At 40.0% G+C, this 64,964-nt stretch overlaps 2 protein-coding genes across 3 annotated transcripts; both read right to left on the bottom strand.

Moving 5' to 3' along the window:
• Nucleotides 1-3,352: 3,352 nt before the first annotated feature.
• Nucleotides 3,353-12,190, bottom strand: LOC100566938 (gastricsin). Its single transcript, XM_003220329.4, has 9 exons — nt 10,952-12,190; nt 9,204-9,354; nt 8,496-8,613; nt 8,176-8,294; nt 7,600-7,799; nt 6,797-6,916; nt 5,395-5,542; nt 4,756-4,854; nt 3,353-3,734 (listed from the first exon to the last, which is right to left on the bottom strand). Exons 1-9 carry the CDS (start codon nt 11,008-11,010, stop codon nt 3,579-3,581), a joined length of 1,170 nt encoding a protein of 389 aa, XP_003220377.1. The 5' UTR covers nt 11,011-12,190; the 3' UTR covers nt 3,353-3,578.
• A 6,071-nt stretch (nt 12,191-18,261) lies between these two features.
• frs3 (fibroblast growth factor receptor substrate 3) lies at nt 18,262-60,357 on the bottom strand. Of its 2 annotated transcripts, none has more exons than XM_062978488.1 (8): nt 60,216-60,357; nt 40,199-40,292; nt 38,416-38,569; nt 34,781-34,869; nt 33,114-33,300; nt 29,252-29,413; nt 27,783-27,940; nt 18,262-25,183 (listed from the first exon to the last, which is right to left on the bottom strand). In XM_062978488.1, exons 4-8 carry the CDS (start codon nt 34,844-34,846, stop codon nt 24,245-24,247), a joined length of 1,512 nt encoding a protein of 503 aa, XP_062834558.1. In that variant the 5' UTR covers nt 34,847-34,869; nt 38,416-38,569; nt 40,199-40,292; nt 60,216-60,357; the 3' UTR covers nt 18,262-24,244. The 2 variants fall into 2 exon arrangements, with proteins under 2 accessions (XP_062834558.1, XP_062834557.1); XM_062978487.1 differs by lacking the exon at nt 60,216-60,357 and adding an exon at nt 48,785-49,080.
• Nucleotides 60,358-64,964: the final 4,607 nt, after the last annotated feature.

Genomic DNA, 64,964 nt, shown 5'->3' on the forward strand with positions numbered 1-64,964 from the left:
AAGTCAGACTAAGGAGAAAATTCTTACCAGAAGTCACCATGCATTGTGAAGACAGCCAGCACTAGTTTGAGGTGAATCCATGGTTTGTTTGGTTTTTGCCCTTACACATAAGCACTTAGTGCAGGTAGTATTTAAGGAATGTCTATCTCTGTATAAGGGTGCATCTATACATGCCATTTATTCTGAAGCTGGTCCAAAGTAGCAATACTGCCTCTTGCCATTGCCGGACACCCAATGGAGCTCCAGAAGAACCCCTGGCCATAGCAAGGCACCTTTACCTCACTCACATGACTGGGGGAAAGGAAGGAAGATCTCCATTTCCTTTCCCTGGTTATATTTGTGCCTTTGCTAATATGAGCAAAGGTATCCAGCTACAGCCAGCAGCTCTCCGAAGCTCTGTGGCCATCTACCACAGCATTGAGAAGACAACAGAGGGCTGATCCAGTTCCTTTCCCCTGTACTTTAGACCTGTTTGTATTAGCACTGGTCCAGCTGTCCACACTAACCTCAAAGTGCAAGCCAGCCCCCAAGTTTTGGCATTATGACTTCTAATACAACGGGATAAAATTATGCATTATGAACTGGAAGTCCTTGGATATAATCTGGACATCCAGATTCACTTTCTGGTCAAAATAGGGAAATAATGTCAACAGGCCCTCAGTCCATGTTGATGTTAAGAATTTATTTGTCTGTTTTGTGACTTCAAGTAATTTCTGATTTATGGCGATGCCAATGCAATACTTTCATGGGGTTTTCTTGGCAATATTTGTTCAGAGAGCGTTTGCCTTTGCTCTACTGAGGGGATTCAATGACATAGGAGTCTTGGCTGTCTAGTTTTGCCAGAACATTTTGAGGGGACACAGCTCCCATTCTAGCAACCCATTCCAATGTCCATGTCTCTAGCCATTTCCAACTTCATTTTTGTTGTCACAATCCTATATAGCCATTGTGTACTATATAGCATAGTAACAACATCCCAGTGCAATGAATTCTGCTATGGCATCCTGCGCCAAGCCACACTTACCAGCAAGTAGCTTCTGGGATCCAGAGAGGTCAATTTCCCTGTTGATCACTGTCCAACATTCTCACCCCCTTTCCATTAGTGATCTTTGGCACAACAGTCAGAAAACGACCTCTATCTCAAATCCCCTTGTTCCAAAAGTTTTGAAGTGGGGAGGGGCAGGCACCAAACTGCAGGGGAATGGAGTCTGATGAATGCTAGTGAATGCTTTCTAGTAAATGGCATAGAGATGAGAAATACATGGCAGTTGCAAATGAGTGACTGTGGGTTATATATTCACCATTTCCCAACAGGATTCGGACCTCTATTTCTGGCATTTTGGGTTCCTCCACAAGGGATCTCTGGAGTAGAAAATTGATCCATAGACCTGCAACAGTTGCCCACCACTGCCATATTGGCACTGTATCAATGGATACTAACATATTGTATATACGTGTGCAGTAAAATTGTTCATGTGCAGTTTAGCCTTTGCATTAGGATAAGTATTTGTTTATGATTAGGGGGAAAGATTGTACAATTGCATATTCTGGTTGGACATAAAGAAGTCAGAAAGACCACATCCAAAGGTGCTGTAGAAAATGCTTCATGGAATGGCATTTGGGAGACACCTTACACATTGCCAGTAATTAAGGATTGGATAAGACAAACATGAAACCAATACCTTCATCAGCACACTATACACTTAGAATAACTTCAAACATAACACAAAGCAAATCCTTCTGCCTTTTAATAAACTTTAGAAGACACCAGACCAACAGGCTCATATTATTTTAGAATTATCTTCCAAATGTAATATAATTGGAAGTTGAGTAAACATCATATAGTATCAACTAGATGATGCTCAGACATACAGAAGCATTGCATTAAATATCTCCCTGTCAGAAATATAAATAACTCCAATAGTGCACAGTAAGTGAGCAAAATTTGTTTCAGGGCTAACTATATTATTTTGTTATTTGAGGCAAAAGAGAAGATGGGGCTCCTTTCTGTGAACAGAAGCTGATTTGATTGGAACTGAATCTTACATCAACAATACTGAGAGAATAGTATTCTTGTCTACAGCTGAGGAGAGCAGATTTGTTGACAGAATGCATGTTGGAGATCTGAGAGGGACAGCTATTATTGTCCGCCAGCATCTCTCACCTGAAGCCATGTCTGATGTTAAGGGAGGGTTCCGATTTGTCTTTGCATGATGACAAGGGTGACATGAGGAAGAAACTGTGTTGATGCTGGGCCACAACATTGTATTAACTTCCCCATAATTCACATGTATCTCAGCAGCATCCCTGCTAAATGAATGTAATTGTCCTGCCTTTACCTTGCAGAGAACTGAGGGGAGGAAAGGGAAAATCTGTCCGCTCAGGCTTTTTCATGCATTGAATTTTTGTTTCCTTTTAGATCTCCATGCCAAATATGAAGTTTGGGTAAATTCTTAAACATGAAGTGCACTGAATTTTTTAGTCATTTGTACTCTTAAAACTCAATTGGCATTGTGTTGTCAAAGGCTTTCATGGCCGGAATCACTAGGTTGTAGTGAGTCTTCCAGGCTGTATGACCATGTTCTAGAAGCATTCTCTCCTGACGTTTCACCCACAACTATGGCAAGCATCCTCAGAGGTCGAGGGGTCTCAACCTCTGAGGATGCCTGCCATAGTTGTGAGCGAAATGTCAGGAGAAAATGCTTCTAGAACATAGCCATACAGCCTGAAAGACTCACAACAACTCAACAGACATTGCTATATTCAATGTGGAGAACATATTGTATCTCAAATAATCTCATATGGAAAATCCTTAAGCTGCCAGAGAACCCCATAAAAGTCTTCCTGTGTTGTGTTTCCATTTAATTCAGGAGAATGAGTGCTGCAGCTATCAAATGCACTTCACCTCTGCTCACCTTTTATGTGCAAGTAAGCATTGGGTTACTGTGAGTTTTCTAGGCTGTATGGCCCTGTTCCTTTACATGGCCATACAGACCAGAAAACCCACAGCAACTCAGTGATTCTAGCCATGAAAGCCTTCGACAACACATTAAGTAAGCATTCATTATCATTATTTTTTAAAGGAGCGATCTATTATTTACTGTGAAAATAAATCCCTGAATGAGTTGTTATCATATCATTATCTTAGTCATTTTACCCTAAGAGACCAAAATAGGGAGGTGATTAACTTGTATGACAACTGTACATTTTTAAACCACCTTAAGAACTAGGAATAGGAGAAGGCATACATAATTCCATTCTGCAGCTTAGCAAATACTTTGGGATATCACATTTATCCTAAAAAATTCTTTAAAAACACACAAAAAGTAAGGAAAAATCCACATGGATCAAGTTTGTTTAATTATTTTATTTGTTTGCAGTAACTTTGGAGAGAAAGCCAACAATCATGTTATGGATTTTTCACAGGAGGTATTTCAAATGCTGCAGAAGAAAAACATCCAAGTTCTTAGAAAGGGAAATGAATGAGTAAGTGGTGGACTTAATGTGTAGCAAACAGAAGCATCGGAAAGAGGAAGAATGAAGAGGCTTGAAGAGGCTCGTAAGGATGCTGGATGAGTTTATGCTGCTGCTGCAAAGCCAACCTGGTTGTTGCCAAAATCGTATACAGAGTAGTATGACCTGAGGAAGACATCACCAAGGATCCACAAGGGTTGCCCATTCTGGGATGGCAGGTATGTGGGCATAATGCCAACTGTGCAGTAGCCATTGTTGTTCTGTAAAGGGAAGGGCACAAGGTTGAGTTAAAGCTTTTAAACTGTGAGTTTAATTTTTTTATCGTGTCAGAACGGACCTGAGAAGATACTGCAAGTCACTTCTGGTGTGGGAGAATTGGCCGTCTACAGAGACGTTGCCCAGGGTACACCCAGATGTGTTACCATCCTGCTGGAAGGCTTCTCTCATGTCACTGCAAGCTAGAGCTGACAGATGGGAGATCACCCCGTCTTGCGGATTTCAATGGGCAACCTTCAGGTCAGCAACCCAACCTTCAGATCAGCAGACCAGCTGGCACAAGGGTTTAACTCATCACGCCACCAGAGCTCCATTTCAGTTTTAAAATGTGGCATAAATAGTGAACAACAATAAAAAATGTTGGCATCTTTCCCCATGTTAATGTTTATATGTTGCTATTTTTAACAGTAAGCTAATTGGAGCAGGGTATCTGAATTAGCAGATTTCCATGAAACTGTCCATTCACTGCCTACTGGAAAGGGGGATCACCAAGGAGCACTAACTGCTATGAGATCTTTATCAGAGGAAGGCAATGGAAAGCATCTCTGAGCATTTCTTGTCTAAGAAAACAGAAATTCATGGTAATAAAGTGATTTGAAGGCATGTACACACCTTCCGTGCGATCATGTTGCTTTGGGATTCTCTAAAAATGTCTACAAACTGTAGCTCATCCATTAATGATGATATTTCCTAACTAATGCCAGTTCCTGCCCAAAATCATCTTTAGCATGCAAACTGTTTTCTAAGCATCCATTGGAGAAGGCAACACTTCCCAGTGAAAAAGACTTCTTCATAGGGCTTCCTTTCCCACCTACAAGTAGGTAGCATTTATGTAGAAAGAATCATATATGTTTTTACTTATGAAGTAGAACTTGAAACCTTACTTTGTCAAAAGTATATATGTAGATTACACAATTGGTTCTGGTATGTCCAATATAGCTGTAAGGAAATGCCCAAGTGTGAAGCTAACATGAAAGAGAACAGCAGTTCAAGAAGATTACATACCTCCAAGACATAAGCAGAGGGACTCAGGGGGAAGCTGCTTCCACCAATGACAAATGTAATAGTAGGCATGCTCTGAATGTTGCTGCAGCTGACAACATACTATGGAAGTAGAAACAAGAAAAGATCAATGTTGCTACTGTAAATATTTCAATCATGATTGTGCTTCAAGAAGTCTAAAAATGATAGAGATTCTGAAATCTCCCTCCCTTCTCATTAAAACAAGCACCCAGATTTTCTATGGTTTGTCCGTAGAACAATAGCCACACTCCAGCCAATACTAAACAGATAATTTAGGAATTATCTGTGTCTGGGTCATACTCCTAATCTCATATACTCATGTTGCACAAATAAATGAAGCAAGTTCCACAAGAGACTAGACTCCTTGTCTGGTTGTTTAGTTACACCAGTACATATGGGGGACATGTGGGATCAAAGAATAAGTCTGCACTAAAGCCTACATTGCATCGATTAATCTTGGTTACAATAAATCCATTGATTCAATTATTTAATGTTGGTAAATTCTAGTGATTCTAGCTGGGACTAAGAATAGGGTTCAACCCTAACCTTTTTAATACTGATATTAAGTATTTTCTAGTAAGTGAATTTCCCTCCTCATTATAGGTATCTGGGTGCTCTTACCTGCCCATTGCCGTCCTGCTCTGCTCCAACATATTGCATCAGTTCGCCAAAGACCTGCTGTGGAGCAGTGAGGAGGGACGTTCCAGTATCGACAATTGCCTGGCATCCCTGACTGCACCAGTCAGTGATCTGGTTGCCAATATAGAAGCTAGAGAAAGAGCATGTAAAAGTTATTTTAATCATATTACATAATGAGACATGGAGGGTTAATATCAAAGATGTCAAATTTCCACGCCTGCTTTCAGTGTTCTTGTGGTCAGAAGCCATCACCGTAGTCTTTTCTTAGTGTTTCATAATGAAAGAAGAATTCTTGTCCTACTTAGTATTGGAATTGGTTATTATTCGGCCATCTGACTTACTGGATACAGCCACTGTGGGGTGGAAAGAGTGGAGTTTCCAGCCACCTCTGCCCATGGGTAAGGTTGGGGGGCAAACACTTGGATCAGCAGGAATCTCACTCTGTCAATAGTTCTATTTCTTGTTTCCAAATCTTAAAACAGGAGGTGCACCAGAGTCCAAAATAAATTGAATAAGGCATGTTTGCTTTTTGTTTAATTATGATTTTAAGAGGGGCTATAAGCAATAGGAGCCTCCAGTGGCTCAGTGTGTTAAAGCACTGAGCTGCTGAACTTGCTGACCAAAAGGTTCCAGGTTCAAACCTGGGGAGTGGAGTGAGTGCCCGCTGTTAGCTCCAGCTTCTGCCAACCTAGCAGTTCGAAAACATGCAAATGTGAGTAGATCAATAGGTACCGCTCCGGCAGGAAGGTAACAGTGTTCCATGCAGTCATGCCAGCCACATGACCTTGGAGATGTCTACAGATAATGCTGGCTCTTCGGTTTAGAAATGGAAATGAGCACCAACCCCCAGAGTCGGACACAACTGGACTTAATGTCAGGGGAAACCTTTACCTTTACATATTGACATATTTGACCTTGTTTCAAAGGCTGTGACATAATTGGAAAAGTTCAATTGAACCAAGAGACGTAAATTATTATAACTGAAATCATGGGGTGGAAAACTTACCGTTAAGACTGTAGGCTTTATGAAAAGCAAAGAAGTATCCACGCTTGGAGGTAGGCTGTTCTGCCCACTGGTTGGGAAGTTATGCTACTCCCTGTGGGCCAGTCAAGGACAATCTTTGCTCATGTTTGGGTGCCTGTCTAGCATGCAAGTTGCCCATTGTGTTATCCAGAAGAGAATGGAGAAACACTTGTCCAAGGAGGCATTTCATAAAGTACAATTGTTCATGTAACCAGGAGTATACAATCTGTTCACAGTGTTCAACTGTGAATTTCTGGAAAGTTTTAATCTCCCTCTCTCCCTCTACATACACACACACACACACACACACACACACACACAGATGCATATACTAACCAATGTGAGTGAAAATTACTTTACCTTTGAATCCCAATTTGCCAGTAAGCTTCTTGAGTGACTGGAGTCCAGACAATCTGACCAGAGTACAAGTTGGTATCAACTCCTCCCAAGGCAAGTTCACCACCCTGGGAACCCTCATTGCTATCAGGAGAAATAGGCAAGAGATGATACATTAGTTCCTCAGAGATACTGCACCATCACTGAGACATATGTCAGTCTCCAGACCTAAAGAACAAAAACCGAAAAGAGACAAAGATGTCTCAATGACTGACTAATATAGAAGATGATGGAAACAGAGTTGGCAAAGATATATACAGCTATACTGCAGGCTGTATACATTAGATGTTAGAATATTGGCCTTCCGGCTAAAAAGTCAGGGTTCAAATGCCCACTTAGCCATGAAGTTTGCCAGATGAATTTCAGCTAATCTTTCTCTCTTAACCTCTCATAGTTAAATTATCAGGACCAGCAACTGTACGGATTAACTGTGTATTATTAACATCTTTGAAAATTAAATTTCTTTTGTACTGCTAAATTATCCATTTTCAGCTTGAAAGTCACCCACCATTGCCATTATGGATAGGAAATAAGTAATATTTGCCCAGTGTATATAATTTCAATTATTTTCTCTTCATTGGCCAGTTTCCTATCACTGCTGAAATGACTACTTAGTATTGGAGTTATACATTTAAAGCCAACAGAATGGAAGACTTGCTTCTTTTTGCAATTGTTCTTTACAATAGATGGCAGGACCTCCATGAAATGTGCACATAGAACAAGACATGTCAAATGCCAAAGGGAAAAGATGCTGTCTTCACCCTTACCCGCTCAAATAGAAGCCAAAAACAGGAGCATCAAGAAGGTTTTCCTGTTGCAGTCCCTGCAGCACAGTGGTGGCACCACCAGAAGAGATGGCAGGATAAGCCATACCCAAGATGCCATCAAATTGGGCATAGACAAAGTTAGTGCCAGGTTCAGTTTCACTCAAGCCGAATTCCTGACTGGTAATGGAAATGCCTTGGATCTACAGAGGAGTGGGAGAAAAAAAGTCAACACAAAAACCCTTGGTAAGGCTTGTTACTGCAAAAAATGCAGCCCGTCAGTAGAGTATAGACATCTGAGAAACTGGATGATTCCACACATATTCAGGATTACAAAGAAATGTTTTGTATGGAGCAATTCAAAGTATATATGGAACCATGTACAGTTAGTCACCATCAAGTAGTAGATGAAGGGATGGAAGCTTAAGAATTCATCTCTTGGTTATCTGCTAATTTGGCATAAGGAGTGTACAGAACAGAGCTTAGAAAATGTACTCTTTTGAACTACTCTTTTGAATATATCAGCATCAAGTTGTCACCAGAGAAACAAATACATTCCTTTGGAGCTCTGATACTTACAGTTACAGTGTCATAACCAAAGATCCCAGTGAGACTTCCAGTTCCATATTGCAGAGAGAAGCTTTGATCGTTGGTGGAGTAAGTAGAAGACTGGTTCGGGTTGTACAGTGGATGGTTTGCTAGTAGTGGAAATTGCAAAGTGACGTTAGAAAGGTATCACTTTTCAGCTCAAAAGTTACATCGTAAGCAAGCCATCCTCTCTCCCACCAGCTACAGACAATGAGCTTATGGTTGGGTAGACTTTGCATCTGCTAGATCTTAGTATCTTCACTCATGCAATATTGTTCATTCCCATTACCAGCAGGGTGAGGGATACTCACTGCAGGCTTCACTCTGGCAGTATACTGAAGCCACCCAGAGGTTGGATGACCCAGTGTCAAAGAGAACCAAGAAGTTCTGTGGTGGGGTTCCAATGCTGATCTCGCCATAGTAGGACATCTAGAGGGGGAAGGACGCTATTGTCATCTGTGGGTTCCACCATACAGTTATCCAAAAAACTTTTGCATGTTCAGCACAACTATTTGAAGCAAGAAAAAAAATCCTCTTCCCCAAAGTATTTCATAAGTGATCTTAAAATAACAATATTTTAAAAAATAATATGTTGTTTCAGAATTAGTAGTTTTAGAAAATATCCCAAATGATTCAGGTGGGTATATCACCATGTTTTCAAAACTGGTTCACTACTGAGCATGACATACGTATTAATCATATGCATGGCTTCCAAATTATAATAGATTTTGAGGTGTTGTGTGATTTCTGGGCTATATGGCAGTGCTCTAGTGGCATTTTCCCCTGATGTTTCACTGGCATCTGTGACTGGCATCTTCAGAGGATTTTCCCCATGTTAATTCACATTCCCTTCCTTCTGTTTTAATTGAGTCATATTCAACAAGAGCTAAAGCTTAAGATAAACATTTCCATGGGCAGGATTTAAGGACTGACATTCAGTCAGGGCCAGGCTTCTGATTTGGTGAAATATTTCTCTTCCCAGTTCCCATCTTTCCATAATCAAGCGGCCAGATACTCACATCCATGTAGTTAGACAGGGGTTCGTAGCCAGAGGCGAATTCATTAAAGTACTTGCTTGCTGGGTCAAATTTATTGTTCTTTAAGAATTCATCCAGGACACCCTTCTCCTTCATAACCTCTCGCATGGACTTGAATTTTTTCAGGGGAACTCTGTATTAGAATAAGGGGCAAAAAAAAATCAATCATATGAAAGTTACGACTGTAGGCCAGAATCCTGTATGGCAGTCTTCATAAGTGGATTTATGTATGCAGGGATGATAACTAGTCAGTTTTGAGGTCTGTATCCTGTAGGAAGCTGTTATGTAATTTCATAGCACAGCTGGCAAAATAGCTGATACACGTTGCCATATCTTCACAATTCACTAACTTCTGCTACTTAGGTAAGAATACATAAAGTGATATAGGATTCCAGCATAAAGTGTGCTCAAGAGCCAATGCTGCATAGGGGTTAAAGTGATGGATTTGAACTTGCAAGTAAATTCAGATTTAAGTCCACACTGAGCTGCGAAACTCACTAGATGATCTTGGACCAATTCCTTGCTATCAATCTGACCTACTCCATAGGGTTGTTATTGGGAAAGTGAAGAAACAGATACACCAACTTAGGCTTATTGGAGGAGGCAGATAAAAATCAAAGAAGGAAGAGGAATAGGAGTTTTTCTTCTTTTCTGTCTACATGAAGAAGTCTATCTTTAGATTTTGCCCATCTTTAAAATGTACTTCTTCCAATGATACAACTGAGCTAATACAAGATGTTAAGTAAAACCATTTGGGAACATGGTTTTCTTTTGCTTTGGTTTTTCTCTCTCTCCTTTTCTTTGACTTTCTCGATTATGAGCTCCAAAGAAAACAAGTGTTTTGTATTTTTATTGTAAATGGTAAGGTGGCTTCAGCAGATCCCTGCTGAAACTCCAAGAGTTTCATTTGCTTACTGAGAGTGTTGTGGGCTTTTTTTTAAAAGATAAAGCTATTACTATTACCTATATTTTATAATCTAGGCTTCCATTTCAGCTAAAGTCTGAATTAATCGTATCGCCCTGTTTGATCCTAACAGGTTTCATTGGTTTTGAATGCTGGTTGGATGACTCTGGCTATTTTGGCTCAAATAACTAATAACAACCCCTGTTCAATTGTCAGGAGTAAATCTTTGCATCCATGCTTTCAAGACCATGAATTTTGAATATTGTATATATTGGTTTGTTGGAGCCCCTGATGGCACAGCAGATTAAACTGTTGAGCTGCTGAACTTGCTGACCAAAAGGTTGCCAGTTCAAATCTGGGGAGTGGGGTGAACTCCCACTGTTAGCCCCAGCTTCTGCCAAACTAGCAGTTCGAAAATATGCAAATGTGAGTAGATCAATAGGTACTGCTCTGGCAGGAAGGTAACAGCGCTCCATGCGGTCATGGTAGCCACATTACCTTGGAAGTGTCTAGAGACAACACCGGCTCTTCGGCTTAGAAATGGAGATGAGCACCAACCCCCAGAGTTAGACCCGACTAGACTTAATGTCAGGGGAAAACTTTTACCTTCACTGTATATTGGTTTGATTCTAGTCAAAATTGAAATGACATGTTAATTGACATGAGATGTAGCTGTAAAGTTGAGGTGCGTTCGCTCAGAATACATAAAGGTGATTACATCTCTTCAGAAACATTGCTATTACATACCACTGTTTTCCTGGTTTCCAGGCTCAACTGCAGCTGCAAAGCAACTGAGAAATCCCCAATGTCATTATTTCATACTCACTTGATAACTGCACCTTCACAAAGGTGAAGGCACACCATAGCAAGGATTAGCCACTTCATGGTGCTCTTTTCTTAGGTGCAGCTTCTGAATTCTTTAGGTTCTGCAGCTTGGTTTTAGAATACCATGTGGGTTTTCATGTACCAGGGCTGCTACTTTTATACCCTACATGATGCTGTTTCCTCCACCCACTTTCAGAAATGCCACATTCACAGATCAGGACCTTATCTCTGGGTAAATAAAACTTCACTCTGAGGTTCTTCTTAGAGCTCCTTTATCTCTGGAATGTGGGTTAGCGTTAACCCCATATGTTAGAGGCAGAGGTCCATACTGTTTCTTATCATCATGCATTCAGTTATCTTAAAAAAATAACCTATCTAACTTGCTTTATCTTTCACTTGTTTGAGTTATAATAGTTAGTCTGATGTGTGTTTTCTCAAGGGGGAGTGAAAGAAAAGGTCTATAGGTGGAACCTGGATCTGAATGGAAAAAATCATGTCTAACATAAGTAGTTATGCCACCTTTAATGTTTCTATTCAAAGTCTTATCAGTATTATGTCACCATTGCACCACATCATGGAAAGTCCCATTATTTATTCTTGGATTAGATTATGTAAAAATACCAACATCAACTAGTCTTATGCAGTACAATGTCATGTGGAGGACCACGTTTTGCCATTCCCTATGTCATAAATTGGGCTACATTTTGGTGAATCCTTGGTTCAGAGTTTTGGATACAAGTCTTCTCCACCACCTGCTGCTCATGTTTCCTTCAATTCAAGAATAGGCAAAGGGTGGTTTTCCAAATGTTGTTGGATGTGATCACCCCTCATCATAGGCCATACTAACCAGGGCTATGGAAACTACAGCCCACCATCAGCTGCAGCGTGTTAGGTGGACTAGGGTGCCTTGACTTAACCATATGCATAGGAAAACATCAGTTTTAATGCTACACTGTGAAGATGAACTCCAGTTCACGCTAATACTTACTTGACTCTTGGAATATTTGCAGGAATGTACTGAATTGAGCATTGTTCTTAGTGGAGCATTCATACACCCACTTGGCATCAGTAAAGTAACATTCCAGAAAGAAAAGAAAGGCCGTCACACAACTACGGTAATAGTCACGCAAGCTAGCCCTCACACAAACGTGGAAGAATGGCTACATATAGACAGAGTAATGCTTTTTTTCTGTTCTGTTAGTACTAGTGACGTATAGCACAACTCTCAAATGCTGTCCACTCTTCCTGTTTTAGGACTCTCCCCACTATGGAGGATTTCCCCAATCACGATTCTTTATAATCAAGGTGAGCTATGTGTGGCCCTCAGGATCCCACGTGACCTATGAGGAAGTTTCTGTCAGTCCCTGGTCCTTCCAAGTCCTCTTCAACACTTCTATGAGTTGAAAAAAAGATCTATTTGCTTTTCATTCAAGCCTGTAAGAGCCATACATTGCTACTAGTGTAACTAGTAATGTTTTATGTCCATTTTAGTATTCCTGGTTCTTAGATTTTGAGCATTGTTTGGATTGAGATTTAATGCTAATGGTTTATACTTTCTTGCTTATTTAACTTTGTTTTGACTGGACAAATATTCTATCTGACCATGTTTTTATTTCAATTGTGTTTTTGTTTTGATAGACTGTTTGTTTATTGTCTTATGGAGAGATGGTGGTGGGGTATAAGAATAAAGTTGTTGTTGTTGTTGTTACTATTACAACAAGTTTCTTTGTAATGGTAATTTTAGATCCTTTTTGTCAGAAAATCTAATTTCAGATCACGTTCTTATTAATCCTAAATTTCCTCCCTTAACAAAATAATGGAAAGGAATAAAAAGTGCAACAAATAATGCAATAAGTTACGTTTTAAACATGTAATGAAAATAGGTTACTTTTCAAACACCCAAATAACTTAAATGTTTTGCTTTTAAAAGTAACTTTCTAATGTCTTATCAGACTATTTATTGAGACCAATGACATCTATACTAAGCTAACTTTAGTAGTGTCAATCTGGCTGCCAAGCATTTCTGATAGGAGGCTTTCTCAAACTTACTTAGAGGAGCCAGGAGAAGCCAGGAGATGAACCCAACACCATCTGTGTATAAAACAGTGGTTCCCAACCTGTTTTTGACAAGGGCTCACTTTGATCAGGGCCCACTTGACCAGGGACCACTCTCTAACATTAGTACCAAAAGGGTTACGAATCAGTTTCTGGTCAACTTTAGATTTGGTTTGGTTATTTGGGGTGCTGACTCAGGAAATTGCATTGATAGAACACATCAGCTCTAGCTTCTTATACAAAAATATGCCATCCAGTAGTTGCCATCTGCAGGGCCGTAGCCAGAAAAAAAAATTTGGGAGGGGTTTTGAAAATTTCAGGGGGCGGGGGGTTGAACCCCTAGCACCCCCTCCCCCAGCTACAGACCTGTCAATATCTGCTTGAGATAGTGGCTGGAGGGACTCTTAATGTTTTGCGTCTCATAGACTTAGCATGTAGATTTGGTTAACCAGTTAAAATTCATGAGTAAACCAGGTTTTTTTTTTAACCTGAAAATTTTCGGGGGAGGGGGGTGTTTAACCACTAACCCCCCCCCCCCCTTGCTACAGGCCTGGCCATCTGGTCGCCTACAGAAAACCATACTTAATAGTCTAGAACTGATGTGGTCTATCCAATGCAATAGTCAGCTCTGCAGAAGGGAGCAGAAATAAAATAAATAAATAAATAGGAACGAGGTTTGAGGACTGGATTTTTTTCTCACGGCCCACTGCTTGGCCGTGGCCCACAGATTGAGAACCACTGGTATTAAAGTATGTGCTCTACCATCATACAGCCCTTTTTCATAGACTTCATTTTGGATGAACAACAAATGACTTCCCATCCCTTTGCCATGAGCAGTTTTAAGAATAATTTTAAGATTTAATTGAAGCAGATCTGTAATGACGTGCCACCATGCCACCTGAAGCTAAGCAAAATCATGCAGGCAGGCCTGATCAGTACCTGGATGAAAACCATCACATATTACCTGGGATCTCTAGGCAGGGTTAGATTAGAATTCTGCCCAAAGTCCTGGAAAACGAATGGCAGCCAGAACAACAATAGTAAATAAGATGCATTAATGACCTGATTCAATTTAAGGAATCTTCCTGTGTAACATTAAAAACACAAAAGAAAAAGAGAAAGCAGTTGCCCTATAATTTCAATATCATTTATTATTTTGTTGATTAATTCTCCATGGCAGACTGTGTTCCCGTCTCCTTCATGCCCTCTTTCTCTGATCAAGGCAGTCTCAGTGGAGCATTTGCAACCCAACAATATCTTTTTTTTTCTGGAGCTTTATCTGTCCATTTTAATCTGATTCAGGCAAAGTCCAGTGCCATGCTTATAGAAATGTAAGAGCTTTCTTTCCCTTCCCATCTATTCATCTGTCATGCTAAAACTACATTTCTAAGGAATGGGAAATCCTCCACAGCAGGTTTTTAGGATGTAAATGGAGGATTGGCAAAGGGATAGTGACCTCAGCAGAAGCATCTCCCATCCATAGAAACACTGCTTTGGATGCTGACCCTAGTTTTTTATTCTACGACTTGATGAAAGAGTTCTGTCCTCACAACACTTTTCATCTTTGTCAACTTTCAGGAACATTAAAATCTTATCCATGGTGCACAGCAAATCCGCCTTTGGCTGTGCAAAGTCACTCAGAAACAGAGTGGCTGCCAGATAAAAAGCTCCCAGTGCCCACCTGGCACCATTCAGCTCAACAGGATTTGGCATTTAATATCAGATTGCATGCTGCGTGGCACATTTAGTGCCCTCTACAGTTCTGATTCAAAAATGGAGAGAAGATAAACAGCCATTCACTTAAAGTAGTGTTATCATGTATGATATGCTGTGGAAACATTGTGGTTCATAATTATACTTCACAAGTAGAGTTCCAAAGGACAAAGTACAGTAGAGTCTCACTTATCCAAGCTAAACGGGCCGGCAGAAGCTTGGATAAGTGAATATCTTGGATAATAAGGAAGGATTAAGGAAAAGCCTTTTAAACATCAAATTAGGTTATGATTTTACAAATTAAGCACCAAAACTTCATGTTATACAACAAATTTGACAGAAAAAGTAGTTCAATACGCAGTAATGTTATGTTGTAATTATTGTATTTACGAATTTAGCAGCAAAATATCACGATATATTGAAAACATTGACTACAAAAATGGCTTGGATTATCCAGAGGCTTGGATAAGCGAGGCTTGGATAAGTGAGACTCTACTGTATATACAAAAACGCAAGCATGCAGCCAACACCATTACACATACTCTGATCTGATGGATTTCTGCAAGATTTCCAATGCCAAGATGATTTTTTTTTGTGAACCTGAGCAATAAGATAGAGCCAGACAGCATTAAGCCAGTCACTTCTACCATCACTTCCTTAAGATTCATCTTCAGATAGTCTGTGGGATGGTCAGGTTTACAGCAGTCTAATTGTCTATAATATATCAAGGTAGGGAGCATTATACTTGTATGGCCTAGTGGTTTGAGCATTGGATTAAGACTCTGGAGAACAGAGTTTGAGTGCCTGCTCAACCATGAAAACCCACCATTCATTTCCATGTTTGGTTTGAGGGTGGTATACATACTTTCATGTCACTTGTTATTTTATAATGATCCTATGAATTTCACAGGTTTTGGGGGCAAGGAATAATAGGGGCCCTTCCAGACAGGCCCTATTTCCCAGGATCTGATTCCAGGTTTTCTGCTTTAAACTGGATTATATGAGTCCACACTGCCAGATAATCTGGGATAAACAGAAAATCTGGGATCAGATCCTAGAATATAGAGCCTGTCTAGAAGGGTCCTAAGAGGCAGTTTGGCATTGCTTTCCTCTGAAATACAACCTACAACAACTGCTATTATTTGCCTGCCTCTGCCTTGCCTGTGGTTCTGCATAGCTTCCAAGATAAAAGAGGATCTGGTACCTTCATGATATTTAGACTGTTGCTGAATTCTTATAAAAACATACAAGATCTGATGTAACAGTTCAAAGGTCTATCTAGACCAGTGATGCACAACCTGTGGTCCTCCAGGTGTTTTGAACTTCTGTTCCCAGAATTCCTGACCATTGGACAAGCTGGCTAGGGCTTTGGGGAGCTGGAGTCCCAAATGCCTAGAAGGGCACAGGTTGCACACCATTGATCTAGACAAATCTTCTGTTTCTACCATAATCATCCAGATGTTTATGGCAAACCCATAGGTAGGGGATGGATGTAGTAGAACCTTCCCAATTATGTTGTCTGTCTATTACGCAATATTAAAGACAGCTTGCAGCCATCACAACTGTAATTGAAATCCCCACCTCCATGGGTTTCCTAATGCCCTTTTGAAGCCATCCCAGTTTGTGGCCAAATGGTGAGAAATTTTTGAAATGGAGTTACTGTATTTTTAGGTGATTTAGCTTTGTAGGTATACAGACTGGAAATTGCTAAAACTGTTTTAGAAATCTTCTGAATAAAACCAGCAGAATCCCATAGAGTATGAAATAAGAAACAACCCTTATGGATTTGTCTGTGTATAAAATCCCAAGGGAAGAAATCAAGGCAATAGGAATACCACAAAAAATAGCAGGCATTTGGCTCTAATTCACAGCCAGAAATTTTTAAAATGTATATAAACAGAATTTGGAAATCTTGCATTAACATGCAGTATTGGTAACATAAAATGTGATGTTTCATCGGATGCTCTAGTCCAGAATGTTGCACCCAATAATGGTTACAAAGAAGTTGTGGAGACAGCAAGAAATCTCATTCAATTGCCTTAACATATGGCATTCAGAGGCTATCTTTGCAAATGGAGTCGACCCATACTCCTTGTTCTAGCTGAAGAAGAAATATCTTTGTGTCCAAATACCTTTGGCAGTGAAACTATACAGGGCCTTCTTCACAGTGCCATCTCATCAGATATATACCAGGCACTGACTGTGTGGATATTTCTATGCCAGGCTAAGATCCGTCTGTTTGTTGCATTTGTATTTGCTAGAATATTGCTGGCTTGTATTTAAACAATACTGAATTTTTTAAAAATCCGATAAAACGCACACTGTAATCATTTCCATCTTCTGTACCGTTTGTGTTAGAACCAAAAGTTTACTTGTATACTTCACCGTTCAGCAGGCCTTACACAGCTGTTTTAGTTAATCATTCAAGTTACGTAACACAGTTTGAGAATGATGGAGTCTCAAGGTCATTTCTTTTCCTTCTGACTTAATAGCCTTCATTGCTGAGCAGATCAAAACTTAGTTACACAGTTCCAATTTCAGTATTCTAAGACACACCAATTAGTTTAGCTCCACCGAGTGGGGAAAATCACTACACATTTTCTAGTTTTCAGATAGTGATTGATCAAACAACTCCTGTATGGTTATTCATTTTGATGTCAAAACCAGAGGCAGGGAAGGAATAGGTTAACCACAACAAAAAGGTAGAAAGGGCCACGTAACACACACACTCATCTTTGTATTACTGATAGGCCTAGTGTATTTCAGAGGAAAGTTTTGTCTTCAAGGGTAAAAAGATAACTTGAGTATGGCATTTATTAGGAAAGGATATAGTTTGGGGTTTTTGGAATTTGATTGTGCATATCAACTAGGCATCAAGAGAGAGATTTCTTAGCATAGGGTCAGGGTCTCATTGCAGTATTCATTTTAGCCTGGAAGTTTTGGTAGATAAGAATATGAGATTAACACCCTTCCTGTGAAAAACTAAAAAGGGGAAATAGTCCCCTCTATAAAAGTTTCTAGAAGAGAGGCTTGCATCTGCACAGTAGGGAACACTTTGTGAAAACATCTGCTATAAACCAAACCTGTTATTTCAGATCACAGTCTCTGGTTTTGTTCTACAAGGGTTTATTAATACTAGCCTAGATAAGTTTCCTCACTGGTGGAAGCAATGCATATGACTTGAGATGACCCCCCCCCCCCCCCCAACAAGGCACATGGGTTTGGATTCTCCTTGTTATTCAACACTTGCTGCATCCATTAACCACTTAAATTAGATATTTTTGTCCTTGGAGTAAGAATATTTTAGACCTTGCTAATCACTTTCTCCCATTACATATCTATAAATAGGGTAAAGCACTGCTCAAGTATAGCTTTCACAAGGAACTCCACTGCAAGATCTGATAAAAGGTTATGCTAATCTAGGGATAGAAATGATACAGAAGTCTTGAGCTACAGGACCAAAGAAAGATACTATCAGAGTCGATATAGTCACAATTAAGTATGTCGTTCTTGTCCACAAATCAAAACAAGCCACACCTTCCAAAAGATAATCATCAGATTTAATTTATTTCAGATACATTCTTAGTGCACATTAAAATAAGACACGAGCGCTCCTCGATCACATGGCACTGCTAATGCTCTTCGCTTTGAAGGCTACACTCAGATGAGACACAAAGAGGGAAGGAACAGAGGTACACAGCAGGAGTCACTTGAAGAAAAATCACAGAGCAACTTGTACAGCCAGAGCAGCTGGGCATCCCCAAGTGCCTTTCCTGCCACATCAGAGAGTGTCAGTATCAAAGACATCAAGTACAAGTAACTATGAAGAAAACTGCACATGGTAAAAGCTTGAGATTTGCCTTGGTAGTTGGACTTTTCAGTAGGAATCACTTAACTGGGGGAATGGGACTTCCTTTCTGCAGTTATATTTCTTTCAGTATACTGAGTGAGTTAAACAGCAGCTCATATTTCCTAGGTTCTAGTCTGGTAACATATCCAACATAAAGGCATCTAGCCAAAAAAGGTAACTGCAGGAGTTTAGAATTTCAGAAGAAGCTGAAAAATCATAAAGAAGGATACAGCCACGAGGTGGCTACCTTTCACAAGGGACAGAGGTCCTGCACTTCTAACACCTGTGTATGACGAAAAATACTGCCAGATGCAGGTTCCCTGGTCATTGGAAAGGAAATGGCACCATGCATCATTGTTATCGCTATTTAGAACACAGCTTTGTTCTGTTTTTCCTCCATTCAAGAACACAAGAAACATATATAAAGTTGCGTAGGATGGGATATACAGAAATTTTACAAATAAGGCCTCTTCTTCCACAAGAAGCAAGACAGTTACCCAACCAAGAAGTACAGGCACATCCACTGTGAGGCAACAAAGCATATATTGGAAATCACAGACATCCTATCCCTTTCATATCAAGTGTAAAACAAAGAAACAACCAACCAAAGATTGTATTTGATGTGCAAAACAAAGTGTATAATAATTCTTGGCACTTATGTCACACAAACCCTATGTACACACCTTCCACATAACTGCACAGCCATTATGATAGAACCTGTACTGGATTAATTTTTGCCTGTCCCAGTCTTGGGAAAAGCAAGGCAACCTCTTCAGGGGAAAATGACAGCAATCCAAGTTAGTCCGACAAAGGACATCACTTGGTAACTGACTAGAATTTATATGTTGAACTCAACTGTCCTTCTCATAGCACCTTAAAAGAAGGTAAATATCCACTTTGGATGCTGAGCACCTTGTGTCAAGAGATGGGGCAGCATAACCCATTATGCCTATGAGGTTTATAGAAATTGCCTACAAGGCCACAGAACTTTCTGTTTTGCTAGCTTTGTTATTATTAAGGCTAATGTGGCACATGAAAGCAAATGAGAAAATAACAATTTCTACTCACATGTCTGAACCACACATTCTGTAAATGATTGCTCAAATGTGCAAATCAAAAGAAAAACAAATAAAAGCCAACACACAGAGCTCAGGAAACAGAGAAATCATTTTCTTAAGCCTAGAAAGGAGAAGTACAAAAATAATAGTTTGGAAAATACTGACTTTTAAATGTTGACTGAGGGCTGAACAGAAGTATTAACTTCTCAGATTACTGTTGTCCTAGTTTATATGGAATAGATTACTACACGTTTCGTAAATAGGTTTGGGCTGAGATGGACGTATAGAAAGACTTTGGGCTAAAAATAATGGGTTTTGTAAACTCTCTCTTTAGAAATGTTGCCTTTTAGAATTCTTCCAAGCAAAGCAATCCTGTACCCTTAAAAGCCCCATGAGATAAACATGCTCCACACACATAGCTTTCTTTATTACTACATTGTTATAATGGAGGAAAGTGCCACCTTTTGACGTTATGCTTCTCATGCACCTATCCAGAGAGCCCTCTGTGATGGCAACCTTGCACTTCTTGTCAACCTTACACTTGTTCTCTTGACAATAAGACCAATTATAACTTGTCCTGGAAAAGTCTTTGTTGGCACAGCACAGATGGGTGTGAAAACAGCCAATGTCTACCAAAATTAATAGTAAAAAAATACAAGACAGACACTTAGGAAAAGTTAACAATAGGCATACACTTCAGAAAGACAACGCTGGGGGGCAGCAAGCTAAAGCCTGTTTTATGGAGGCTGCGGAATCACTGTCTCCACAAAACACTTTAGCTATACTAATCACAGTTTGGTGTCCAATCGTTTAAAATCTGGGCAGTGCACATTTCATGTCTTCACGTTTGTAACATGAATCCAGAGAACATAGAATTTCAAAAGCAAAGTTCTAGCTCTTCTTATAATAAAACAATTCCAAATAGCACAGGTCATTGTTTCATGAAATCCAATGATGGCTTTTCTCCCCTCCCTCTAATTATTCTTTTGCAAAATCTGCGGAGTAAACAAACCCAAAACAGAAATCAAGGAGACCTCTGTGCTGTTTTTCTTCCTTCTCTTTCCCAACTATCTAATGGTCATTGTGCGAGATCAGGTATTATTCCATGGTCACTGCTTCCCAAAGTTATTTGATCGTTAATTAACTCTTATGTTCCCTAATTTGTGAGGCTGCAATAACACTAATTCTTTATGTTAACTGAATGGATAAATCAGGTTTGCTACAGACAGCCCGGCTTGCTATTCACACTGAGTTGTGATTAAATACTATCTGAGAAATTGATTCACTTCCCTGGATTTGTACTTACCTGTCCAATATCTCATTACGAGCAAGCCATTAGTTATTGCTTTGCCATGAGCAACAGCACATGAATTCAAGAAATGAACTGTAAGCCATTACATCTAGTGGAAGTACATATCATAGGTATTGAAACTAGTTTACAGTGGCAATTAGAGACAAGCAATTACTTTGATTCTATGTAAAGGAAATAAGAGAAGGCATTTTCTCACTAGTTTTAGCAATGTATGAAAAGAGAGAATGTCACAGAAAAGATATAATGATGAAAGGCCATTCTTCATTAACATCTGTTAATCAACTTCTCTTGTTTTTGTGGCGTAGCGCTTAGAAAGGCATTGGTGATGAAGCAAAATTAAATTCATTATTCTATGAATCTGATTAAAGATGAAAGTTAACTAACCACTTGAGCTTCTCATGGCTGGTGGCTTGATCACTAAAAACTATTAAAAACTACCCCTTACCCTGAAAACAACAACACCAAAAACAGCGCTGGAAATTGTGGGATGTGAGGGGACAATGCATCTTTATGCCTTTTCTTCCAGCAGCAAAAAGAAATCTCTGTACCTTTGAATTCATCTTAAATTCAAGCACATATCACATACATTGAGGTGCATTGGGTGGCCACATCATGGCTTACGGGCTGAAAAACATCTGCTCAACTTGCAATACCAATCCTCTGCCTAACAATTCTTCTTGCTCAGCTTTCTTCTCTGTTTTCTAGAGTCTAGAAGATATGAGAACTTATGCAGCTGTCATACATAGAATAAGACAATGATTTCAACTGGGTTAATATTGCCCAACATGACTGGCAGCAAGCTTTTTCCATCTTACCTCACAATGCTGGGGAATAGCCCTGGCCCCATCTATACTGCCATAGAATGCAGCTTCACTGCATTATATGACAATGTAGATGACTCCTTGATAATTTTACACACAAAGCATGTACTGACCAATGAACCTTGATCCCCCCCCCTCAAATATTGACATTACAATCCACAGAAGCAAGCATACCAAAATAGGGCCCTGCAATACATTTTTTAAATTTAAAATAATGATTCTAGAAATGCTTGAACAATTTCCAAAAGCATTGTAATACCTCCTTCTTTGGGTAGGGCTTTACTGTTTGAGATTAAGATGACATGGAGAAAAGATCCTAACAATGGCAATTTAAATTGATAATTTCTCTGCACTTCTTGTTATAAATATTTCTAAATGGTCTGTCTAGTTCTGGGCAACATAGCTTCAGAAGGACATCAAAAACTGCAATGTGTGTAGAGGAAGGTGATTAAGATGGTACAGTGTGAAAACCAAGCCATGAGAAGGTTGAAAGATGATAGGATAGCTATGTTCAAAACCTGCAGTGCTGTCATGTAGAGTGATTCTGTACAAGCTTGTTTTCTGTTGCTCCAAAGGGTGGACTCAACCAATGGACTCAAATTACAATTAAACATGAGGAAGAACGTCCTGACAATAAGAGCTGTCAGACTGGGGTTCCAGACTTCTTTGGGAGGTGCTGGATTCTTTCTCTTGGACCTTTTAAACAGACATTTGTTGGCCATCTGTCACTGATAATTTATGAGAGGAGGCTAAACTTGATGACTATGGGATACATTTAAACCCTTTGTGTTTTCAGGGCGGCTTAGAAATTGAAAATAAATAGAAAATTAAACCAGATAAAAATAACACCATAATAAAAATAATAAAAACAATGAAAAGTAGGGAGAAAACTGGGGACAAAATTCAGAGGTGATGACACTTTTCTTATCTTGACCCAACAGTATTTATAATCTGCATTATCAACAAGAAAGAGCTACCACCTCTAATGAGTACAAACAAATTACAACTGCTACTAGGAGAGCTTCTAACCCACACTTCTGTAAAGACTTAATACATGGTGGGTTTCCTAGAGATCCCTCACCCATACAGTTGGCTGACTTGACAGCACATGACAGCAACAAAGAGAGGCAGGTAAATTATTATTCTTGGAGGCGCTACATTTGGGGTAGAGTAGTAGCAAAAAAATGGGGGTAGGGGAGAAGGGAAATTGCCATGTGCACATTCCTTATTTTAGATTTATCTTCCTTCTAAAGCAGATGTGGAACCAACAATAAAAGGCTCTGTTAAGTCTTCAAGCTTATTACTCACAAATGCTGTGTTAGGATCCACTCATGTATTCAAATGACTTAAGAGCTGGACACAATAAGGCAAGGCTGAGGGAGAGAGGTTCCAAATGACACCAGGAAAACAGCGAAACATATTTGCATTGAAATCTCTTCCTAGCACTGACACTATGATAAAGTTGGCTTCTCACAAAGACTCTGTCGGACAAGTATGAAAGCAACAGCAGCAATCTATGAGAGGCTTTTTAAAAAAGAGTTTTTGCTATATACCGTCCTGTGGTTCTTTTTGCTGAAATGCCAGAGAGAAGGGTAAGACTAAGAAACAGGGATGTGAACTAGGAAATTGGACTTCTTTACATGTGGAATGATCTCTTGAGGGTTCATGAGATCAGACCCATTCTGACATTCATTTCCCAGCTGCAACAGATTCATGGCTCTCCTTCCTCAGCGATCCACTTTAATAGGCACCATTAAAGCAATGGGATCTAATCCAACACTTTAGGCTCAATCACTTCCCTCTCATGAAAAAAACATCAAACCGCAAAGCATTTTACTTTTGCTTGGCACCTTAACTTAGAGGCATAATTTAAAATAAATAAATAAATGAAAAAAGTAGAGGTGGACCCCTGACCAATAAACAAACACATAAATAAATAAATACATAAATACATAAATAAATAAATATTTCAAAAATAAATATCCCTTTGTACACCTTCAAAAACAAAAGGATAAATAAAGCACTCTCTGGCCATTGTTCTATCTGTACCACCAAAAGTTTGAATATTTTTGTTCATTCTGTTGTAATGCTTTGATTTTTTTTCCAAACCCAACACATCCTATCACTAGGGGCTTAAAATGGATCCCACAAAAATGAGAATGAGAGCTTTCCAGATAAGATTAACATACAAAGTAAGAGAGGGAACAGGTAGTAAATCTGATGTTACTCCTCCTCTTAATAACCAAAGTCAAGTTTCCGTCCACTTGGCAGGGCTTCAAAAACTATATGGCAGGAGAAAATGGGGCGTGGTGGAAATGGGAAGAGGCACAGAGAGGCTACATTTCTCAAGTTAATAGTATGGAGCTATCCAAGTAGGTCACAATGAGAAACACAGGGCACAATGGGAAGATGCCAGGTATGCAACATGATTAGCTGAAGAGCAGGAACAAAAGCCACAATGTGGTGCTTGGTTTTGGCATCCCTCTTATAGAGGGAGGTCAGTGCTGTTATGCCGCGTTTTCCTAGAAGTCCCATCATCCCTAGGCAGTGCCCTCTGCAAGCTGGACATGGCTGCTGTCTTTTTAAGATCAATGACTGCGTAGGAATCCGTCCTGCGGGCTGGGTGGGCAGCCGAACGTGGGGCACGGGGGACTGGTGTGCTTTGGCACCCTTTGTGGGGGTCATCCTCCAGTTCCACTTGGATATAATTGAGCTGCCTCGGCTGCTCCATACAGGGCCGTCGGAAGTCAAAATTGAAGACGTTGGGTGTGCAACTGCGGCGGCGTTGTATACAACCACCCCTATGCCGGCCTCCATGCAGGGCAGCGCTTTCTGAATTCATGTAGTTACGTAAAGGGTCCTCCTCATCCTCCAGCTCAGGATAACCGTTGGGCGAAGGTGTCATTGCATCTCCAGAGTCCTCATCATCCTGCTCTTGTCTCAGTGGTTGGCACTCCCACACAGGTGGCAGCGAGGGCAGGTTCTCATAGTGTAGTAGGGTGCTCCGACGATGGGAGCAGCTGGGTGGATTCAGATCTTCTCGAGCTATTTTCAAGCGCCCACTTCCCCGGCGATGCAAGGTACCTCGAGCAGGCAGGAGGCCATTTATATTCTCATAGACATATTTTGGGGTAAGGCACTCATCCTTGCACTCATTGTTGTTGTTGTGGGTACAGATATGCCCTGTGCATTCCCAATGGGGTCGGCAGAAGCCATCACATTTCATCATGTGCCTGTAACCAGGAGCAGGGCCCAGCACAAACTTCACCTCTCCTGGCTGTAGGTATATCTGAGGATTGCGATCCTCCAGGGAGCAGCTATGGCTGGGATGAGAAATAGGAGGATGGACTTCAGGCAAAGTGTGCATGCAGTGGTGACCCCTCATGTCTTCCTCACCACCAGCTGTGTTCACATATGTGTGAGACTGCAAGGAGAGAGAAAAAGTTGGAGGGTCATAAAGAAGGGAACAATGTACAGGTACCAGGAAGCATATTCATGAGGATCAAGGTATTAACTAAGGGTGTTAATGCAATGTAGGGAAAAACATGAGGGAGTTGCAACAATAGGTTCAACACATGAGGCAAACACATGACAGTATGTGACTTCTCTGATTCAACAGACCTTACACTGAATTTTAAATGATTCGGTCTCCCAAAATAAGATAGGTTTGATCTAAGCATAAAGCTAAACACATTGAGGAGTAAGCACCCAGTGAAAACAGTGGGACTTATTTCCAAGAGCACATCTACAGAAGTAATGCAGTTTGATGCCACGAACTGAAATGGATTAATGGGAGTTATAGTTTTACAAGTTCTTTAGCCTTTTCTGCCCAAGAGTGCTAGTACTTCACCAAACAACAAATCCCAGGATTTCATAGCATTAAGCCATGAGAATTAAAGTATTGCCAAACTACATTATTTCTACAGTGCTCCTTGCACAGGAAGGTGTTGAGTGTGAATCAGATTTAGAAGCTTGTTTGTTCCCCTTGACTCAATATTCACTGAGGAATCTCAGATGGCAGTGATATCTTTGGTATACTTTTTACCAGCTTAGAGAAATACATCTAGCAATCCTATCAGGGGAGAATTTATTTTCTTTAAGTTGTCCATTCAGACTACTGAAATAGGACTTCCACTGAAAATAAATAAAAAATATCAATAAATGCAAAATGCAGTTGCTTGAATATGAAGAATTGATCATCAATCATTACATTTAGCTTCTATAATATGCCCAGTGCACTGGTGTTTCTGGGTTCCATTTAAAGTGTTGCTATTTAAAGCTTAAAGCAAAGTGGTACCCAAGTACTTGAAGGGCTTTTTACTTGTATTGGCCTGTCTACAGCTTGGGTATACATCTGACATCATACTTACTTATCCATTTCTAAGAGCAACTATACTGGGGAATATGTGCAAAAGATGGTGCAGCAGGGGCTTGATGGGTGCAGTGCATCTATGCTGTAAAATTAATGCCATTTGACACCACTCGAACTGCCATAGCTCAATTCTATGGAATCATCGGAGTCATAGTTTAAACAAGGTTTTTCTTCTTCTCTGCAAGAATGCTGGTCCCTCATCAAACTATAAATCCCACAGCATTGCACCATGGCAGTTAAAGTGATGTCAAATTGCATTAATTCTATGGTGTAGATGGACCCTAGGTTTCAGGTTATGTTATGCAGTTTTAGTTATAATTGTTGGCTTCTAGAGTTTTTACTTGGCCAGATGTTTTTATGCTAGCATTTTGCTGATTTTTAAAAATTATTTTTAGCATCAATGCATTAAGGGTTTATTTTTCTATTAAAGGGTCAAGGTTTTCCCTGACACTAAGTCTAGTCGTGTTTGACTCTGGGGGTTGGTGCTCATCTTCATTTCTAAGCCAAAGAGATGGAATTGTCTGTAGACACCTCCAAGATCATGTGGCTCACATGACTGCATAGAGTGCCATTATTATCTTCCCACCAGAGTAGTACTACCTATCGATCTACTCACATTTGCATGTTTTCAAACTGCTAGGTTGGCAGAAGCTGGGGCTAACAGCAGGAGCTCACCCTGCTCCCTGGATTTGAACTGCCAACCTTTTGGTTAGCAAGTTCAGCAGCTCAGCAGTTTAACCTGTCTTGGGAGGATTTTTCTCTAAAAGTAGATCTATAAATATTTTATATAATCATTGCCTATACAGGTTGAATTTAGTTCCTATAAACCGAGGCAGTTAAAAACACATTTTCAGTTTCACTCTTGTGGCATACCTTGTTCAAAAACAGGATTTTAAAAAATCTAATTAAAAAAAATCAGTTTAAATTCTCCTAATTTCTCTTTTTACGCCCACCCACATTGCAATGCTCATTGCAAAATGACTGGGTTAATAATAAAGATCTCAACCGGCATTTGGAAACAATAAACATTGACAAAATTACGATCTGCCAACTGCAAAAGGCCACCCTACTGGGATCTGCGCGCATCAGAAAATACATCACACAGTCCTAGACACTTGGGAAGTGTTCAACTTGTGATTTTGTGAAACGAAATCCAGCATATCTATCTTGTTTGCTATGTCATACAATAATAATAATAATAGTAATAGTAATACTTTATTTATACCCCGCCACCATCTCCCATAGGGACTCAGGGTGGCTCACAAAATAGCACACAAAGATGCCATAAATAAACTACATAATTCAAAAAAATAAAATACGTCAACATGAAAACAATAATGTATATAAAAGGCTTGTATTAACATGGTAATTTATGCCACTAGAGCAGTTATAAAGAAACATACCACCACCAATGAGTATGAAAATTTCATTATTTATGCAAAGAGATGCAGCTTCACCTTTTAACGGAGAGGTATAGATATTACAGTTTCCTCATATATAGAAGTGAATGATATCCCACCATGCCTATCAATGTTTAAAGAAAAAAGATCTACAAAATAGGCGACAAAGAATAGGTGCCTATTTCACTAAGCAGTTTCTACTTTGCTAGCACATATGAACACATATTCCGCCCATCATAATGAGAACTTACTTGATCATCAGGCACAATGAGGGCATGTGTTGAGTCCTCACCAACTGAAGAATGCCTTAAACTCCCCATGGAGGTATGTCGGACTGCAGGACAAGTTGTGGCCTCAGCAGGAAAGCTATGGAACCCATTGGGAAACCCTGGAACTGTATATGCTAGAGCTGGATAAATATGAAATGAGTGTTAAAGACTATGGCTATCAGAACTCCAAAACTGAGTTTAAATGAGATTCTATCTACAGGCCCTTCTACATAGGACCAAAACTCATGATTGATTCTGGATGAGCCTGAGGTGTCCAACCAACATCTCAGGCTGATCCGGATTCACTCAAGAGTAAACCTGGATTTCCAGGTTTACTCCAGGTTAAAATAACACCTGAAAAGATCTGGAATTTCAATAAGGTCCAGATCGTTGCAGGTGTGGACCATATGAGGACTGAGTCTCGGGATTGCTTTCTGTGATCTCAAGAATCAATCCCCACTGCCATCTCCGTTTTTCCAGGGTCTAGGAGCCCAAAGAACCAAGATGGATCTACACTGCCATATAATCCAGTTTCTCGTCCCAGATTATCCACCTTGAACTAGATTATATGGTAGTGTAGACTCATATAATCCAGTTCAAAGCAGATAATCTGAGATCAAATACTGGATTATATGATAGTGTAGATCCAGCCTAAATCATGTATTCTCTGTTCAGTAGCAGCAAAGAGGGTCACCACTGTATGACATGAGGTACATTTTATCAATCAGGCCAGATTGCCTCCTATAGTGAAATGCCAAATGGCCTAGAACACAGGTTATGTAAACAGAAATTGCACCTACAGTGCAGAATAACAATTTGACACCACTTTAAGTGCCTTGGCTATGGAATACTATGGAATCTTGAGATTTGTAATTTGGTGAGCCAAGTTGGGGAGGCACCAGCGCTCTTTGGCAGAGAAGGTTAAAAGCCTTATAAAACTTCAACCCATGACTCCAAAGCATTGGGCCATAGCAGTCAAAAAGGTGTCAAACTGCATGAATTCCACAATATAGAAATTACACAGACGCCTACATAGAACATATCTGAAATCTTATGTTATAATGATTGGAAACAGGGTATCACATGAGCACCAAGTTTAGGACTTTACATGGGACACAACTAAACTGATTTTATGACAAAAGGGGCATGAGGATTAACTGTTAACATAATCCATAAGGTGAGGAATCATATAGGCAAGGATAGTGACTTATAAAGGGCCCATAAGTGATCCCAATTGAGGAAAGTCAGTAAAAAAGATCCTGATGCAAGAGCAATGAACTTCCCTCATGGTGCTACAACATCTCAGTCCCACAATGGAGATGTCTAGTCTTGGATGTGAGCCTACTGTAATAGGATATTTGACCCTGCAGAATAATCCAGGTGCTAGTGGAATAAGTTATGCTTGACATGAATATAATTTAACTAATTTAGCCAAGATGTGAGCACTTTACCACTGGGTGTCTGGGGTGTCCGAGGCAGTTCCATTTCGGCAGCATGACTGTTCCTTGTGATGATTACAGGCTCCTCCACCACATTAATGCTGTTACATTGCATCAAGTCCTGCAGCAAATTAAAAATCTCCTCCGCTCTTGAGCATTTAAAAGCAAAAATTCCTAGAGTATTGTGGAAAATGAACAGAAAGGTCAGTTTTAATATGAGCTTACTAGCTACGAACAGCATTTCATTGATGCCTGAGGATTAGAGCACATCTTGCCTTATGAGGTCCATTGGTGGATACTTTTATGATTAGTTGGTTAGTTTTCTAATGTGCTCATAAGGCAGCATCAGGTAGCTCAAGCTTTACTTTAAGGCAGTATAAAAACTTACAAGAGAATGCAACACTAAGTACAAAAACCAAAGCAGACACATTTCTCTCATATGCCCAGCTAATTTCTTAATCTATGGGCCTAGTGAGGGAATTCTAGTTGCCCTCTTCCTTCTTAATCAGTAGCCTAATTTCTATGTGCTAAAACAACCATTGAATCAGGACCTTTAGATATATTGGTTATCACTTTGGGGAATCAGTGAAAAAGAGAGCTAAGCTTCTTAAGTTTTGTACAGCATCTTCTGAAGACAGCGATTTTCAGCCACCACATCAAGGCCTATACCACTCTGGTTAAGAAATAATCTGTTTTATAAGGTATTTGAACATGTTTGAGCACACTTCATTGACACAGCATGTTGAGTGCAAATTCTCTTGTCACAAGCAAAGAACAATCAATAATTGCTGGCTGATCAAAAGGCACATTTTATAATTACTGCCATGCTATTGGGATTTTTTCTTATAAAATAATTTCTGAACAAATAATTCAAACTTAATTTTCTCAGCATGTCTATCCTTAACTTTCCCCTCCACCCCTGACATATCAAGTGTGATCTACACTAATGCAGTTCCAAACGGCATATATAGCAGTGTAGTTCCAGCCATAGTGGGTGGGGGAGAGGGGAGATTGGGGAGAAAGGGGGAAGATAGGTGCATTTTTGAAGTACAAAAATTTAACAAATCTAGAAGATTGAAGGCAGAATAAGAAATATAGAGTAATCCCACACAGTAGGGATAGGGCACAAAAAAGAAAACAAGCCATTTCCCATTGCATCTGTCAGCAAAATGTAAGGGCCTGATCCCTTCCTGTGAATCACAGCAATCTTTTTATTGATTTACATGAACTGAAATAGGTTCTTAAGGGGGGAGAGACAATATATCAGTTTGATTGCTTATTCAACAGCAACAGCAACCCTCCATCCTGTAAAATATTTCAATCAATTGCCTGAGCATGTTGAACAAACCAATCGGACTCAGGCACGCACAAAGTACGCACAAAACTCCCATAGCAACGAGGAAAAGGACATGGCAACAACAGTTGCTATTCTGAAGAAAAATGTTCTTGCTGATGTTTTCTTTTTCTTTTTTAAAGCCAGATCACACACACATTGCTCCATTTCTACCTATCTTCCCTTGTATAAAAGGGCATACAAGAAAAATAACCCTGTGCAACAAGGACACAAGAAAAACAAAGATAGGAAATCTAGTTGAGTGAAGGGGGAACCATTCATGGAAGCTTATACAGACAGCATATCTCCTTCTTTATATGAAAACCTATGTTATAGCCATGGTTATTATTGTTTTTGTTTTGAGGTTGATTTTGCATCATGATGATGTGCACACAATTTGGGAGATACCAATGCTCTCTTTGAGAAAACAATGCCTTGCAAAATGGAGAGTCAACAAGGAACATGCACACTTACATGCATGATTTTCCTGCTTTCTCTTTCCATATAAAATAAGGCATTATATTACATTAAAATAATATTATGTAAAGCATATGTGTAAACTACTGGCTCTTTCTAAAACAGAAACTGAAATTAATTATTTAAAGAGGACTTGCTGATCATTCTTACCAGATCTACGTTTACCCATCTCAAATACAGGTAGAGCATCTTCTATCCAAAATACTTGGGACAAGAATGTTTTAGATTTCAGATTTTGAGGGATTTTAGAATATCTTATTTTCATATATGGGCATGGGACCCAAGTCTAAACTCGAATTTATTTGTGCTTCATGCACACCTTGTACACATAGCCTGAAGGTAATTTTATACACAATATTTGTAATAATTTTATATATGAAACAAAGTTTGTGTGCACTGAACCACCAGAGAGCAAAAGTGTCACTATCTCAGCTTCCCATGTGGATAATTTTGGAGGATTTTCAGATTTCTGGGTAAGGGATGCTCAACGTGCACAGATGTACTGTATGTAGGCATACCTTAACAGACACTCATTCGTGTTTCTTAGGTTATCTGGTCTGTGGTATCAAGCAATGCAAGGACTGTGGTTATGTTCTGTGACATAAAATATTCTTCCCCTTTAATTTCTACTACATCTGTTTTTCTTAACTACATTTGTTTAAAATAAACTACAATTTCCATAAATTAATAAGTACTGTATGTCCGAAATTGGTTGGTTCTAAAGTGAATTTTTCCCTTCTCTATACTAAAAGGCAGCACTTTAACAAGAGATTAAAGAAATTCATGTGAGTTGTATCTATGGCTTGTGAAACCCATGTTCAGAAGACAATATGCCTCTGAATGCAAAGGACAAGAAGGAATTGATGAACTGAGATACATTTCATTAACCTCAGAGGAGCATCTGACTTGATAACTAAGTAAAGATAAAGGTTTCCCCTGACATTAAGTCTAGTCGTGTCTGACTCTGGGGTTGGTGCTCATCTCCATTTCTAAGCCAAAGAGCCGGCATTGTCCATAAACACCTCCAAGGTCATGTGGCCAGCATGACTGCATGGAGCACCGTTAACTTCGTAACTGATGTGCAGCTAATGTCTTCCCCAACTAATGTGTTGGGGAACACATGTATCTTCAAGTATTAAAAGACTGCAACTCACATCATCTCTCATAATTTGCAATCCTGGCGAGCGCTGATGACAGCTGCAGTCCAACAACATCTCAGGGTGCATCTACACTGTAGAATTAATGCAGTTTGACACCACTATGACTCAATGCAGTAGAATCATGGGAACTGTAGTTTGGGAAGCCGCACCAGCACTCTTTGGCAGAAAAGGTTAAAACACTTCCATGATTCCATAGCACTGAACTATGGCAGTAAAAGTAGTGCCAAGCTGCTTTAATTCTACAGTATAGGCGCACCCTTAGCTACATATTATACACCCTTGTATTAGATTATCTTTAGCTAACTTAGCAAGAAAGCTTTTCTCCTCTTTTGACATGTCACTTGCCAAATACCAAAAGCGGACTGCTTCATCTATTCAAGATGTGCTGAATTTAAAAACCTGATATAATTCAATAGTGAAACTGAACATGTTTCCAAAAAATAAAGTCTCATACCTGCTCTCAGGCTATCAGTGCACCTGAAAGACTACTGGTTTCATAGCCTACAGCATCAGAGAAATCAATGTCATGAGACACAGCCACAAATATCCAAATCTCAAAGAAAATGCTATCAGAAACTACTATGTACTGGCTATATGTGACATCCAAAATTAACATTATCTCTGAATACCAGCTGCCATAAAACACAACTAGGAAGGTGCTGTTGCACAAATATCCTGCCTATGAGATTCTCATAAGCATTTGACTATTGTGCTTCTTTGGCCTGTTTTAGGACAACTTTTCTTATACTAACATTTACTTGAAAACAGTAATATAGTATAACTTTATATCATACTAGGGCAAACCTGTTTCTACACAAGAATCACATGTGAAAACTGGTTGTTATCCTAATATCATAACTATCTGCAGTCTGAATACTTTGTCCCTGTTCAGAAATCAACATACCCTGTCCAGTCAGGCAGCGACGTCCACTCTCAAAAGAAAAGAGACTGGAATCATAACCATATCGACGTAAGCAGAGATATGGCCACCGAACGGCATCACGTTTGTGCGTGTGCAAAACAAGCTCCCTCTGGGTCAACTCCATAATCCCTGAGCCCAACTCGTTGCCTTCATCGTCGACATTTGTGACCTGTAGGAATGGCAAAAACCACCATCTGGAGCTCCAGGCATTACGCCAAATAGCATATTAGTACACAGACCAGATACTGTACAAAATTAGATGCTGGCAAATTGTTTGTTTAGAAAGGTACACAGGTTTAGCATTCCTTCCTTGACACAATCCCTTTTGGTCTTATAAAATGTGGAAATCCGTTAAAGCAGGCATGTCCCGTGGGCTGCATATAGTCCAAGTTAAAATTAACTAATAAAATAAAGAGCAAATGGACTCTCTTGCAATGTTGCATAAAATAAATTGTGAAAAGTAATTCAAGTGTGTATTCTCTACTAAGCACAGTGCTGCCAAGCACAGTGCACTCTCATTATTTGTATGCATGCGTGGTATCAGTTTTACAGCAGTGTGTGGCCCAAGATAATTCTTCTTCTTCCAATGTGGCCCAGGGAAGCCAAATAATTGGACATCTTTGCATTAAAGAATGTCTTTAACAACTGGGATAATATATTGATATGATACAATTTGAGACTCAAGAGTCCACTCTATGAAAAGATCCCAAATCACTTCTACGGTAACAAAGATTTGTGGCACATGCATTTACCTTTAATGCTTTAGTTGTATTTTGAAAATAGACATACTGTAAACTTACTTATGGCCAACTGCCCAAAAGCTGACAAAGAAGTAAGCAACCTTTTTTGTAACAAAATTTTAAAAATAACTGCAGCAAGGATAACCAAGTGTTTGTGATATTTATAAAACAACATTTGTTTGTTTATTTGTATTTGTTATAAATGTGATTGAAACTGTGCAAGTTACCAGATGAGAAACTCTAAGATCCAGCTAGATAATACCCTTAATAAATCAATTAAAATATCACCAAATAGTGACCGAGCTTTCAAGTTCTTCATAACTCTTCATCAGGGTGTATGTTAAATGGTGTAGGAGGGTTTTCATGAACCAGCGAGACTTTATTTGCTTGTTATTTAACAAAATGAAACACAGTTTCCTCTCTCACAGATTATCTGAATCGCATGGCTAATGCATGACACTTTTGAGTTTCCCTTATCCAAAATGTTTGAAACCAGAAGTGTTTTGGATTTTGGAATACCTGTATTCCATTTTGTTGTTTCATTTACACCTTATATACATAGCCTGAAAGTAATTTTATACAATATTTTAATAATTTTGTGCATGAAACAATGTATATGTACATTGAACCATCAAAGATCAAGGTTGTTACTATCTCAGCTACCCATGTGGACAACTTTGGATTTTGGTGGATTTCAGATTTCGGAATTCTGAATGTGTGGTGCTCAGCCTGAAACACCATGCCAAAGACATGCAAGAAGCAGAATCATTTGCAAATCTAAGGGGCAAAAATGCAAGCTGAAGATAAGTGGTGTTAAATAACTTTAATGCCTTGATGGCATGAAGTTTTGTGTGCCTTCATTCAACCTGACTAATGATAGCTAATGTGAGTTGAATTCATGCAAGTTACCTTAAATTTGGTGGGGTGGTTATCTGGAACCCTGTCTTTGCATGGACAGCTACAACAAGTCCCCATTATGTCAACACCCTGTAGAAGTCCTAAAGTACAAGGAGGGAAAACAATATCATGAAGCCTGAAGAATAAAATACAACTCATCTCCTCTCATCAAAAGCTTTCAGGTGTTTCATAATACAATTGCATAGAGGAGCAAGGAAAAGCAGGCAAGGGGAGCAGCAGCAAAGTGACAAAGAGGGAATATGTTTATCAATTTTAATTGCTCATATTCCATTAGTATTGAGAAAAACAATAAAAGAGCAACAGATGGTGACTAAAAGAATATCTACACAAGGCTCATAGCCAAAAACTGTGTGTGTGTGTGTGTGTGTGTGTGTGTGTGTGTGTGTTGAAACCATTTTTTGGCAAATCATGAAGAATAGGTCCATAACACACAAAAAATAAAGTCTATGACTAATTCTATATTGTATATAGACTTAATTAAATCAAATTACTATTTTAGCTACAAAGTTTCAAATCTAAAAAAATCTTTTAATTGGTAATTTAGTGGTTATAAAGAATACTAAAACACCTGTTTGAAACACTTGAAAACTGTCAATACGCTTTGGCAGAAATCAGGCTCCATCGATAAACTTTGGTGGACACTCAAGAGTGCAAGTCAATCTTTCTTGCTCCATTGTGCTTCTTATGTATGTTTTCAAACATTTAAAAGTTGGAAACCATCTTTCATTTGAAGCTGTTAAAACTGGCAATGTTGCAGAAAAGTAAAGAAGCTTATTCACATTCAGAAAAAATTGTCCATCACAAACAAGATATGCTTCCAGTGAATTCGATTGCTTTTCTGTAGGTGCAATCTTTTTTCCATTTTCTACACCACAGGTCAAACTCTTCCATCAGTGTTTCAGTATCTTGATGGCATTCATTGTAAAGTTCTGTGCACTTGTTCAAGTTGAATTTTAAATGGCCACAATTATAGGAACACTTGCAGTTACTGAACTACTTTCCTGTGCCTTGTCAACCTTGCTTGAAGCTGACTGCAGGAAAAAGTCCAGAAATGTACACATTTAGCCTATAATATTCAATTAGTGTTGGTGAATTTACCTGAATATTTTTGCAAGTCTACTTTGAACAGATGCGAGAAATCTTAATTTCTCCACCTATAGACTCCACCACTGTTTCTTGTTGTGTCAAATATCTCCTGAAATTCTTTCACAGATTCAGTGTGCATTTTCCTGGCTTTTTCTAAGACATTGCCAAAATGTTGCAGACTACAGAAAATGTCCATATCTGTTCTTTGTAATGTTTTGCTAAGATGAAGGGATGATGACAGAAGCTTTCTTAGGATGTTTACAATTACTACAAAATCAGCATTCAGAACAGCTTAAAGGAGGTATCCAAATTGGGAAGAAGTCTCTGTTGTATAGAGGACTCTCTTTTAGTTCTTCAAGTGTTCTCACCACTATACTGTACAGCTAAAAAAAGGATAAAGCTGCATCATGTCACTCAACCCAATGGGTTTCACAAAGTGGCAACAGGTTGTTTGCTGTTGATTCAGGGAAAGTCTTTTATATTTTTCTTCAACAATTCCAGTTCATGATGCTCTAATTAAATTGCACACAGATGATATTGTTCCTTGGCAGTTTCTGACAGGTGAAATGCTACAAGTCTTTGCTAAGGCTTGATGTAGTGAATGAGCACTGCAGTGGATTTAGACGGCCATTGGATACTTCTACAATATAATTGCCTGCACACCACTAATTTGACCACGCATATTAGCAGCTCCATCATAACCCTGTCAACACAAATATTGCAAGTTCTGTTCATTTTTTTCTAGTGTTTTCAAAATAATGTCTGTAAATCCTCCACCTGTCATATCACTTAGCTTCACAAAGCCTGTAAATACTTATCTTATTCTTGCAGCTTCAACATCAACGTACTTTACAGAGAGCAATAACTGTTCTGAGGTACTCAAATCCAAAGTTTCATCTGCCAAAACAGAGAAACACTGTGATGCATTGAATCTTTCAACAATTTTTGGACTATCTTGTCACCACAAATGTCTATTAGTTCATTTTGTATTTGAGGACTAGTATACTGAGCATTCATAGCTTCAGTTTCAAGTCGAATTTTTTGGTCAGTGTCTCCTGCTCTGGCATGAGAACTCTACAAGGCCCAGAAATTACCATCATTGTGCAACGGTTCTTCACAGGTAATAGATACCAAATCACTGCTCCATCTTAAAACCAGTCCTTCTCAGCCACAAAGGACAATCTTTCCACAATTGGCAGAAGTTTTTTGGTTTTCTTGCTCTTGGTTTCTTTGGCAGGGCTTGGCTTAGATGAACCAGTGGCAGACACCTCAGTTTCCACAGTTTCCTCAATTTTCATCTGCAATCCAGGTGTGCATGTTCTGGGGTCTTCATCAGTACCAACTGCTGTAATGGTTCTCAACCTGCTGCTTTCTTGGTCTTCAATATTTGGCTTTTTCTTTTTTGCTATGAACTCAAAAACATTCAGTTGCTTTGATAGATGTTTAAGCATCTTTGGGGATCAGGTGGATAAAAGGAGATACTAACAGTAACTAACAGGGCTTTAAGTCTCAGAACAACAACTCAAGCTAGCAGAAATTTCACAGTAAAACAGCTATGTTTGGAATGCCCCAAAGTTGCTTTCATGCCTTCCTTTTATACCCCAGTGGAAGGAGCAAGAAAGTGGATGTAAAAGAGAGCTTTGAAAGGGGGAAGAGCAAGAGAGCAGTGACGACTACTTTCAGGTGTTTTTATATTTCAAAAACGATTAAAGAAAATTACATGGAGTAAAAAAACAAATGAAACTACATAATAAAATCTATAACTGTATTCAAATTTCACAAAAAATGTTGATTAGAATCAGAGGCGCAGAATTTTGAAAAATCTCTTACACATATATTTTCACATTAAATTGGAATATCTAAAAATCAAGATGTATGACCCACACATATTATTACATGTTTAGAAACTGCATAAAAATACCTTTAATCTGGCACCTAGTTATTCAAAAATACTTGATAGTTTAGGGGAAATTAAAGAACAAACTGCTAAAGTAAGCACAAATTATCACAGTTGTTATATATCTGGAAACATCATAAAATGTATTTTAACTTAAGTTTTTCTGATGGATTTTAACCTGGGGAGTGCAATTTTGATGTCAGTTTTGGTGGATTATGTCATCTTCACATTGAAAATGTTGATTTAACATCTGAGACATCTAAACTTAGTCACTTCCACTATGTCAGCTATTGCTGCTATTGCCATGTAAATTGGCGGAATGGCTGGTAATAATAGTGTGCATAAATTACCAAAATTTGGTTGAGTACTTGCAGTTCTGGAGGAACTCTAATTTTTATTGTCATAGACTTAGCATGGGGATTAGGTTAATTAGTTAAAATTCATGAGTAAACCAGGTATTTTTTAACCTGAAATTTTTCGGGGGGAGGGGGCTTGAACCTGTAACCCACTCCCCTTCGGTAAGGGCTTGACCTACACTATTCTTGGGCAATTTAATTGCCCAGAGGCACTTTTTTCCATTAGGCTCTATGACAGATTTCAGAGTAAAAATGTAGGAAAGAAAAAAATTCTGGAGCTTTCATACCTTGTTTAAACCCTACCCAGCCATGGCTGTTAGTAATTTTTATGGGGATGGGAGGAATTCCCACTTTTTTCCCCACAGCCCTCTACTGGGAGTCATGGTAACCAGGACGTCAAGGAGACACCTACATCTTCCTAGAAACCATGTCATCTTTCACCTGGCGAGAGAGTCAAGAGAAACAGAACAGAGATGCAACATTTGGCATTCAAAAAGACAGCAATCTCACAGATAGGAACTTTAAAAATCATAATTCTTCTCTTTAGGATTTCAGATCAGAAATCTGTACCATCATACATACAAGTTTATCTTTGCAGGGAAAGATGAGACACAAATTCCTCCGCTTTGGATTTAGCGTAATTACACTTTAATATTTTACAATGTTCTGGGCTAATTTCCTTTCACACAGGGAAATAAGAAATATGCTTGTGTGTGCATTAAGATATTTGCATGTGCGCATATGAGCATATGTTGGAGAGATTTTTTAAATTAAAAAATTAAGGATCTAGGGAGCATATTAATCAAATTTGTGAGCAATTAAATCCGCAAATGTTAAATCTACAAATGTGGAAGACTTGTAAAACTTTGTTTTATGGTTTCTCTCATCACCCAACTCTAAATTCAAACCCCGTTTAATGTTATAAAGATTAAAATAAAGGAATGGTTTTAGAGAGTTCTAATTGCTTTCCAATTGTGCTTTGCTTGAGCCACCTGTGTGTCCATGGCTCCATTTTTAACAGCCTGATAAACTGTTTAAAATATGCATGTGTGCTGGAGCAGTCCACAAAGGGTGAAGAGAAGGAAATCATATGCTTTGCCTGACTGCAGGGATATACAGTCATGTGAAGGTGCATGGTTTTGGGGTGGAATCAGGTTTTAAGGACACCTGTTTAACACATGCTTGTTAGCTGTTAACCCGATTCCAGTTGCACTTTGTCTAAATGTCATTTAGCTATCTTCCCCTTTTATCCTGGTTACTTCCAGGTTTTTAAGCATGTGCAGAAGAGCCTCATATAATCCAGTTCAAAGCAGATAATCTGAGATCAGATCCTTGGATATAGGGCGGTGTAGATCCAGCCTGAGAAAATTGGCTACTTTCTGTGCCATAGCACAGTATAATCCACTAAGAAGGTTGGGTGGAAACCTCTCTTTCTCTTGCAGGGTTAAGTATCTTACATGATTTAGGAACAGATGCCTTGTTAAAGCCATGTATGCATCCAAGAACTATACTGGCCCCACACATCTGTGATGGATAGAGGTGCAGGCCCCACCATGAAAGTGAAAAGCTACAAACATTGCAACCTCTCCTCAAAACATTCATGCTACAGACTCCTGTCAACAGTATCCGCCTGCCACTCTAGTCCCACCTTGCCACCGGAATACCACAAACAGATTTAAAAATGCCTTTCAGTTCGTCAATCTCCCTGTCCCTCCTCTTTTCCTCCCAATTCACCTTCCTTCAATCTCCTGTACTTCTAAGAGAGCCAGCCAGATTTTAAAACCCTTTCCAGTCCATCAATCTTCTCACCAACTCCTCTTCCTCCCAATCCACCTCCCCTCAATCTCTTGTCCTTCCAACAGCACCATTTGGGTGGCTCCGTTGGAACAACGGGAAATTGAGATCTATGGGCTTGAAAGGTGGCAGGATTGCAATGGCTGAAAACGTTTGCGACTCTCAGTGAGGTGACTGGTTTTAACACTTTTTAAATGGAAAGTAAACTAACAAGCCTATAGCGTCCTGGATTTTCAACAAGAACAGTATCTGCATTTCAAACTCTTTGAAACTCACCTGTCTTCCATGATTTTGCTGGTTGTTTTTCCTGCAGTCTCCAGTTTGGCTATACATTACAGTTCCTTTGTACAGGTTTGAAGTGCCAAACATTCTGTAACCAATTAATATACAATAAACATCACTAGGTATTCAACAGAAAAGCCCTTGAAAATATACCCTTAATGTGACTCAGAATACTTTCGCAATGGCAATGTGTACACAAACACGTTGAGCATGGGGTAATGTGGAAGATGTGGATGTAAAGATGTGGTAGTATGACATGTTAAGGAAATTTCAAAACAAAATATCCGTGACTTCTTTGATTCACTTCTGTTCAACAACACAGTACAAGCCCAGTATCCTTGGGGGATATGTTCCAACCTTCCCACTCCCCATTGATACCTAAAACTGTGGATAATTGTAAAACCTATATGTTGACTATACTTGGGACATAAGTGTGATATAAAATATAAGTGGAGGATGCCCCCCCCCCCAAACTCTTCAAGATGTAGGGAATATATTTTGGTATGTAAAATGGTTGATATTGAGTCCATGGATGAGGGTGTGGTTGTACTGTAATTGAAAAATAACCAAAATATATTGTAATGCAAAATTCCAATATGTTTCATAACCTTATATTAAGGGTCAGAAAGTGGTCTACTTTGTATTGGGAGAGGGATGCCTAGCAGTAACATATAGCCAAGTAAATCTTCTTGAGGCAGCATTCTCAAGCAAAAGGTTAAATTACAAAACTTACAGATAACTGTTGATGCTTACTGCGTCACTAACCTTAAGAGCTCCCTGTGCATTTAAGTTGCATTTGATAATGGCTTTCAAGTATGTCTGTCTGGTGCAAAATTAACACTTGCTACATGCAAAATGCTGATTGCAAATCAGGAAAAGAGGACTCCCTCCACAGCATCATCCTTTTTCCTTTGCTAGTTTTAAACATGATTCTATGCTACATTGTTCAAAATCTTTCTCCCCATAATTGTGGTCTGCAAATCAACTTCAAACTGTGTCATAGTTCAGTGCTAGAGCCATGGAAGTTATAGTTTGGTGATGCACCGGCACTCTTTGGCAGAGGAGGCGAAAGACCTTATGAAACAACAACTCCCATAATTCCATAATATTGAACCATGGCAATTGAAACTATGTCAAACTACAGTGTAGTGTATTCTGCAGTGTAGATGTACCTTTTGTGTAATATGAAATATGTTTGATACAGTAGGACTGAAAAGAACTGTAAGAATTGAAAATTGTCATGATTCCATGGGAATCTTCAAAAAATATTCTTGGCTAAGAAGTCATAGCAGAAAGGCCTTATTAATGCACAGAGACTACAGCCATATGGAGCAGATGCTGAACCAAATGGGAAATGGCTTCAAAATCAAGTAGTACTTTTCAATGACAGTTTTTATGCATCTATTCTAAATTGGTTTCATTTTGAAATGTGCAATGAATTCCTCCAAACCTGCTGTGGCCAAGAACAAGAGGTCCAAAGGTGGGTAAAATAGCCATATGGTGAAATGTTTAACCACATAATAGTTAATGCAAACAAATTTGCAGAAAGCTTTTAAACCATGGATTCCAAGGATAAAACTAACCCCTCACTGCTACAGATCAAAAAGAAATCTTTCCCATCTGCAGAGGGAAACTCGGCTGCTGTCATTTTGAAAGAGTCTCTGAACAACAATCTGGCAGTCGGTTTCAAATATGCAAACAAATCCACTTCATAAAATAATATTAAACATAGAAGTACTTGATATAAGAGAGTGAGGTTAAAACTATTCCTATTGATGATGTTTATCTCTTAAAGTGGAAAAGGCTACTAATATCTTTTCAATCCGCCGCACTTTCTATGCCCAACAAGAGCAGCTCCCTCTATCTGCTAAAGTTTCCAAGAGGTGTTACAAACAGTCCTCTCCTTTACTAAAGACATCAAATATATATTTAACAACTAACTATATAATAACCTTGCTTTGCTCCTTACAGAATGTTTGAGTGTGCGTACACATGTGAGTCCAAGGACTTCATCATATGCAAATCATGTCGTCGTCGTCCCCTTTCCACACACTTCTAAAACAGTTCATAGATGAAGTTCCACAGTGTCCGTCATATGACGCAGACTTCCAGCTGTCATCCATGGTGTTTCATCAGTGAACTGTGTCAAATGTGTAGAAAAATGGTGGAGAACTGAAGCCAGGGAGAAACCAACTTCTGAGATCCTGATGCGCATGGCAATTAGAGAAAGCGCTTAAAAACACATGAGATGGGAACTGTCAGATTCACCTGTATTGAATTGTTTCAGAATTGGTGTTACTATGGATGGCCTAATATACTCTACTTCTTTTACAAAATTCTTCTACATGAGCCTAGAACAGTAATTTTTTTAATTACTATAATCCTAAGGAATAGTGCCATTGTAAGATATCACAATTTTGCTTTTGCTGCATTTTCTCCTTCATAGGAATCTAGGCTTTCGAAATTGTGCTAGCTTTTAAACTTTTGTTCCTTTTTTAATCAACTATAGGACATTAGAATTGTATCATGGGTCTCCTCTAGAGTAACAGAATTGAGAGGGAAAACAAGGTATCCCACACAGGGCCATAGCCAGAGCGGAGGGGTTTAAAAGTTCAAACCCCTCTCGAAATGTGTCAGGTTAAAAAAACTGGTTTACTCATAAATTGGTTAGCCAGTTAGAATTTATGAGTAAACCAGGTTTGGGGGGTGGGGTTGAACTCTTAAACCCCTCCCTCTGGCTACAGCCCTGATCTCAGAAGTGGTGTCTGTTTTAAGAATGGTGCCTTGGGTCTCCTCTAGAGTAACAGGACTGAAAGGGAAAGTAGCCCATAGAAGTGGTGTCTTAAAAATGATGCCTTGTGTCTCCTCTAAGCAGATGGTTGAGGTGGGAGGAGACAATTCTATGTGATGGGGGTAAGTAAATTCTCCATCTTCTTGAAAGAGAGAATCCCATACAAAGAAGGTGATTCTGCATGCACGAAGATGATTTCTCCCACTTTCCCCAGCTCCATCTGATGAAGTCCCAAGTCATCTGTCAGCTTGTAGTGAACACATGAAATTCACAGGGTTTCATCAGGCAAAAAATACTCAGAAATAGGTTTTCTTCCGAAATAGAGCCTATGGCCCCTTATGCAAGTATTAACCAGAATGAACATTCTTAACTTCCAAGATCAGGCTGGATCTGGTGACTTTAGGGTATGATTGGTCATTTCCCCCTCAATAATGCTCTTTACTAATTCAAAATGCAGAAATCGAAAGTAGAGTTCACTAATGCTAGGCCATTAAGATTCCAAACATTTACATGGCCAGCAAGCAAAATATAACTGAAGGCTGAGTTACAAATATCTGACTTACAAATAACTCATAGTTAAGAATGGAGATGAGACAACAGGAAGTGAGAAAAATCTACCCCGGAAGGGAAATTCACCCCTGAAAGAGTTATCATTGGGGAGGAGGTGTCTCAAATGAAGCTTTATTACCAATCCTTGTTCCGACAGCAAGTCAGATTTTTCAAAATCCAGTTATCACAGGGACAGAAAGTGAGGTGAAATCTTCTGAACAGGGGCACAGACAGCAAAATGAACACCACAGGGGTGTTAACCCAAAGCATGTGTGTGTGTGTGTGTGTAGCTGGAGTTACACTTAAAAATGTACCTGTTGTAACTTACATTCAACTTAAGAACAAACCTATAGAACCCATCTTGTTCGTAACATGGAGATTGCCAGTATTCAGGACGGTTCACTCTGCCCCCTTCCACACAGTTGTATAAAATCCACATTGACCCGGATTATATGGCAGTGTGGACAGTTCAAAGCAGTTATTGTGGATTATTTGCCTTGATATTCTGGGTTATATGGCTGTGTGGGCGGCCCCTCTGTTGTCTATAACAAAAACTAGAACTGAAAACCACATTTGATTACTTGTCTTGGAAAGATGAGTGCAATTGACTAGCTCCAAAGTAAATAATAACCCTATTTTCCACTGCTACAGTGTTCCCTCACTACTTTGCAGTACACTTTTCGCGGACTCACTGTTTCGCATTTTTTAATAAACACTAAAATAATATTATAAATCATAAAAAATATGATTTACAGTGGCGGTGGTCTCAGTCGGGTGCAGGCAGCGGAGCAGAAAAGGAGCCCAAACAGCAGTGGGAGGAGAAGGAGGCGGTGCCATGTTTCCCTGCCTCTTTCTTCCCTTCTTCCCTTCCTTCCTTCCTTCCTTCCTTCCTCTTTCTACTTCCTTCCTATGGAGAAGCCTAGCATCCCTACTTCGCGGATTTTCACTTATTGCAGGTGGTCCTGGAATGTAACTCCCGTGATAAGTGACGGAACACTATAATTTATTTATTTATTGCATCAAAAATGGCTCAGGTAAACTTAATGCCTAATTAGGAGATCACATACTTATAGTCATTTTCAAATGCCTGAACATCGTTTATTGGAAGATATAGGGCACTGATTCCATCAAACGGTATTTCTTTTGGTTTTTTCTACCTTAGAGTACTATCTATTATTGATAGCATAACCATTAAATAGCTATAGCCCTGGTAGCATTTTGCTCATATATCAGAACGCAAGTGTAATCACATGGGTAGTAGAGAAAACACCACTGATAAGCAGAAAAGTTACTAACAAACCAACATAAGAGTCTGTCTGTATGTTTGGGTGCATGTTTGTGTTTATATGGACACCTTTCCCCTTTTCTTAAACTCAAGGGAGAGAGCAAGCATTTGGGAAAAAAGAAAACACCAAAGTGCTAACTGAAACATGTATTATCAGAAAAAACTAAAATATATGGGGCACTGTAGATAGATAAAAGCAGATGGGTCCTTGTTTGCGTTTCAAGTGTCCTCAAATCTGAAAAATACATATAAAGACATATACCAAAATATTTTGCTGCCATTAATACACTTTTCACTGAAAATATCATTTCCACACTGTTCTTCAGAGGGCAGCTATTGCACCATTCTGTTCATTTTTTTTTTCACCTTTTGTGCTGTAAGGACATCATGCTCTCATGATTGCTTCCCCAACCTGACCTCTGCCTTCCTCCAGATTCCAAATGTCATCATCCCAAAATATCAGGAGGACACCAGGTTTTGATCATCCTTGTTTCTATTATGACTCTAACACAAGAGCATACATTCCTAGCTGTCATCTTCTTAGCAATACATGGTGTTAATAGGACCGCACAATATAAAACTATATGGACTATATCAGACATTCGTATTTTCTAACCATTTATTTAATAAATAAAAATCTTGGACTTCAGGACTCTGTGGTTTCATCTGCACTGCAGAATTAGTGAGATTTGTAGTTTTGTAAGGCACCAGCATTCTTTGACACAGAAGGCTAAAGACTGTAAAACCTCAGCTCCCAATATTCCATTGCATTGAGCCATAGAATTTAAAGGGGTGTCAAACTGTATTAATTCTACAGTGTAGATGCACCCTCTTCTCATCACACTTTAAACCATTGTTAACTGTACCACTACTAGGACCCATAATGACTTGAGAAGATAAGTACAAACCTGACTTTCAAAAGCAAACCTGATGTTTCTCCGTTCATAATTAAAGTATTTTCTTAAAGCTCTGATCTATTAACCCTTTGCCAGTTTAGACATTGCTGTACTAGCTTCTTTCGAACTTCTGGCATATTAGTACAATCTACAGCAAACTTCTGAATACAAGATGACATCCAGAAAACAACCTTCGATCTGGAGAAATATGCTAATTGAAATGAAGAAAAAATGCAAAACATGTTTCTATTTAATGCCGATTGAATATATCCTTAGTAAAGAAAATATGTAAAGGGTTCTAGTACCACCTTGGAAGGAAGGAAAGAAGGAAAGAAGGGAGGGAGGGAGGAAAGAAGGAAGGGAGGAAGGAAGGAAGGAAGGAAGGAAGGAAGGAAGGAAGGAAGGAAGGAAGGAAGGAAGGAAGGAAGGAAGGAAGGAAAAAGGACTTTAGGTAGGTAGGTAGGAAGTAAGGAACGAAGGAGGGAAACAAACAAGCAAGCAAAGGGATCTTGTACCATCAAAGGGAGAGAGGGAGTAAGGAAATCCCTTTAGATGTGACACTATCCTTCGTGTTTAGTCTGGAAAAAGAAGATCCATCCTGAAATGTGTTTACTCCAGCCATGGCAAATGGAGAGAGGCCATGGAGAGTTACAGCCCAGAGAATAGGTGAGGTAGTGATTCATCAGTACTTGCATGAAATTTGACACTGGCTGACAGTGTGTGTGTATTTAGTACTCTGGCTTACAGGTGAAACAATAGGAGAAATGCTATTTAAAATCTCTGTAATAAAGCAATGAAGATAATTGGGTTGCTGTGAGTTTTCCAGGCTGTATGGTCATGTTCCAAAAGCATTCTCTACTGTCATTTCGCCTGCATCTATGGCAGGCATCCTCAGAGGTTGTGAGGTCTGTTGAAAACCAGGCAGGTAGGATTTATATATCTGTGAAAAGTCCAGCGTGGGAGAAAGAACTCTAGTCTATTTGAGGCAAGTGTTAATGTAGCAACTGGTCACCTTGATTAGCACTGAATGGCCTTGCAGCTTCAAGGACTGGCTGCTTACTATCTGAGGGAATCCTTTGTTAGGAGGTGTTTGGTGGCCCTGATTGTTTCCTGTATGGAATTCCCTTGTTTTTTGGGTGTTGTTCTTTATTTACTATCCTGATTTTAGAGGGGTTTTTTAGTACTGGTGGCCAGATTTTGTTCATTTTAATGGTTTCCTCCTTTCTGTTGAAACTGCCCACATGCTTGTGGATTTCAGTGGCTTCTCTGTGTAGTCTAACATGGTGGTTGTTAGAGCGGTGCAGCATTTCTGTATTCTCAGATAATATGCTGTGTCCAGGTTGGTCCATCAAGGACTCTCCTATGGCTGACTTCTCTGGTGGAGTTAGTCTGCAGTGCCTTTCATGTTCCTTGATTCATGTTTGGGCATGCTGTGTTTGGTGGTCCCTATGTAGACTTCTCCACAGCTGCATAGTAGATGCCTGCAGAGGTGAGAAGACCCCTCTTGTCCTTTGCTGAACGTAGCATTTGTTGGATTTTCTTAGTGGGTCTGTAGATAGTTTGTAGATTGTGTTTCCTCATCAGCTTCCCTATGCGGTCAGTGGTTCCCTTGATGTATGGTGAGAACACTTTTCCTCTCGATGGATCTTTGTCTTTACTCTTGTGACTTGTTCTTGGCCTTGCAGCTCTTCTGATGTCTGTGGTGGAGTCTCCATTGGCCTGTAGAGCCCAGTGTAGGTGGTTCAATTCACCTCAGAGGAGGTGGGGTTCGCAGATTCTTTTTGCACGGTCCGTTTTTAATTGTGCTTCCAGACAAGAAACAATCAGGGCCAGCTAACACCTCCCAACAAAGGATTCCGTCAGGCAAGAAGCAGCCAGGCTTTGAATCCAATCAAGTCTGTCAATTACAACATTCACACTTGCCTCAGGCAGACAAGAGTTCTTTCTCCCATCCTGGACTTTCCACAGATATATAAACCCCTCTTGCCTAGTTTCCAACCTCTAACATGCCCGCCATAGATGCAGGCAAAAGGTCAGGAGAGAATGCTTCTGGAACATGGCCATACAGCCCGGAAAATTCACAGCAACCCAGTGATTCCGGCCATGAAATCCGTGAAGACAACACAATGAAGATGATTACCTCGAGACAGTGAGAATGTACGGAAACATGTATCTCCAGAGCTGGGGAAAGGTGGAGGACGAACACCCAGAATGAATAGACAAATAATCAGGAGAGGAATGAATCCTGGAGGGTGGGGGATGTTGTCCTCAGGGATGGGAAAGGGTTAACTGGGGGCCAGGATGAGGGTTGGCATCTTTCTGGGTATAAATAGACTGGGTATAAATAGGCTTTTCCTACCACTCTGGACTCAGGTCCTGGACAGCTCTGGGAAAATATATATATATATATATATATATATATATATATATATATATATATATATATATATATATATGGGCAGAATAAATGAATGTTAAAGGTGAATTTGTGGGAGAGATGATGCTCTATAGGAATGTGAAGAGAGTCTATTACAGGCATGGGCAAACTTGGGCCCTCTCTCCAGGTGTTTTGGACTTCAACTCCCACCATTCCTCACAGCCTCAGGCCCTTTCCTTTTCCCCCTCAGCCGCTTAAGCGGCTGAGGGGGAAAAGGAAAGGGCCTGAGGCTGTGAGGAATGGTGGGAGTTGAAGTCCAAAACACCTGGGGAGAGGGGCCAAGTTTGCCCATGCCTGGTCTATTAGTAGGTAGGTTAGTGGCACTCAAGAGAGATGGTTTTAGTGTAGGGCGCAATGGGAAGAAGGGAATGCAGAGGAGGCTTTTGGGTCTTGTGCCGGGTTATTTGGAGCAATGGGAGGACTGGGATGCAGAGGATGATTTGGGATTTGTTTTGGTTTGGTTTGGGGGGTGTCTGGAAAGGCAGGAGGCCGGAGAACGGAGGAAGAGGAGGAGAGTGTGGGGGCCACCAGTACGCACTGGCTAAACCGGGGTCCCTGGGGCGAGGAAGGGGGGATTGTGGGGTGAGCTGGCGGGCTGGGCTTGCGGGGAAGGGTCGCCTACCTGTGCCGGCCCAAGGGGTCCGCGGGCGCGGGAGGATGGCGCTGAATCCCGCCGTCCTTTCTCCTCCTCCTCCTCCTCCGTCTCCTTCTGCCGGAGTCCGGCCCGGGAGCAAGGAGGCAGCCCACAGCGTCGCTCGCCGGCAGGAGGACCCGGGCGAGGAGGACAGCTCCCTGCATCAGCCCCGTCTCAAAACAAACCCACCCAAAAAAAAAAAATAATCAAGATTTCCTTATTGTCAGAAGATTGGAAGTCGCTTTCTGCGCCATTTCTCCCCTTGGCGTGGCAAGAAACCAAGCAAGGCTTCCCCCTTACCCCACGCCCGGAAGCAAAGGCACCAGCTGGCATGGTGCTGGGTCTCATCTGTAGTGGGCTTAAAGCCATGCTTTGTATTTATTTACTAGCTTGGGTTATTTGAAAAAGTCCGATTTTGGATACGGTAGTGGGTGAACTACAACTCACATCACGTCAGGTTAGCCCCAAGAAAAAGTGTGCTATGTTGGGCAAGTTTGCTCTGGATGCATCACCCTATTGGAAAATAACTGCACCCAGTCTTTGGGCACATATCCTTCTTGTGGCAAATGTGAATCTCCATGAACATGTGGAGATCGCCTTTTGGAAACCACTAGTCAAGAAAAGCATGACCGTGCTAGAAGTTAACTCTTTGAACAAGTGATATTCACAAGCATTCATGTAATGGCACACAGGTAACTCAGCTGTTAAACTGAAGAACCGTGTCTTTGAACTGCCAAGGACAAAGACATGCCACGGCAAAAATATATTTGCCTAGCAGAGGATGGTTGCTTCTTTAAAGAAATTGTAGTTGCATTTGTACTGTAATTATAATTGCAATTGTCCAAAACATATACACTCCCTTTGGAAACCTTTTAGTTTAAAATATACACTCAGAAATGAAAAAAAACAAAGTCTTATTTGAAAAATAACGTATCTTGTTTACTCATAAAACATCATGTATCAATTCACATTTCTTATTAAGGTTCAGTTATAGATAGGATATAGCTTTTCTCTGTGTTGAATACACAGGGTATCATTCATAATCAATAGTCCATAGTTTTTAAGTATACTTGTGCTCACTGAAGTCCAAACAGCAACATACATGCATCTGCCCCCACTTAGGTCTGATGCCAAAGGGAACATAAAATGTAGTCCTGGGTCTGAACATGCTCAGTACAATCACCCCTCCCACACCAAAGAGATAAGTCAGAGTGGCAAATGAACATACACATAGAATAAAGGTTAGCGTGTATATACACACACACACATAAATAGTGAGAGGCTTGGGAGGTTGCTATTTCCAACACGCCAGTGGGGTTCAGCATGCTCTCTGGCTATAACTATAAACTATAACTCCCACTATGGTGAGTCAATCCTCTCAAACCCCTCCAGTAGGTTGAGTTAGTCATGGGGGTTCTATGTGCCAAATTTTGTCCAGGTCCACCATCGGTGGAGATCACTGTTTCCCTGGTTGTGGGTGAACTACAACTCCCAGAAAGTTCCCCTCAAAATCCCCCAGTAATCACATTTCAGCATATGAGGTATGTGTGCCAAGTTTGGTCCAGATCCATTAGTGTTTGGGTTCACAGTGCTCTCTGGATGTAGGTGAACTATAACTCTCCCAAATCAAGGTGAATTTTCCCCAAAGACCTCCAGTATTTTTTGCTGGTCATGTGGGTCTGTGTGCCAAGTTTGGTCCAATTCCATCTTTGGTGGAGTTTAGACTGCTCCTTGATTACAAGTGAACTATAAATCCCAGTACCCACAACTCCAAAATGCCCAGGCCAATTCCAATCAAAACTCACCAGTATGCAATTTGGGCATATCGGGTATGCGTGCCAAGTTTGGTCCAGCTCCATCATTGTTTGGGTTCATACGTAGTGCGCTCTGGATGTAGGGGAACTACAACTCCTATAAATCCCTTCAAAGACCTCCAGTATTTTTTGTTGGTCATGGGGGTTCTGTGTGCCAAGTTAGTTCCAGGTCAATTGTTGGTGAGGTTCAGAGTGCTCTTAGATTGCAGGTGAACTATAAATCACAGTACCTACAACTCCTATAAATCATGGTGAATTCTCCCTAAACCTCTCTAGTTGCTTATCAATTCTTGTTTGCTGTGTGCCATGGAAAAGAATAGGAAAGGGTTATGGGGGAGGCAGTGGGCAGAGTCATGCAAATTCCACACCAATGGAGAAAGGAACACTGGGATGTCTGTGGTGAAGGAAAAACAGAACATCTAGGGTGAAATTGTCCCCGTATGAAAGCCTTCACTTGGGTGATGGGCAGGATGGCATTTGTGAAGGACATTGGCAGGGCTCTTTATAACCTGCAATGTCATTGGAGGGAGGGTCTTGGTGTTTCCTGCATAGTAGGAGCTATAGCTGTTTGTGAAAGTGGGAGCCTGTCTGTGTAAGTGGACACCCCAGCCATATACACATACATATTTTCACTTTTATTATGTGTATAGATAGATTTAAAAAGGAAGAGCCATGCCCTGTAAATTGTTTTTCCCCTACTATTGCCAAGTTATGGTCTGAGAGTGTGTGCCCTAGGCCCCCGATATCTGCTGAGGCTTGTTTCTAGGTTGGAGACCAAAACCTGTGGATGCTCCTGTAAATCCCATTATGTACAATGGTCTCCAAAATACAAAATGGAAAAAAATGTTTTCTTTTTGGATTTTTTAAAAAAGTGATCATTAAAGCAGTGGTTCCCAACCTTTTTTGACCGGGGCCCACTTGACCAGGGACTACTTTCCAACATTACACCAAAAGGATTATGAATCAGGTTTTGGTCAACTTTAGACTCGATTTGGTTATTTGGGGTGCTGATTCAGAAAATTGCATTGGATAGACCACATCAGCTCAAGTTTCTGATACAGAACATATGCCATCCAGTAGTCTCCATCTGCTCGCCCACATAAAAAAATTATGATATAAAATATTTAAAAATCTAGAGTTGATGTGGTCTATCCAATGCAATGATCAGCTCTGTGGAAAGGAGCAGAAATAAAATAAATAAAATAAATAAATGAAGAGAAAGGAGGTTCGCGGACTGGATTTTCATTCTCACAGTTTACTGCTGGGCCACAGGTTGAGAACCACTGCATTAAGGGATGCTCTATATCAAGGTTCCTCAAACTTTTAAAGCAGAGGGCCGGTTCTCAGTCCTTCAGATTGCTGGGGGACCAGGCTATAGTTTGGTGGTGGTGGTGGTGGTGGGGGGGGGGGGGGACCATGAACCAATTCCTGTGCAGACTGCATATATCTTATTTGTAGTGCAAAAAACACACACACACACACACACAAAAGGACAACACAATATTCAAAATGAAGAACAATTTTAACCAACAGAAACTTACCAGCATTTCAATGGGAAGTGTGGGTCTGCTTTTGGATGATGAGACAGTCAAGTTAATTAGGATTGCTGTTATTCATAGAATCATAGAATCATAGAATCATAGAATAGTAGAGTTGGAAGAGACCTCAAGGGCCATCTAGTCCAACCCCCCGCTAAGAAGCAGGAAATCGCATTCAAAGCACCCCCGACAGATGGCCATCCAGCCTCTGCTTAAAAGCCTCCAAAGAAGGAGCCTCCACCACGGCCCGGGGGAGAGAGTTCCACTGCCGAACAGCCCTCACAGTGAGGAAGTTCTTCCTGATGTTCAGGTGGAATCTCCTTTCCTGTAGTTTGAAGCCATTGTTCCGTGTCCTAGTCTGCAGGGCAGCAGAAAATAAGCTTGCTCCCTCCTCCCTATGACTTCCCCTCACATATTTGTACATGGCTATCATGTCTCCTCTCAGCCTTCTCTTCTGCAGGCTAAACATGCCCAGCTCTTTAAGCCTCTCCTCATAGGGCTTGTTCTCCAGACCCTTAATCATTTTAGTTGCCCTCCTCTGGACGCTTTCCAGCTTGTCAGCATCTCCCTTCATCTGCGGTGCCCAAAACTGGACACAGTATTCCAGGTGTGGTCTGACCAAGGCAGAATAGAGGGGGAGCCTTCAATTCTGTGCCTTCAAGTCGTTTCAAACTTAGGGTGACCCTAAGTCTGAGGTTTAGGGCGAGGGCCAGGTAAATGACCTTGGAGGGATGCATCCGGCCTATGGGGCTGGGTTTGGGGACCCCTGGTCTATGTCAGGTAAATATAAAAGGCATCTCCCCCACTATTGCAAAGTAGTGGTCTACGGCTGAGAGTCAATGCAGTCATCTGGCTCAGCTAAATCCGTTTCAATCCTTCCATCCTTTCCCTAAATTAAATTGTCTGTAATCACATTTAGACCCTCACCATTATTTCCTGAAATGTTGAGGGAGTGTAAAGGTTCACCACAACTCAGCACTTACTATGCATGGAGGAGGGATATCAAAAGTAAAACCATGTGACGTTGCAGCACTGGCCATTCCAGTTCAGCATCTGGCTGCCTTCCATCTAAATCTGGTCTAGAACAGGGATGACGTGGGTGCAAATTTAGGACAGTGTCTCCATAAGAACTTTGCCCCCTCCCCATGAAATGTTCCATCAGCCCCCAAATGTTTAGCATTTCAATAACTTCATTTTTTTGTTTGGGCATCAAGCAAAACTAGTTTCTCCATTCAATGAGAAAGGGTAGGCCTGAGAGCATGTCAACACAGCAGATGTCAAGTGTTCTGAGAAAAATTGATTTTCAATGTCTCACCCTCTGCAATGCTATAATTTGGGAAGGGAAATTTCATTTCAGGGGGCTGCATTCCTATTGTGCATTCCTATTGTTCTATTGCGTGGGGTGTGCCCCCCTCCCCCCATCATAGCCTTATAGCCAGAAGTAGAGCAGACATCATTACCCTCACACTAATCAAACAAAACTTCCCAGAAGACATCACAGCCCTGTTTCACCATTGCCTCACTACTAGCTACTTTCAGTGGGACACTGGATTCTATGAACAGAAGGATGGAGTGGCCATGGGGAGCCCTCTCAGCCCAGTAGTAGCAAATTTCTATATGGAATACTTTGAAAAACAGGCCCTAGAAACAGCACCAAAAAAGCCAACTGTTTGGTTCAGATACGTAGATGACTCCTTCACAATTTGGAGCCATGGAGAGGAAGAACTCAACAAGTTCCTGGACCATCTTAACAGCATCCACCCAAACATCCAATTCACCATGGAAAAAGAAAAGGAAGGAAAACTGCCATTTCTAGATGTTCTGGTCATCCGCAAACCCAATCAACAATTGGGCCACACAGTTTACAGAAAACCTACACACAGAGATAGATACCTTCATAAAAACTCCAACCATCACCCAAGTCAAAAAAGGAGCACAATCAAAGCCCTGACAGACCGTGCACAAAGAATCTGCGAACCTCACCTCCTCCAAATTGAACTAAACCACCTAAACTGGGCTCTACAGGCCAATGGATACTCCACCACAGACATCAGAAGAGCTACAAGGCCAAGAACAAGCCATGAGAGTCAAGACAAAGATCCACCCAGAGGAAAGGTGTTCTTACCATACATCAAGGGAACTACTGACCGCATAGGGAAGCTGATGAAGAAGCACAACCTACAAACTATCTACAGACCCACAAAGAAAATCCAACAAATGCTACGGTCAGCGAAGAACAAGAGGGATCCTCTCTCTTCTGCAGGAGTCTACCGGATAATAATAATAATAATAATAATAATAATAATAATAATAATAATAATAATATAATTTTATTCTTGTATCCCGCCCCATCTCCCCGTAGGGACTCGGGGCGGCTCACATGGGGCCTTGCCCAACATCACAATATAAAAACAAATCAAAACACATAAATTTACAACAATAAATCAACAATATCAGTAAAACCATCATAAAAACAATATTGCAGGAAAAAGCATTAAAAACAGATATAAAACACAAGTCTAGGCCAAAGGGCGAATGTGTCAAATCGGGGGGAGGTAGTTACGTAATTGACATAGTCATTAAAGTACTAGAAATGACAATAATGACAATAAGAAGGCGAATCAGTGGGTCTATTATTATGTAGGCAGACAACTTGAACCATGCAGCTGTGGACAAGTCTACATAGGGACCACCAAACGCAGCGCCCAAACAAGAGTCAAAGAACATGAAAGGCACTGCAAACTAATTCAACCAGAGAAATCAGCCATAGCAGAGCATTTGATGAACCAGCCTGGACACAGAATACTATTTGAGAACACAAAAATGCTGGACCATTCTAACAACTATCATGTCAGACTACACAGAGAAGCCATTGAAATCCACAAGCATGTGGACAACTTCAACAGAAAGGAAGAAACCATGAAAATGAACAAAATCTGGCTACCAGTATTACAAAACTCCAAAATCAAAACAGTAGATGGGAACCAACACAATGAGGACTTGACTGAACAAAGGATGCCCTCAGGCAAGGGACAAAACATTTCCAATGCTAATTAGGGTGATCAACTGAAACATTAATGCTGGCTCCCAGTGACAAAGAACTCTTGCCACACCTTGGACTATACACAGATATATATTCTTTCCTTTCCTTACTTAGTTTATCCATACCTCACAACCTCTGAGGATGCCTGCCATAGATGTGGGCGAAACGTCAGGAGAGAATACTTCTGGAACATGGCCACACAGCCCGAAAGACATACAACAACCCTGTGATCCCGGCCATGAAAGCCTTCGACAACACAGTGTTGTAAAACTCTAAGGCCACTAGGGGGTGCTGCATGACAGTCCAAGGCGGACGGATGGGACCCTCAAGCTTAAAGGTTAAGGCGTACAGGTTGAATATGCCTTCTCCGAAATGCTTGGGACCAGAAATGGTTTGGATTTCCTTGTCTGTCCCCCGCCCCCTCCTTTTGTACATTATAATGAGCACAATCTTCAGGATACAGGGCTTAATTTTAGCCAAGGTTCAGCCTCAGAACCTTTGTTTGAATGACAGATTTCAATCCTTAGGCTAGATCAAATTATGGAACAATATTTACCTTGCCACAGAGCATGTGAAAAGTAGCTTTCAGTCATGTCATTAAGATACAACGATGGGAAGTCTCCCCCACCCCATAATGTTCTCCTGTCTTAGCGTTCAGCCACAGTATATTTGAATCCCTATTTCTACAACAAGCCATTTTTTTCCAAAATCCAAGTGTCACAGAGACAGAAAATGAGATGAAATCTTCTGAACAGGGGTTCAGACAGCAAAACAAATGTCACAGGGGTGTTAATACTTCCCTATGCTATCCAAAGCTTTGGCTGGGTTTCCACTTAAAATATACCTGTTTCAACTTACATACAAATTCAACTTAATAACAACCCTACAGAACCTATCTTGTTCCTAACTTGGTTACTGCCTGTATTCTCAAAAAAGTCCAATCTGTGATAGAATGCAAAGTTCCCTATTACTCTTCTATAGATTAACTCTCAACTGAAGGCTCCCCACAATAGATGGCTTCTTTTCACAGGACAAAATTGGTCTAAGATGCTGGTTAAGTGGACCCATAATTTCTTAACAATAAATAATTCCTGCTTGATGTCTGCAAACTGCATTGAATTTTCATTTTGCAAATAGATAGTGGCTCATTGAGACATATGCTTCTATCACTTCCACAACCCAATTCATTCAACAAACAAGTTTGTGAAGGGAACAATTACAACTACCAAGCGACAGCTTGTATCATACAACGAATCATCACTGCTGTTTAGGCTCAAAGTTGAAGGCAGTCCCATCACTTATCATCTTGACCTTTGTGTGAACAGCTCTGATGCCTTGCATTGAAATGTGTTTTCATTAGAACAGGATTATGCCTGAGGTGGTGATATAAAACCTCAAATTGATGGTGTTTGAAATTGACAGATTGATGAATATACATGACCAAACTCATTCTGAACTGGCCCTTGGAAATAAGGCAGAGGTTGAACTCAAGCACACATTGCCTTTAGCTCCATTATGCAATATTTTTGGCCTAACTTTACAATTGTCTTACTCCTATGGTTTGTTTATTGACATTTAAGGGATCCAAGCTTAGAAATATTATTCTTTCGAATGACGACTCCAAGAATATCCCAGCCAGCATGGCCTTTAAAGTAAAGGTAAAGGTTTTCCCCTGACATTGAGTCTAGTCATGTCCGACTCTGGGGGTTGGTGCTCATCTCCATTTCTAAGCCAAAGAGCCGGCGTTGTCCATAGGTGCCTCCAAGGTCATGTGACCAGCATGACTGCATGGAGTGCCGTTATCTTCCCACTGGAGTGGTACCTATTGATCTACTCACATTTGCATGTTTTCGAACTGCTAGGTTGGCAGAAGCTGGGGCTAACAGTAGGAGCTCACTCCTCTCCCCAGATTCAAACTACTGACCATTAGTCCATTAGGCTAGAGGAATCTAGGAATTGTTGTGAGCTGCAGGAGAGAAGCAATGTTTCTAAGGTCTTTGGGGGAATATAACTAAATCAGAAGTGACTATTTATGAATAGACTAGCAGGATAAGGGATTTTCAGAAAAAGAAAGCATGCATGAGCAGTTTGCTTATATTTCCAATCTCATTTGTCTGCAAATCTCCTTTGAGGCAATGTCAAATACCCTCCCTGCCATGAAAAAAACATCAAGAGCAAGAATGTACAAATTTTAAAGAGTGGCACAACAACAATGTTCAGCAGTGTTTTCCACTCATCAATTTAGAGAGTATTCTAAAAGGTAAAAGACCTCTCCACCTCAACCAAAAGCACTGAATGCCTTAATTTGGCCTTTTGTGTGAGATTCAGAGGAGAAATTTGCAGAGGCACAACAGGGTACATGACATGATAAATCGCGCTCACCTCAGAGCACAAGTCGTCAAACAACCAACATTCATTCTTCTGAAACAGATGGAACACCAATCACACAAACAAATGGTCCTCTTTATAGTTCCTCTTGCCAAATACTACATGAAGTTTTCACTCCTACCAATTTGTGCTGGCAAAACACATAGTTTTCCCTTGCAAAAAAATTCCCATGGCCTTGAATGCTATTTTTCTAAAAAGGTGTGCCTCTGTTTTTCCCACTCCATATGCTTTTGTTTGTAACTATCAGATACACCCACAGATGTATGCCAGCAAGCATGAGTAGAATCTCAGTAGCGTTAATTAATATCATAAAATAATAATGCACAATATGTTACGCCCACATAGCAAGAAAGTGCCTAGGCAGATTACACAAAATGATGTCTGTGGAGTGTTTAGTTTTACAGAGACATCCATTAGCTCTTCACGTGTGCCAAGTTTCAATATCAATTTAATGTTTTTATTTTAAAAACTGTCATGAGTCATATTTGTGATAGCCCAAACATTTAAAATTCCCTCTGATGTAAGTGTTTTGCTCCATATCAGCTCTAATCTGCTACAGAGGACATGCTTATTATGTTGTGTTTTTAAATATAAGCTTGGAACAAGGTGCTTAGATAAACTACTACTTGCAGACAAAGCCATGTGGTTCCCAGGAGGATTTTATCTGTAGGTTTAGGTCAGATATCATTAAATAAGAGGTGCTTATTGGGTCTACGGGGGGGGATTAAAAATACTATATATGATGGTTTCTTGTGATTTCTCAATTATGTGTTGATCCCTGCACTCTTGTCTTCTTAGCTCAGGAGATTAAGCATCCTTTGAAGCATCAGAGTTGTTTTTTTTTATAAATTTGTTGTTGGGCACTATGTAAGCATTGTAAATAATCATATGTGAGCCAGTCCTGCAGTGGTTTAAGCATCTGGAGAACAGGGTTTGAATCCCCATTCGGTCATGGAAACCCATTTGGTGACCTCGGCCAAATCACGCTCTCTCAGCTTCAGAGGAAGGCTAAGGCAAAGCACCCTTTGAATCTTGCACACACACACCCCTCCCCCCCAATTATAAGTTCACTTTAAGTTGTTAAAGGTGAAGAGTTACACCACCACAACAAAATACCGGTAATGGGCCAGAATGCTATTGGCTAGTCTCAACTAGAATAGACTCAGTGAATACTGGGTCAACACATAGGTAAGCCCCATTGATTCAATTAGGACTAGCAAGAGAATTGAAGCCAATTGCTTTTTAACTTTAACCCCTGGATCAAACTGATCCCAAAATAAAAAGGAACACTTCCTCAATTTTATGAACTCTTTCTCAGACCACGGAAACTGGCAATCTTCCATGTTTGACTAGTAATGTTCTAGTTGCTGTTATGGAACAGAGCTTTATACAGTGAAGTCACCTACCTTTAGTATGGCTCATTCACTTGGTTCATTCCTCCCCTTTGTTTGCAGAACAGTAAACTCTGAATCATGGGGATTAATTTACACCTTAATGAAGCTTAAACTGTGACCTTCTCAAATGGACATCCCAAGGTATATTACTCTGAAGCAGCTGACATTAGAAATATCTATTTAAACAGACTTAGAAATAAATCTGTTTAATTATTATGTTTCATTCTTTGATATTGTGTGATGTAATTGTGGCACTGAATGTTTGCCTTTTTATATGTATGTAAACTGCCCTGAATCCCTCTGCGGAGAAAGGCCGGACTAGAAAAAAGGTTTATTATTGTTGTTGTTACAGAAGAGTCTCACTTACCCAACCTTCACTTATCCAACATTCTGTATTATCCAATGCAGTCTGCCTTTTAGTAATCAGTGTTTTTTGTAGTCAATGTTTTCAATACATTGCAATGTTTTGGTGCTAAATTCGTAAATACAGTAATTACTATATAACAATACCGTGTGTTGAATTGCTTTTTCTGTCAATTTGTTTTGGTACTTAATTTGTAAAATCATAACATAATTTGAAGTTTAATAGGCTTTTCCATAATCCCTCCTTATTATCCCACATTTTTGCTTATCCAAAGTTCTGCCGGCCCGTTTATGTTGGATAAGCAAGACTCTATTTTTTATTATTATTATTATTATTATTATTATTATTATTATTATTATTATTTACTCTGGGATGATCTGGGAAAGAAAAGCCAGGGATAAGTATCAGGGCCAAGGGGAACCCAAACAGAACTCAAAGAGTGAATCATGATCTAACACAAACCAGGAGGACCAAGAGCAGTTGATGGGCCTGTTGCCATGGGATGGTGAACCCTGTATTGGTTTTATAACCATTCCACCTGCAGCTGCCCTGAGTTGGATGAGTGCCGTCTCAGTGCACAAATGTATAGCATCAGTTTCGGCACTGGAAAAGATCCTATAAAGCTTGGAGCAGGAGAACAGCAATCATCTGTTTTTATGATTGCAGATGGTTGCACATGGCATTGAATATCTGCCTTTGTATTTGGAAGCCACCCTGAGTCCCTTTGGGGAGAGAGGGTGGGTTAGAAATAATTAATAATAATCATAATAATCATAATCATAATCATAATAATTGAGGTCCATAAGCCAGGGGACAGTGGGGGACAGCGGGAGACAGCAGGGGAAATCATAGGTTAGCATAACACATTATGCCCTTACCATCGGTGGTTATGGGATCCCGTCCCACAATGTTTTCCCACTGTCTCAGCTTCATTCTGCTTCCTCCCCAGCTTCTTCTATGAGGAGTTGTGTATACACCCGACTTCTCTGGGCTCTGCTTCTCTGTGTTGCTGGAATGGAGCCCCATCGAAAGTAACCCTGTGTCATTTGATGGGCTCCAGAGGACTCCGTGCCGGCAGTGTATGGGCAGCACATAAAAGAGTAAATGTGATGAAGCATGAGAGTGGATTTACTATCCTACCAGCAACAGTTCTACAAGCCACCTAGCAGAACTATACCAAACATCTAGGATGAAAGATCTAAGATGGGTATGCTATTCCGTTAAAGCTTAACTGGCTGCCTTATCTTCCTTCTAGTCCAACAGAATCTAATGGTAATCCTGGATAGGTAGGAACAGTCAGAGCATGAGAGTACCTGCCCTACCAGGAAGGCATAGGTATGCTGTGATTTTCACCTACTGTAAATCTTCAATATAGTTAGCCATCCTCTTTGAGGACTTGACTTTGGTAGATTTAACTATTCACAGATTTTATTAATATGTTTTCTCTAAATCTCTCTAGGTCCTACAGAGCAATTCTATGGTCAACTTTTGGTGTAAGTTGACCATAGGATATTGCTGGATGACCTACTAGTGCTTAGAGATATGTTCTTTGGGTTAAAAATATTGTGTGTTGGTTGGGAGAGATATTTACAATTTCTCAACTTTTGTAGGGGTTCTGTGCTTCTAATTCCTGCAAAAGATAAGAGTTTCCTATAGAATATATGATTCTGATATCATGAAATGCCAAAATCTTCTCATGATAACTAGTATACATACCTGGGTAGACTAAGCAATGGGAAGTCAATTCTCTCTAGAAGTTCTTACACAGGAGTTTGGTCATTATTGTGCTTTTCTTCCAGGATTGACATGTTCAAAGATAATATTTTGACAGGATGTATGTTTCCTGGTTTTCCTCACTCTTTTCTTCAGTTTTAGCCATCTTGTTTTTTCGGCAACGCAAAATGAAATAGCATTAGACAAAGTACCTTTATTTCTGTATTAATGCAGCACTTGACACAATAAAGCACAGATAAGTTTCTAATATATGTTAAAACGAGTTTTTGTTAAAAATGCATGGAAGAATGAAAATGAACTAACAATCTGATCCTGCATAAAGCTGGCTTGCCTAAGGCTGTTGATTTAAATGGGTGTAGGCATGCCTAATTCCACAGTTATAAAAATTTGGTAAAGCCTTGTTAGTGAGTAACAATGGGCTGTGCTACAAGTGAATCTAAAATGTTTGTTCTCAGATTTATAGCAAAGCTTCACGAACAAGCAGAATGCCATTTAGGTTCTTATGTGGGAAATGGGTGAGAAAATATAACAAAATAGAATAGAGCTATAGAAAGTGTAAAGAATAGTAATCATGCCAAGAATATAAACAAAGAGGCCCACTAATGTAATGGAGCAAAGTCCATAAGAGCAAGCAACTAACAGAATGATGTCAAGTCTCTAACTGTAAACGGAACCCAAACAGCAAATTAGTATTAAGGGAGCAATTATTTCCCATAAACTGTGGCTTTCAGATCCCTGGCTTTGACAAAACATGCAGGACTTTTGGATTTTACAACCAAAAAGGGTCTCAGTGCCTATACTTTACTGATATTTAGTTACTGGTATAAATGTCATAAAAGATAAACTTTTTGGAAGTGCTGCATATGAAAGAGCATTGCTGGATTTCCCGTTTATTTGCCTTACAGTATGACAACAGAGATACTTGTGGCCAGGCATGTAGCTGGGGGGGGGGGGGGGGGGGGGGGAGAAGGCCTTACATTTATTATTTAAACTGTTCTGTTTATTCATATCATGATCTGATCACCATGCTCAATATATCCCATATGCATGGGGGTATTGGGATAACGATACAAAAGGTTTGCTAGGGTAGACCCTCTCTCATGCAGACTCAGCCCCCCCCCCCCCCCCCCCCGAACCAAAATCCTGGCTACGGGCCTGCTTGTGGCACATTTATTTCTTTATTTGAATAACTTCACCTTTCCCTTTTATTATGAGATTTCAGGTTACCAAAAAAGTAAAACAATATAAAAATAACAATTCCAGATTAAAAACAGAGAAGATTTAAATAAAATGAGTAGGAAATTATAGTGCCGCATTCCATTTTTGCTGCCGTGGAAACCTAGGGTTTCTAGTTTAGTGAGATACCACAGTTCTTTGGCTGTGAGTTTTAAATTGTTGTGTGCCTTCAGATCATTTCAAATGTATGATGCCCCAAGGCAAACCTATCACATGGGGTTTCTGAAGCTGAGAGTGTGTGACATGGGTCACTCACTGGATTTTTATGGTTGAATGAGGATTTGAATCCTGGTCTCTAGTGCTGTAGGATCATGCTAGCTCTTTGTGAATTCCAAATATTCCTCTCTAAATTATCAATCCCATTATTTCTTAGGATCTTGCCAAGGCAGTTACTGAGGAATCATAAAAGTATAACTGTATAGTGTGAAAAGATCTACAGACAAACCAGAAAGACTTTATGTTCTGAGTTAAAATGTCTAGTCACTGGTTGCTTGAGCTTTCTGGTCAGGATTTCAAACTTGTAATCACTCGTAATTAATTAATAAAGAATTAATAATTAATTGTAATTGCATTCACTTGCAATCAATGTTAATCATTGTGGATATAGTGATTGCCTCCAACCTTCTGGGATCCAGAAGAAAGATGTTAGAATTACTGTTTTTTCGCTTTTCAGTCACAAATATATGACCTGTTTATTATTTCACACATTTATTATTTATCACATTACATAGAACAGGGGTCCCCAAACTTTTAAAACAAGGGGCCAGTTCACGATCCTTCAGACCGTTGGAGGGCCGGACTATAGTTGGCCACCAAGCAATACTAATTAATAATAATTAATAAAAATAACAACAACAACAATAATAATAATATCAAAGAGGGTTGGAAAAGACCCTTTGGGCCATTGAGTCCAACCCCCTTTTGCCTCTGTGCACCAAAAGCACTAGCAAAGCATCCCTGACAGATGGCCACTCAGCCTCAATGTTAATAATAATAATAATAATAATAATAATAATAATAATAATAATAATAAAGAGGGTTGGAAGAGACCCCTTGGGCCATTTAGTCCAACCCCCTTCTTCCTCTGGGCACCAAATGCACAAGCAAAGCATCCCTGACAGATGGCCACCCAGCCTAAATGATAATAATAATGATGATGATGATGATGATGATGATGGTTGGAAGAGCAGAAGAGACCCCTTGGGACATTTAACCCAACCCGCTTCTGCCCTTGTGCCGTAGGGGCCGGGTAAATAGCTTCAGTGGGCCGCATCCGGCCCCCGGGCCTTAGTTTGGGGACCCCTGACATAGAATGTTTTACGTCTTATAATTCATTTCTAAAAAGAGATATTAAAATAATTGTAAATGCATTAATACACTTAGTTCAAAATGTATTGATACATTTAAAACAACTATGCTCCTCCCCCCCCCCCCCCGGCGCAATTGCACAAATGATTACAGCTGATCTGGACTTGAAATTATTGATGCCATGCAGGGCCTATGGGAACAGTCATTTATTTTCGTGTCAACATTCTGCTGCTATGTACTTTCAAGTCATTCCTTACTGATGTCCACCCTAAAGTGAACCTATCCCAAAATATAATGGCACCTGAGATATCAGGTTTGTTCCCCACAGTCCAACAACTGACTACTTGCTTTATTATTTATCCTTTTATGAGAAAAAAAATTTCCCCTGACTTCATTTATCCCGACTCTCAAAGGTGAAAGAGTATATTTTCTCAACACATTCAAAAGGCCACCAAATTATGCAGGGGAGCAAAGTGTCACAGGCCAAAGAAATAGTGTCCCAGGAAGAGAAGGTTGAGTGATGTGATGTGTGTCTGTCTGTCTATCTTTCTGTGTTTATATGTGTATCTTTGTGTCTGTTTGTGTCCCCATGTGTATCAGTCTGTTTCTCTCTGTGTTTATGTGTGTCTCTGTGTGTAGCTTTGTCTCTTGAGTTTGCCTGTGTGTTTGTGCATGTGTCTTTGCGTTTGTTTGTGTATCTACCAGTGTGTGCCTGTGTATTGTTTTTGTGTGTATCTGTCTTGTATATTCCAGTGTGCCTCTGTTTTTGTGTGTGTCTGTATATATGCATTTGTAGCTGTGTGTCTGTTTGTGTGTATCTGTGTTTGTGTCTGTGTGTATGTTTGTGTGTCAATATCTCTGTTTGTGTGTCTGTCTCTTTGTGTGGCTGTGCCTCTCTGTGTCTCTGTGTGTTAGTTTCTGTCTGTGTTACTGTGTGTATGTGTTTGTGTGTGAGAGTTGCTGTATCTCTATGTGGCTCCTTCCACACAGCTGAATCAAATCCCACATTTTCTGCTTTGAACTGGAATATATGGCAGTGTGGACTCAGATAACCCAGTTCAAAGCAGATATTGTGGGATTTTCTGCCTTGATGTTCTGGGTTATATGGCTGTGTGGAAGGGCCCAGAGACACAGCCTCACAAAGGGACAGGCAAATATACACAGAGAGACACAAACACACAGAAACAGTTGTGTGGAAGGGGCCATATACAATTACATATACAAACATACACTAACACACAAAGGGCCGCAGACACAAAGAGATAGACAGATATACATACAAATATAAAGAGATACTGACACACACATACAAACCAAGACACATGCAGACATAGACACACAGGGCCCTT

Source organism: Anolis carolinensis, chromosome 4, assembly GCF_035594765.1.
Source record: "Anolis carolinensis isolate JA03-04 chromosome 4, rAnoCar3.1.pri, whole genome shotgun sequence".
NCBI classification, from domain to species: Eukaryota; Metazoa; Chordata; class Lepidosauria; order Squamata; family Dactyloidae; genus Anolis; species Anolis carolinensis.

Bases quoted from the DNA above. Each gene is read 5' to 3' on its own strand.
- frs3 (XM_062978488.1), bottom strand. From the start codon at position 34,846: ATGGGGACTTGTTGTAGCTGTCCATGCAAAGACAGGGTTCCAGATAAC. The intron at 33,301-34,780 runs GTAACTTGCATG...CCATTCCTACAG, and splicing joins ACCACCCCACCAAATTTAAG to GTCACAAATGTCGACGATGA. The intron at 27,941-29,251 runs GTAAAGTGCTCA...ATATTTATCCAG, and splicing joins GACACCCCAGACACCCAGTG to CTCTAGCATATACAGTTCCA.
- LOC100566938 (XM_003220329.4), bottom strand. From the start codon at position 11,010: ATGAAGTGGCTAATCCTTGCTATGGTGTGCCTTCACCTTTGTGAAGGT. The intron at 5,543-6,796 runs GTAAAGTAATTT...CTCTTTCTCTAG, and splicing joins TGGCAAATTGGGATTCAAAG to CTTCTATATTGGCAACCAGA. The intron at 3,735-4,755 runs GTATGTAATCTT...TTCCCTTTACAG, and splicing joins CCTCTGCTTATGTCTTGGAG to AACAACAATGGCTACTGCAC.